This window comes from Monodelphis domestica, chromosome 3, assembly GCF_027887165.1.
Source record: "Monodelphis domestica isolate mMonDom1 chromosome 3, mMonDom1.pri, whole genome shotgun sequence".
Taxonomy (NCBI): domain Eukaryota; kingdom Metazoa; phylum Chordata; class Mammalia; order Didelphimorphia; family Didelphidae; genus Monodelphis; species Monodelphis domestica.
In genome coordinates this window covers 252,102,232-252,174,320 of record NC_077229.1, presented here as the reverse complement: position 1 = coordinate 252,174,320, position 72,089 = coordinate 252,102,232, and positions in this window count along the sequence as shown.

The following is a 72,089-nucleotide window of genomic DNA, read 5'->3' as shown; positions in this document are numbered from 1 at the left end:
AAACATTTATTTCTAAAATATTATTTTTTCTGCATAGGGCAAACTATGGTCAATTTCTTTTTTATCTTTTTTGAAGGTTGTATTAATTAAATGGGAGCTCTTATGGTCTTATGGCTTAATGGTCAACAGGGGGAGATGTGACTTCATTTCCATAATGTAATTTTTTTTTAAGTGTCATGGCTGGGTTCTTTCACCCTTAACTCCCCTGCCAATCCAAGAATGTGCTGAGAACTTGAATTTGGTAATAAACAAGGTTATACTTTGCAACTAAGCAGAGTGAAGAGGCTGTGTTAATGAGCGCCTTAAGTGTCCAAGGCAGAGATACAGGATACCCAGCCACATAAAATGTAATTGGTTGCCTTACAGGGAGAACTCACTTTATAAGAGGAATTGAAACCTGAAGCATAATTAAAGGAGCCATATGGGGGAATATTTTCCTTTTTTCCTCTAAAATTATTTCCCCATTGAATGAAATAATTTTTACTCTCTCCTCCCACTCTTTGGCATATTAACATTCTCTGTTTCCTCAAGATTATAAAAAAAAGATTATTGTTTGAATTAGCTGCTCTAGAATAAAAGTTTCATTAGTCTGTTTTTTAGTGAACACTTGCTAAGGAAATTATCATTTAGCATAATGGAATCTAGTTATCATTTTTGTATCTCTAGGGAATTTGAAAGAAGGATTTTGTACCTAGAAAAATGCAACAAAAAATGAGGGTCTAAATTTGTTAAACAAAGACACTTTCATCAAGAGATAGATGTTCATACAAAAATTCTATGAACAAGAATATTTTTTTTGCTACACGCAGATGTTTCTGTTAACTGATTCCAATAAAAAATGTTTTTATTTCTTAACATTTTTAGTCATCTCATTGCCTAGACTGCAGCAAAAGTATTTTCTGTTGCCTCAGCAGAAAGGAGATTTCACAGACTTTCTTTGAGAAGCCCACTGATATGCTGTTAGTATGGAGATGAGTATTTGTTGTCTACATATGTCATGGCAGCTGTATCTTCTCCCCAAAATAATGCTAATTGCTCTAAGGATATCTCTAAATTTTTTTCAAGCTACTGGCAAATAAAAACAACTTTTGACATTCCAATTGATTTGCCCAGAATCATGTGGCTAGAAGGGTTCAGATCAAGGACTTAAGTCAAGAATTTCTGATTTCATGTTTATCAGAATCATTACTAGGACCTGTGTGAGTATGAAGAGGTGGAGCAGAGAAAGCTAGAGCAAGTCCCATAAACATTGTCTTATGCAAATTTACTTATATTGAACATTCATAGAATGTATCTTAGTCTGAATATTTTCTGTATCCTTTACTTTATAAGAAGCAATATTTTAGAAGGAATGATGGACAAAACATTGGTACATCAGCATCTTACAATTTTATATCAGAAATGACAGCAAAACTTCTATTGGTTTGGGAAAAGTTATGGGAGGATATCACTGAACAGTTCTAACTGCCAGAAAATTAATGTACCTCTTTTCATTCTAGCTATTGTTGTTGATGGACACAAGAATGTGCCTGGTGGTCAGAAATGACACATGGTTTCGAGGCTATCACTCTTATTTCACTTACCCCAGTATGAAATGGTCTGCTTCTACACAGAATGAAGTCTACTCTACTGGATTTTTTTGCAGGAAGGGATGATCAAAAACTTCTCTGGAATACTAGTCAGGGGATCTGTATTCAGTTATGAATTGAACCAGATCTTTGAGATAACTTTCAACTCAGATTCTTTTTCATGAAGTGCCCAATTCAGTGTGATAGAATACATTCAATTTTAATGATTTAAAATTTTTTCTTTTTATGGATAGGTGTGGCATTCCCAGCAAATTTATACATCATCAATTATTGGTCAAGTATTATTATTATCATATTTATTATAGATCATTTTTTATAATAGTTACCAACAAATACAAAGAGAAAGCTGGACCAAGGTAACTTTTGTTCTTTCCATTCAATTCTAGAGTTCTTACTACATTTGCAAGTTGATCCTAAAAAGAATTCTGTCTCTTCTTTTCCAATAAGAACCATGATGTGCATAAAAACCTTCAGATTTAGACTACAGAAAAAGTGTAATTGAAATCTAGGGATCTGGAGAAACACTGGCAACCTTATATCTTATATTGAGAACTAGTTAAAATGAGAAATTTTGAAAGGAACATCGCTGACTGCTAATTCCTTTAGTGTCCTTGAGTCATCAACCAAAAATATCTCAGCCCATAAAACCCATGTTAGTATCACACACACTGGTGATTCATGACTATTAATCTAAATAAATTTAAATTTATTAATAATTCCAGGATAAATTTTGAGAATTTTCACTATTTACTGTGACTAGATAGCCTCAAGGAAAAAATGGGTATGTTCAAAAGGAGAAAAGGGAAGAATAGAGTGGATTTGTTGGCATAAAACAAGGTTAGCAAGGTTAAATTTTTCTATTCCACTATTTGATAGCCTTTTGGAATCACAAGATGAGTTGAGAATACATGTCTGTTGTGACATAATAAAGACATGAATTTGGAAGTTGAGAAGTATCGCAAATTTTTCATTCTTGTTGCATTCACATTGAAGGCATAAGCTGATCTAACCAAAAAACCACCCACCTGCTTGATGGATATGAAACATTATACCTAAAATGATGGAGAACTGTTAGGGCACTATCATAGCCAAGGGTTAAACTGAAGCCAACTTATTTTGTCAGCCCAGCACTTAGCATAGTGTTTGGCATAGTAGGTTTTTATTTTATGGTGTTAATTGAATGGTTCACTCAGAGGATACTTTTACATATCAGGGAAGCTAATGCTCAAAGAAATTTTGCTAAAATTGCCATTCATTGGCTCCATCTGGTTTTCAGGGAATGAATATTTGGCTACTGGATGCAAATATGGATATTTAAGTGATTTATATTGAAAATATTTTATTTTTGAAGTGGGGAAGTTGATAGAAGGCCTCCTCAAGAATATGGCTTCCCCCTCAAAACATCTGATCTCTTTATTGCTCATATCTCCTCCATCCTTTAAGACACGGGAACAATGATTATCTCCCTACTTTATTTAATCCTGTCATTCCCACATTCTGTTCACTTATATCTCTCCTTTTACTAAATAAATTGCCAGAAAAAAATTTTTTCCACTCATAGCCTTCTAGACTTTTTCTGCCAATTACTTCTTAACCTGTAAAATACAACTTCCAAATGCATCATTAAATAACATTTATTTGTTCAAGGTTACCAGTAATCTCTTAACTTCTAACCTCAGTGACCTTTATGCTTGAGTCTTTGTTCTTCTTGGCTCCTCTATACTCCATTTGGCTCCTTTATCCTTCTAGTCTCCTCACCCTCTGAATCCATTCATTTCCAGGGGTTTTTTCACTATGTACAACTCCACAGTTTCCCCCATTAGATTTTCATTGATATCATGCCTTTTATGTAGTATATACTAATACTACCAAGTTTTGTTTTTTTTCCTACTTGCTCTTTCTTTTTTCCCTGCTGTAAACTTTCTTTCTATTGTCATTAGCAACCTCAATTATAATCTTTATATTTATGAATATCAACTCATATGTCCAGTCCATATCTCTTCTCAGAACCCCATGCTTTATATCAACAAAGATCTAATAAGCATTAGATTCTTATCTTTGAGATGCATCTTGAACTCCAACACAGGACATGTGATCTTTACCCTCAACCCACCCCTATTCTGAACTTCTCTCTGTCTAGTGTACTCCTATTCTTTTAGTCACTATGAATCCCAACCACAAAATCATCTTTATTTACTCATGCCTTACTTTCTATGGTGAGATCTAAGTTGATAGTACTTAATATCTGAAGCTAGAAGCAACTTCAGAGGACACGTAGTTCAAATGTTTTTTATTCATGAGTACACTAAGACCCAGTGAGGTTTATATAACCTGCCTAAGATGAGCAAATATATTATCAATTTCACCTTGAACCTCTGACTTAAGACGTCGTTCAACTATACCAAAATGCCTCATTCCACCATGTCTCTTTCTTCTGTTAATCAAATTCTTCATAGTCATGAAAATTTATTGTTCCAAAGCACAAGTCTGGCAATGATCTTGCTCAAGAAGTTTTAGTTATTCTCTGTTGTAACACAAATCAATTTTAAATATGATTCATACCTATGTTTTTAAGCATGGAGACATAACTGGATTTTGTGCACTCTATGATCCAACCATCCTGGTTGTTATAATTCAGGAAAAAAAAAACAATCAAACAAATAAATTTTAAAAATCACCTTTTTTTGGTTCTTTATTTTTTTGCCAAGTTTTTTTGTCTAGTAAGATTTCAATTCCTAAGTTATATTTTCCCTCATAACTGGTATTTGATCCCTTCAAATATTCTCCCCCTTATTTGGAAATTTTTAAACTTGAAAAATTACTGGCTACAAACTTCTACTTTCATATTTGATTTTTCAGGGAGGTAAGAAACTAATAACAATTCCCTTTATTAGACCTCTTCCTTACCAGAAAATTCTATCAAAGATTGACCATGATAGCCATTATTATCTAAGAACTAACATGACCCCTAAAAATTGCCTGAGGTAACCTGAAGCATGGCCCAGAAATGTTAGACCATGATGTTCTGTAACTTCTTCCTATGGCCTAAAAATCTGAGGGTCTAAATGTACTTGACAAAATCTTGTCCTTACCCACTCTGTTTTACAGGTGTTCCTCCTGGTTCCAATCTCAAATGAGTTAGGTTGCTTACTCTACTTTGGAAGTTTCAATTTTAACTCCATTATGGGGGAATTAATGGAAGCCTCTGCTCTTTAAGCAGTAGTAGTAGTTGTAGTCTCTCAGTAACTGAGGATGACGATTGTCTTTGTGCATTTTCATTTATGATAGATGAGTATGCACAAAGACACTTGTGCGTGAAAGAGATTTAAGTGGAAAAGTAGATGCACAGAGACAGTCCCACTCTCTTGGCGTTGGAAGCCTGGGTCCAGTGGCATGAAAAGTCGTTACACCTGGAGACTTCCTCAGCTGCATTGGGTGGCCGTGTTGTCCTTTGTGCTCCAACATGCCCTGAGCACTCCACAGTGCTTTGCTGCATTGCCATCTCAGCTGTTGAATCTTCTTGTTGGTTTCTTCCACCTGTTCCGTTGAAACAGTCTTCACAGGCTGGGTGAGCAAAGCCCTGGTTCACCAGGGGTCTACGACCCGATGGCTACCCTCACAAGGTTTAGCGGGCCTGTCGAAGCCATTGCCCAGGGTGTGGCCGCTGACACATGCTAGCAGCTACTGGAGCTAGGAGCCACAAGTGAGAGTTGGGTGTCAGGTGAGGGTCAGAGACTGGAGAGCTGCCCTAGGAGACACGACAAGCTCTCCATACCAGAGATACTACAACTCCCTGAGCACCCCATACACCAACTTGGGAAGGTAGGGAGAGCAAATAGGTACAATTCCCTGGAATCAGAAAAAGAGATATCCCACTCCACCCTCATTTCTGTTAACAATCAAAGGAATAGAGAAGAAGCCATCTGATTGGCCAATATGGGGTCAACTTTCAGATAAGACATATGGGTTGCTTGACATGCGTAATTGTGAGAAAACCCCTTGCATCAATCTTTGGATCTCATTGGGTCAGCATAACCTTAGCATTATCCTTAAAAAGCACATCAAACCTTGATCTTATAATTTCATTTGGGTTTCTGTCCTTGGGCTTTCCCTAAGCAGTGAATTCTTCCTTTTTAGAGAATAAATAAATAAATTTACATATTAAAGGACTGATGACTATTAATAGAGATTAGTTTTTCAATTTTTCTCCCTGTAAAAGCAATTCTTCTTAGTTCAAGCCATAGTTTCTTGACTGGGCCACTTAACTGTTCAATACATGACCTTCCTTTCCCTGGTTTAGAGTCTTTGTATAGTCTTTTTCACATATTCCTGGAATGGTTTTCTACTTCTGAGAACTCTTAGCTCCCTTTTAGTATCAGTTTAAGTTTGATGAACCTAAAGAAGATCTTTTGATTCTCAACATTTCTGAGGATCCCATTATTTTATTCTTAAACTGTACATATTTTGCATCTAGCTATCTATCTATCCATCCATCCATCTATCTATCTATCTATCTATCTATCTATCTATCTATCTATCTATCTATCTATCTATCTATCTATCTATTTATGCATCTATCTATTTTGTTACCCCTCGGTAGAATGTAAGGTACTTAAAGGCAGGAGCTTTGATTTTGTGTTTCTATCATCAGCTCCACCACAGAATGTGGCACATTGGACAGCTAATAAAAGTATATTAAATTGAATTCTATTGAATTGCTTATAATATAGTTGAAAGCTAATGCCATTTATTGCTCTTTTTCAATTAACTTTTTCCAGATTTTTTTCAACTTCTCTTACCAAATGCTATCTTCTTTTTTTTTCCATTATAGCAAATTTGAGAATCAAGTACTATTTTCCTCATTCATTAGATAAGGAAACAAAGGCTGAGGAGGTTTAAAAGACTTGATCTGAAACCAACAATAAGAAAGTGTCTATGATTGGAGACACCTAGTCAGTGTCTATTTAATAGTCAGGCTATAATCAAACTGCATGCTATGAATTTCCTTAATTTCTTTGTATCCTTCCAGAATCTACTTCAAACTAGAATGGACTCAAATTTATCAAACATAACAATCTAAAAACTATGGGTTATGTTCTATCCTCTGACTTTTTCCTGTTCTACTGTTCTGATGGGAATTATTCCTGGAGTTCTGGTAAATTGTCAGAGTACAACACATTGCTTTTTTGTAATAAATTTGGTAGGTCAAGTGCTGCTAATATAATTCTTTTGGATAGGAAGTTACAATGGTATTCTATAGATATATATTAGAAATAACCATTATTGTAACTGGGTATTGAGTGTTTTTTGATCAATGATTTTGATGTTTGGAAGAAGCTTATGAAAGTTAAGTTTTGGATCCCTTTATATGATTGTATATTACTACCTTTTGTTGTTGTTTTGATTTACAATTCCATTTAGTCTCCCCTTTTTGTCTCACCTACAGGTTTGATTTTGAAAGATAAAGTTTATGTTCATAAAATATTATACTTTAATTTCTTTGTGAAGATGACCATAGAAAAATTCATTAGAATAATTCAAAATTCCATCTTATCTTTTGTGGCAAACATTTCATATTTGCTTCTATCCCCAATGACACTTTCCAAATTTAGTTTAACTAGTGACACCACAGTTTCAGTGAGGTAATAAGAGAGGTCATACTTCATTGCTTGACTGATTATAACAACTCTTCTATTTTTAAAACTAATGGATGAGTTAATATTTACATTGTTAATGGAACCGTTAATATAAAAAAGCTTGTCTCTCTTTTCAATTGAACATATGACAACTGAACAATCACCTGAAAAGATAACTTCCAGGTATCTCATCTAATTGACTTAATTGCTTCTTGATGGATTACACATAAAACATAATTATGTCCATCACACTTATATAAATAGACCTGTCTTACCCAGGTAATGTGGATTATGACTTAAATTAACACTTTACTGTTTATATCTCTCAATGGGGATACTACTTAATGATAGGTAATTAGTCTTTTACATGATTATTTAAATGTGCACTTTTTCTTTTATTACATCCCCTTGCAATGTAGGAATTTAAATGTATATACAAGAATGGAGAAAAAAGAATGGAGATATTTTACAATTATTTTTTGAAAAATTATCTATTTTTCATGAAGAGTCCCTCATTTTACTAACTATAAAATTTAAGACAGTAATGGACAGAGAGGGAGAGAAGAGGAAACAGAAGGAGAAGAGACAGAAAGAATAACATTCAGAGAAGAAACAGAAGTAGAACCAGAAGAACAATAACAAATGTATACCTTGAAAAGCTACTTTCAATGCCACATAAAAGGACAGTAAGAAGAACAAGCAAAACCATATTTTCTTCTTTTATAATCTTATTTTCCAGAAAGTGTATTTTCTAGTTTTGCATTTCCTGTTCCTTTAAAAACTATACAGCTATATATATAAAGGACCTGGGATCCTTTACTTCTTTGTGACTAAAATTAGAATTTTGATAGTTGCTGGTTCTAGCCTAGACAAAATATGAAGTAAGCAAAACATGAAATCTAAATTGCAAGGAATATACTCACTCATTTCTTAGATCATTATGAATATAATCTCAATGAGATTAAGTCATATGTTCTGTAAAAATAAACTTAAGAGTACTTAAACTATCTTTTTTTGAACCTTTACATTCTTCCTGGGAATCAATACTGAATATTGGTTCCAAGGCAGAAGAGTGGTAAGGGTTAGGCAATGAGTGTTAAGTCACTTGACCAGGGTCACACAGCTGGGATGTATCTGAGGCCACATTTGAACCTAGGACCTCCTGTTTCTAGGCCTGGCTCTAAATCCACTGAGCAACCCAGATGCCCTTTTAGAATATCTTTTTAATATGGATATAATGAGAGGACAGCACTTTTAAATTCCCCAATGTCCACATGAATAAGTATTTTTATCATAATAATTTTTATTAGGTTCCTGAATTGTTCTTTGAAGCACTTAGAGATAAGTGACTTGCTCAGTATCATATATCTAACATATTTCAGTGAGACATACACACCATTTTTCCTGAAGACTACCTTATTAGTATATTGGTTCTCTATCCCCCTACCTTCTTTTCTCTTTCTAGATAGTTAAATGATGGGTGGATGGATAAATATTCATATAATTTGAAAGTTGATGAGAGGATAGCAACATTCCCCCTCTGGAGGCTACAAGGAGATAGAGGAGATTGAATGCTGAGCTTGCAGAATATAAGGCCTCCTTTCAAATACTGACCAATCTGGGTGACTTTAGGCAAATCATTTAACTTGTCTCTTGTCTGAATTTCCACTTTTAAATTGGGGAGTTGGACTAAATTGACTTGGCTTCCTTTTCCTCTAAATCTATGATTTTACAATTACAACATATATCTTCTTCAAATGATAGCGTTTTTGTCATATTACTTTGGAAGTAGTTGTTTTCTCATTAAGATTTTCCTATATCAATGAAATAATAATAATTAAGATTATAGAGTGCCTACTATAGTTCAGGAACCATACTAAGCATTTTTTTACAAATAATATTTCATTCTCAGTGAAAAATCATTATAGAAAGAGAAGGTTAAACTTTACTCTGATCATAACTGGCTCAGAGAGGAAAAAAAAGGTATGCTTAGTGGGGTATAAAATTCTCTCTCACCCTACAGAGAAGCAGAAGGAGAAGAAGCAAGGGAGATAATTGAAAGGAGGGGAAGTGATGTCATGACAAAAAGCAAAAAAAAAATGGTGAGGAATCACAGAGTGAAAGTGAACAGAGCAAGATCTAAAGGGAATAATAAGATGGAGGGCAATACACAGTTAGTAATCATAAATGAGAATGTAAATTGGATGAACTCACATATAAAAGAGAAGAGTATAGCAGAGTTGATTAAAAACAGAATCCTACTATATTTTGTTTACAAGAAACATATTTGAGGCAGGGTGACACACACAGATTGCAAGTAAAAAGTGTAGCAGAATTTATTATGCATCATCTAAAGTTATAAAAAGCAAGAGTAGCAATTATGATACCAAAAAAAGCTAAAGTAAAATTTATCCGATTAAAAGAGCTAAGGAAGAAAATTACATTTTGCTGTAGTATACTATAAACAGTGCAGTAATATTATTAATAAACATTTATCTAACAAATTTTATAGCATCTAGATTTCTAAAGGAAAAACTAAAGGCTCAAGGGGGAAATATATAATAAATATAAAGTAAGTCCATACTAGTGGGGGAGATCAACTTTCCCCTTTCAGAACTAGATAAAATAAAAAAAAAACTAAATAAGAAAGAAGTAAGGGAAGTGAATGAAAAGCTAGAAAAATTTAAATTAATATATACCTGGAGAAAATTAAACAGGGATAAAACGGAATATAGAAAAGAAAAAGAAATTGAAGATATTAAAGAAGGCAATAAGGAAACTAAACTATCACTCTTTGCAGATAAAGAGTACACTTTTTATTTTTTTAAGTACACTTAAATAATCCAAGAAAATGAACTATAAGGCTAGTGGAAATAATTAAAATTTTAGCAAATTTTCAGAGTAAAAAATAAACCCACAAAGATCATCAGCATTTCTAAATATTTCCAAAAAAATTCAGCAGGAGGAGGTAGAAAGAGAAACTCAAATTAAAATAAATCAAGATAATATAAAATATTTAGAAATCTATCTGCCAATACAAACATAGGAATTATATGATCATAACTACAAAACACTTTTCACACAATTAAAATTGGATCTAAATAATTGGAAAAAATTAATTGCTCATGAGTAGGACAAGCTAATATAATAAAAATGACAACACTGCCAAATTAATCTACATATTCAGTGCCTTACCTATCAAAGTACCAAGACACTTTTTTCATAAAATTAGAAAAAAAGATATAATAAAGTTCATCTGGAAGAAGAAAGGATCAGGAATATAAAGCTAACTAATGAAAAAAAAGTAAAGGATGGGGGCCTAGCAGTACATGATATTTAACTGTACTATAAAGTAGTGATCATCAAAACAATATGGTACTAGCTATAGAGACAGAAGGGTCAATCAATGAAGTAGACTAGGGGTAAATGACCTCATCAAGCTAGTGTTCAATAAATTCAATGATCCTAACTTTTGGGACAAGAACTCACTATTTGACAAAACTGCTAGGAAAATTGGAAAACAGTAGGCAAAAAAATAGATTAAGATCAACATCTTACATCCTATACCAAGATAAATTCAAAATGGATAAATGACTTAAATATAAGGAGTGAAATCATAAATAAGTTAGGTGAACATAGAATAGTATGCCGGTCAGATCTGTGAGAAAGGAAGGGATTTAAGATCAAGAGAGAGAGAGAGAGAGACAGAGAGAGAGAGAGAGAGAGAGAAAGAGAGAGAGAGAGAGAAAGAGAACATTACAAATTATGAAATGAATGATTTTTATTATATAAAATGGAAAGGATTTTGTACAAACAAAACCAGTGCAACAAAAAGTAGAAGGAAAGCAATAAACTTGGAAGATATTTTTATAACAAAACTCTCTGACAGAGGTTTAATTTTCCAAATATTTAAGGAACTAAGTTAAATCTACAAAAAAAATCAGGCCATTCCCCAGTCGACAAATGGCCAAGGGACATGAATCGGCGGTTCTCAGATGAAGAAATCAAAACTATCAATAATCACATGAAAAAGTGTTCTAAATATCCCTGACTATACGAATGTGAATTGAAACAACACCAGCAGATTAGCCAATATGGCAGCAAAGGAAAGTGAGAGGATGTGGCAAAATTGTGACACTAATTCATTCCTGGTGGAGTTGTGAATTGGTCCAACTATTCTGGAGGGCAATTTGAAATTATTTGCAAGAGACATGAAAAGAATGCCTGTTCTTTGATCCAGTCATTACTGAGTTTGTACCCCAATGAGATAATATGGAAAAATACTTGTACCAAAATATTCATAGACTCAATCTTTGTGGTTGTAAAAAAATTGAAAAATGAAGCGATGCCCTTCAATTGGGGAATGACTGAACAAATCGTGGTATCTGTTGGTGATGGAATACTATTGACCTAAAAGGAATAATGAACTGGAGGAATTCCATGGGAACTGGAATGACCTCCAGGAATTTATGCCAAGCAAATGAAGCAGAATCAGGAGAACATTGTACACGGAGACTGATATGCTGTGGCACAATTGAATGTAATGGACTTCTCTACTAGCAGCAATTCAATGATCCATGACAATCCAGAGGAACTTATGAGAAAGAACACTATCCACATCCAGAAAAAGAATTATGGGAGTAGAAACACAGAAGAAAAACATATGATCCATCATATGGTTTGATGTGAGTATGATTGGGGTTTTGACATTAAAAGATCATTCTACTGCAAATATGAATAAGGTGGAAATAGGTTTTGAACAAAGATACATGTATAACCCACTGGAATTGCTTGTCATTTCTAGGAGGATGAGGGAAGTGAGGTAGAAAAAATCATGAATCATGTAACCATGGAAAATAGTCTAAATAAATAAAAAAGGAGAACAAAAAATGTTTCATTCAAACTTTACCATAATCCTTATAACATAGGTTATGTTATTATCCCCATTTTATAGTTAAGGAAATAGCCAAATAGAAGTTAAGCAATTTGAGAGTAATCACCTAGATATTAAATTTATGAAGCTGAATTTGAACTCAAGTCTTCTTGACTTCAGACCTGAGAGTTTTATCCAGTGTGTCACCTATCAAATCACAGGTGTAATTAAAATTTTATTTTTCATCATTATTACCATACAATGTACCTACCCTACAGAAGCCTTGAGTAATGACAAAGTCAATCATCACTGACAAAATGAGAGAACCTCCCATTTGACTAACATAGGAAATCCTTAGGCCAAAATTTTGGTCTTAGCTTCATGCTCATCCTTGGAAGTTATGTGTCTTAGTATTTACTTTTCAATGCAGTGAGGGAATCAAGAAGATTGTTGCCTGGCTTCTGAACATTTAAATAGTGATTGAGAAGGAGACTTCATTAGCACCACTGAGTAATGGCCCTTCAGGAAATGTTCATCTAGGTGTCCACTGGCATTTATACCTCTGGAAGCACCATGTTGTCAAGGGGGTATACATATAGCTACAATCCAGAACTCTTCAAAGTTTAGGGTAATTGGATCAACTTCAAACAAGCTGTGTCAAACTTCTGCAAATTAAACCAATTAAAAGTCTTTCCAGAACTTGTGCATAGTGGGAATCAAACCCTCTAAATGGAGTAAAGCTATATCTAATCCCCTTAATTCAAGCCATGTCTATGTGGAGTCTCTAACTTAATTGTGACTTAAAAGGTTACTCAACTGCTCAGCCTGGTTCAGACAGCTATGTCGATCCTCATTTTGGTTTTAAAATCTTGAAGTGATATGGCAAGGCACTCACTCCAAATTCACTGAGGTTTTATTTAGCAGAATCTACAAAGTGGTATTATGTCTATCTTCATTTCACACTATTTGCATTTGGATTATATAACATTTGGATAAAGCATTAAGTTCTGATTCATTACCATTTCCTGCAGGTGTTACACACCCCCACCATCCCCACATGCATTTTAATCTTTTGGTGCAGCACTTTTCAAAACCATCTTATTATTAGAAGGTAAATTATTCAGGGAAGAAATTTGAGGCTAGAGTCCTAACTCTGATGATTCTAAATGTACTAAGCATTACAAGCAATTAGAATTTTTCAATGCCAAACACTGGAAAAGAAGTAAAGGGAACTGGAATCTACTTCTATTCTATTTGTGTTGGCTAAATCCTTCATTCCTTTCATATTACCTCAATTTCTCTGATCAATAAAATGAAGCTAAATATTTCTGGACATTGCGATACCCAATAAAGAAGTAATTTTTTATTATGTATGCTAAGATAAATAATTATTACACACATTTTTTCAGTTAATGTATCTAAATGTCAGATTTATACAAAATATCTAGAATCATAATCATTGCTTCTCATTTCTTCTCTAGGTGCAAGTCAATATATACATAAACATTAAGTGATATGTATCTGTGCAAGAAATGTTGCCAGCATATAAGCATTTCAAGAAGACTGGAATAGGAAAAAATGCAGGTGAGTGAAAATGGCCTATTAACACTTCCTCTTTCTTTATATCATTAGCTATTTAAGAAATTCTGAAAGTAGATCCTGGTTATCTTCCATATGGGGAAAGTTCTTGGGAGGGAGCTAAGTGGGTTATTACTTGGAATGTCATTCTTGGAGTCAAGAAGACCTGTTGGACTCTTTCCTAAAGACTTTTACTTATGGTGTGACCCCGTAGTAGGAATCCTTGGGTTCCTCATTTTTAAAAATATTAATAGGAATAATAATAAAATATTATATGGGGCGATATTTGTAATTTTCTTTGCAAACCTTCAAGCACTATACATGTTTTAGTAACTTGGTCGAAGATCATTAGGGGCAGAGGTATAGGGAAAATAATCATTGAGAAGGGAGTGGAGAACCCTAAAACTTCTGACTAGTATCAGTAATCTTGATTAATCTGTGAATTCCTCAGAATATCCCTCAGAATAACCTCCAGAATTATTTATTTTATTTTTAACAACAAGAAGCTGACATTGATAGTATATCTTGATTTACTATAAAGATTTTGATTATGAGGGAACAATCCTAGATAAGCAGCCTTTCTATCTTATCACCAGAGCATTGGGATGACTGAATTTTTGGACTTTTAGCCTGCCTCATATATGAGAGTTAATATGATCAGTGAATGAGGATTGGATCATGCAAGCTGGGGAAGGTGCTTACATCTGTTCCAGTGGAGAGAGTTTGCTTTGATATGTTCTTATATTCAAAGTACTTATATTTTGCTCTCTGTCTACATACAAGCATACCTTTTTATTGACTGTGATAGAAACATAGGAATAATGAGACAGAGAAAGATAAGTAGAATTGAAACTAAAAACTATTGATCTTACTGATCAGTTGACATGAACCCTGAGATATTACCCAACAACACACCAAATCACGGACTTATTGTGACCATTTCTCTGAGAGACAGAGAATGGCATAAATTGCTCAGTGAGGCTGATTACAGGGTTAATGGCACATGCTTAGACATTGACAGTTGAAGACCCAACTGGCCATGGAACATACCTCAGTATCACAATTAGAATTTTCAAACTCTTACCAAATTATATATAGGGATATATGAGAATGTCTGCATTTTCTGAATGAACACTATGAGATAGCTATTAAAGAACTGTGCCTTTGTACATATAAAAAAATTAATGTGCAGTTAGAAAAATAAAGGGGCTATATCAAAACTTCCTATAGGCTTTTCTGGCGCTAATAACTTCTTTGTTCAAGTAATAAAGTATAAATCACACACAAATGGAGAGATTTCAGATTCAATACCACCTTCATCCTTCATTCCTTCCCTCCTTCTTTTCCTTCCTTCCTTCTTCCTTCCTGTCTACATTTTGTAATGGAGGAGATGAAAGAAGGAAGGAAAATGGGTGAGAAAGAGAGGGGAAAGGATTGTTTCTCTCCTCTGTTACTTATGGGGAGAGGTAAGCCAGGGGCTGTCTCTTTGGAGGGGATGTGGCTCCTGTGAGAGATTATCTTAAGAAATGGAGGGCAGGAGACTAGAGTGGGATTGCTTCAATGAGGTGGCAAGGTGACTCCCTCAGAGGAGCCCAGGGCTCCTGAGATCAAATCTGTCTCTGTGAGGCCAGATGATCCCTTGCAATTCTGCTTCCCATGGAACATTAACTGTCAGTCTTTTCAAGGGTTTAAAAATAATCAACTGTCAAGGAGGAGATGACAGTTTTCTTGGTCAGAAGGTATTGAGTCACTGGGGTCTGAAAATCAAATCCTATCTTGGTGAGAAGTGACAAACACAGATTTTTGAGAGGTCACAGAAGAGGACAGGATGTCAGTGTGAAATCCTGTATCAAGGATTTTAAATCCTAATCTCCTTTCTTATATTATCTAGAGACAGGCCCAAACCCAAAGTCCTAATTTTCAAATGATTTATTGAGATCAAAGTAGGAAAGGAAATGGCAGAGGTATGATGGAGAAAATGGGAAGTGTATAAAAGGAAGTTCTAAAGATTTTCCCCTCTTGCATATCAGCCTTTGAGGCCAAAGGCTTCTCAGCCCTGGCCTCTCCTTTTTCCAACTGCTTTCTTGCCCCTATTCTTAAACTAGCTAAACCTTAAAAGTATAACTTAAGGGACAAGAGAGAGAGAGAGAGAGAGAGAGAGAGAGAGAGAGAGAGAGAGAGAGAGAGAGAGAGAGAGAGAGAGAGAGAGAGAGAGAGAGAGAATGGTCCCAGAGAAGAATCTGGATGGCTCTGGTCAAAGTAGAAATCCAGAAAATCCACAATCCCTCTTGAGGATTTTTGATAGTTGTAGTTGAGATTCTTAGTGTAGATATTTCAGGGTCTCAGAAAGGAAAACAGGTCTCAAATGGATGAGTTTTAGCTCTGCTTTCAGGAGATCCACCTTTCCCTTCCACCTTCCATGGTGGAAAAACGCAGGTCCTGTCAGTTGGCTCCCATAGTTTTGATTCCTCCTCAGAACCTTCAGCTTTCTCCTCACCCCTCCTTTACTCTCTCTTCAGCTGATCTCTCTGATACTGGTTTCTCTTCTAAATGCAAGATCTCTCTTACCTTATTTTTCACATTCTTCCTTCCCTTCTTCCTTCCTCCTATGCAAAACTGAATCCATGGAAGCAATTTCACTAGAGTGTGATTACATATTCATCAATGTCATGGAGTTTGATTTCTTTGTGGAAAACTTCAAACTTTTGGAAAAATAAGATGGAAAATTACCATTTACTTGTTATGATTATAATAAGAATCCTTTATTTCCTGCCCAAATGTGACATAATATATTTTTTTGTTTTTTTTCAAAATTCAAATTTGTAATGTATACTATCTTAAAATTATGCCTATATTGACATGCTCATATAGACATGACAAACTATATGACCAAAAGTCCTAGAAAATATTCTTGTTTTAGTGACATGAATCTCATAAGATTAAGAAATATAAGGTGACATACTTTAAGTGTTAAATACTTAGTCTGAAGAACAAAAGGAGCAATTTTTATGAGAAAATGACTTCATGGGACTTTGGTAGAACTGGGTTCTAGTCATAGCATTGCTCTTTGGCAAAGTGTCACTGTCTAAAATTTAATACAAAGTTTCTGAAGTTTAGATTCTTCATTTTTAAAAATGGAGATGATGATGCTTGGACAATTTTCCTTAAAGAATTATTATTAGGATTGAGTGAAATAATCTATATAAAGTATTGAGAAAACTAATATTTTATATAAATTTAGTTACTCTTGTGTCTTTAGCTACTTTAGTATAGTTACCCTTGTGTTTTTCCCTAAGAGATGACTTTTTTAATTTTATTTAGTCAATTTAGAATGTATTTCCTTGGTTACAAGAATAATGTTCTTTTCCCTGTCCTTCTCCCAGCCCCTCCCATAGCTGATGCACAATTCCACTAGGTTTTACATGTGTATTTGATCAAAACCTATTTCCAAATTGTTATGTTTGCACTAGGGTGATCATTTAGAGTCTATATCTGTAATAAAATCCCATAAAACCATGTAACCAAGCACTTGTTTTCCTTCTGTGTTTCTGTTCCCATAGGTTTTCTTCTGAATGTGGATAGCATTCTTTCTCATAAGTCCTTCAGAATTTTTCTGGATCATTGCATTGCTACTGGTAGAGAAGTCCATTACATTCGATTGTACCACAGTGTATCAGTCTCTGTGGACAATGTTCTCCTGCTTCTGCTCTTTCACTCTGCCTCATTTCCTGTTCCAGTACACATGGAATTCCTCCAGTTCATTATCCCTTTGAGCACAATAATGTTCTATCACCAACACATACCAAAATTTGTTCAACCATTCCCCAATCAGAAGGCATCTGCTTGTTTTCCATTGTTTTACCACCACAAAGAGCCCAGCTATGAATATTCTTGTATAAGTCTTTTTCCTTACTATCTCTTTGGGGTACAAACCCAGCAGTGCTATGGCTGGATCAAAGGGCAGGCAGATTTTTAGCACCCTTTGGGCATAGTTCCAAATTGCCCTGCAGATGGCTGGATCAATTCATAACTCCACCAGCAATACATTAATGTCCAAATTTTGGCACATCCCTTCCAGCATTGATTAATGCTCTTTGCTGTCATGTTAGCCAATCTGCTGGGTGTGAGGTGGTACCTCAGAGTTGTTTTGATTTGCATTTTTCTAATTATAAGAGATTTAGAACACTTTTTCATGTCCTTATTAGTAGTTTTGATTTCTTTATCTGAAAATTGTCTATTCATTTCCCTTGCCCATTTATCAATTGGTGAATGGCTTGATTTTTTTGTACAATTGATTTAGCTCTATATAAATTTGAGTAATTAGATCTTTGACAGAGGTTTTTGTTATGAAAATTTTCTCCAAATTTGTTGCTTCCCTTCTAATTTTGGTTGCATTGGTTTTGTTTATACAAAAACCTTTGAATTGATTGTAACCAAATTATTTGTTTTGCATTTTGTAATTTTTTCTAACTCTTGCTTGTTCTTAAAATCTTTACTTTCCCAGAGATCTGATAAGTATACTATTGTTTATTCACCTAATTTGTTCATAATTTCCTTCTTTATGTTCAAGTCATTCACTCATTCTGAGTTTACCTTGGTGTAGGTTGTGAGATGTTGATCCAAACCCAATCTCTCCCAAATTGTCTTGCAATTTTACCAACAATTTTTGTCAAATAGTAGAATTTTGTCCCCAAACTTGGATCTTTGGGTATATTATAGACTGTCTTGCTGAGGTCACTTACCCCAAGTCTATTCCACCAATCCTTCATTCTGTCTCTTAGGCAGTACCATATTATTTTGATGACCACTGCTTTATAGTATAGGTTGAGATCTGCCACTTCCAGTCCCCCTTCCTTTGCATTTTTTTCACTATTTCCCTAGATATCCTTGATCTTTGGTTCATCCAAATGAACTTTATTATGTTTTATTCTAATTCAGTAAAAAAAGTTTTTTTGGTAGTTTGATGGGTATGGCACTAAATAAGTAAATTAGTTTGGGTAGGATTGACATTTTTACTATGCATTTACTATGTATGTATTTACTATGATTTGTTTTTTCCTGATTTTGGAGAATCATATTATTTAATTTCTAATTAATTTTTGATTTGCTCTCCATGTATCCATACAAATTATTAATTTTATTATGTTATGATCTGAAAAGGTCATATTTATTATTTCTGCTTTTCTGCACTTGTTTGCCATAGTGAATCTTTGTGAATATACCATGTGCTGAAGAAAAGATATGTTCCTTTTTGTCCCACTTTATTTTTCTCCATATATCTATTAACTCTAACTTTTCTAAGATTTAATTCACATATCTCACCCCTTATTTATTTTCTATTTGATTCATCTAGACTTGATAGTGGAAATTTCAGGTCTTCAACTAGTTTAGTTTCACTATCTATTTCCTCTTTAAACTCCACTAGTTTCTCATTTAGAAATTTGGATGCTATACCATTTGGTGCATACATATTGATTATTGATATCTCCTCATTGTCTTTACTTCCTTTCATCAGGATGCACTTACCTCCCCTATCTCTTTTAATCAGATCTACTTTTACTTTGGCTTTGTCAGATATCATGATTGCAACTTCTGCCTCCATTTTCTCAGTTGAGGCCCAATAGATTTTGTTCCAACCTTTAATTCTAATCCTGTGAATATCTACCTGCCTTATGTGTGTTTCTTATAGATAACATATGGTAGAACTTTTGTTTCTAATCTAGTCTGCTATTTGTTTTTGTTTTATGGGTGAGTTCTTCCAATTTATGTTCAAAGTTATGATTGCCACTTGTGTATTCCCCAACACTTTGATATCCTCTCCTAGTTCTGTTTTGGTTATATCCTTTTAAACCAGTGGTGTGTTTTTAATCAGTCCCCCTATACCCAACTCTTAATTTGCTTCCTTTTCTGCCGACTACCTGTTTGTTCCCTTATTATTTTTTTAGTGTCTGCTAAGTTCTGACACCCTCTCTTTCCCTCCATTTTTGTACTCCCCACCCTACTCCCCCCCTTAGTTTTCCCTTCTCACTTATACCTCTAGGGTAATATAGAATTTGATATCCCAATGGATATAGATGCTCTTCCCTCTCAGAATTTATTTCATTGAGAATAAGGTTTAAGTATTACCTATTGGTACTCTCTTCCTCTCCTTCTTATAATAATATTCTTCCCTCCCCTTTCCATGAGACTCTTTGTGTAATATAGATTATTCTATTTATGTTATTCCTTCAAATTTCTCTTGGTGTGTAATAGTCAAAAGAGTGGTTTAACTTAAACTGTGACCACAAAGATATGGAGATATTAAAGCTACCCAAGTCATCTGGGTTTTATAGAGATTTTAATTAATAAAAATTAAGGAATTAATGAAAGGGGGAGAGAGAGAAGAGGAAATAATGAGAAAAGAGCTAGGCCAGCCTAGGCTTAAGCCTTAAGAGAGAGAGAGATCAGTCAGTCTTTAATCCACTCACCACAAGATTTGTCCCAAGCAAGATTCTAGTGTTCAGAGAGACCCACCAGTTCAGCTCCTCAGTTCAACTCAGTTCAGCCACCAAGCCTTCCAATTCAGCTTTGGTAAGGTCACTCCCAGAGGCCTTTCTGACCTCCTTTTAAAGAGAATTTTCTCCTATGTCACCTCCCCTAAGTTTTCACATCTACCAATCACAAGAGACATTTTCCAAAGGACTGACCATTCTTAATTCACACATTCTTTAGTTCTCAACTTCTCTGGGTAGACTAAAACTTCTGAGTAAGTTCACAATTGAGTAGACTAAAACTTCACACCTCTTTTGTTAAGCTTGTCCTTTGCAAGTTTGCAAGTTGCCTGACATTCATAGGTACTTAGCAACTTTTGTATTAGATCTAAAAATAGACCCAGCTTAAGGTTTTTTAGCTTTACTTTAAGTATGGGTTAAGTACTTTTCATTGTTCAGTAAGGAGTTTACAACTTTATCTTCCCCTTAAGGTATGCCTAAGGATGAATGGAGTAGAGTTCTCACATTCCTGATCAAGTACCTTCATTGTTTAAAATGGGGAATGGTCTTAACCAAATCTTCTAAAGTAGGGTCTGAGAATTTTTAAGATTCACAGGTGCCATCTTCTATTTCCCCCCTTTTATTTTTGCATATCATCTTATACCACTTATTACTACAATCTCTTCCTGTGAATGACTTCTCTGATTACTATAATATTGAATATAATTTCTGAGAGTTAGAAAAAACAAACAATTTGAGTTTATTGAAGCCCTTAAAGAAGAAAGTTAAATAAAACAACTGTGTTTTAACTATTAGATATATTCTGTTAACTTTCCCTTATGAATACTGAACAAAATATTGTAAAATATTGTAAAAGCCCATAAATAGCCTTTTTTTTCATTTTGCATTTGTTAATTGTCACATAGATGATAGATGAACTCAAACAGTGGATTTAAATGATTCAGTGTAATAGAACAGTATCAAATACATTTAATACATGAACTTAAAACAACAAAATTAAATCTTAAAACAATCAGCAAAATACAATAAGATACAGAGACTTTTATTAAAAATATGAAGTCTGAAAAGGCTTAAAATTTCACCTCCAGATCCTTTAAAGTTCCTTTTTCTAAAATTCAGATCCCTATTGTCACCACCGTGGTATCTCCCATAGTGAGGGAGAACATGGGTTTTAGGAATCTCAAACTGGGCAGGCCTAAATGACAAAAGGTTGTAGAGGGATGAATTTCTCCCCTGAATCTCAGGCAAGGTAATTGAAAGCATCAGTGGTATGAAGAAAAAAAACACATCCTAAAGCTAGAAGCTGTTTGAAATAGGTAATGCAGTGCTCTTTCATAGAATATACCATGATTGTAATTAATTTCCTATTTGGAAGAGTCTTTTCATTCTTTCTGTCCCCCCAAGGTACAATTCTAGTTTCCCCAGAGGTAGTTAGGGGGCTAATCATTGCCTAAGGGGAAAAACACCTTTTTATTTTTATTTTATTTTTTTACTTTCTGCCCTGAGGAGTCACTCCAAGGACTCCTAGCTTCCTGGTGGCAGCAACCAGTCCATCAGAGGCAGCAACAGTGATCAGGGTCAGGGCAGAGGCTGATTTATGATCAGAGATGGAATTCAGGAGGAGGATTTCTGGAGCCTAAGGGCTGGGATTGGGTGAGTGATCTTGGTCCAGAAGATCAGGAGGAAGCACTATCAGTAACACCAGTCAACAGTAAGGAGGAACAAGGAATGAAGGACTCAAGATGTTGTTTAGTTCTTCTTCAAAAAGTCTCCCCCTTCACCCTCCTCTCCCTGCTAAAAATAGCCTAGCCAGTATAGAGAGCAAGCACCTGGGAAAAAAGTAATAAAAAAAATCAGCAACTTCAAAGAGAGTTTGAGTTTGAGAGCATGGGTGGGATGGCAAAAAGCCTTGGCAAGAGAAATGTGGCTTAAAAATTATCTAAGCTATCTTAAAAATTTGAGAGGTTCTTCTCCAACAAGTGGTTGCCATCAATGTAAAAGTTAAAATTAAATCTCAATAATTATATTATATTTTAAGAGATTTTTAATGATCATTAGAAATCTAGGAATAAAGAAGATACAAAACAGAGTTCATGTGTCCATGGCTGGCTAGCCATTTTTTAGTCAACCCCACCCAGCACCATCAATGCTGATTCTACATCAGAAAGTGGGAGGCTCCAAAGCCCATGCCTGTCATCCTCTATGTACAGGAAGTACATAATGTCAGGAAGTCAGTAGGCTCTTGGGACATGTTCTTTTTTATGGTAACAGATTTTCAATCATACAAATCCTGAGTAAATTTAAAATGGATACTTAATTTATAAATAAATGAAGGATGATACCATAAACAAATTAGAGGAGCACAAAATAGTTCACACACACACACACACACACACACACACACACACACACACAGACTTTTTGACCAAAGAAGATATAAAGAATAAGTATGAGATTGAAAATAGGTAACGTTGACCACATTAAAATAAAAAGTTTTAAACAAGCAAAACAAATTCAACTAAAATACAACAAAATGGCAGAAAAATTGTAGTAAGTGTCTCCGATAAAGACCTCTCAAATATATAGAGAACTTAAAATTATAAGACTACAAAGCATTTCTCACTTAACAAATGGTCAAAAGTTATTGAACAGGCAATTATCAGATGAAGAAATTAAATTTGTCTTTAGTCATAGACAAATGTTCCAAATCACTATAAACTAGAGAAACACAAATTAAAACAACTCTGAGGTACCACTTCACACCTATCAGAAAGGCTAACATGACAACAAAAGAAAAATGATTCATGTTGCAAAGGATGTGAGAAAATTTGGACATTAATATGCTTTTGGTGGAGCTGGGAACTGGTAAAAACACTCTGGAGAACAATTTACAATCATGTCCAAACAACCATAAAATTGTAAATACTCTTTGAAAAAATTTATAAAAAATGACTATTAGGTGTTTTGACAAAAATAATTCAAAGACAAAGAAAAAGGCCTATTTGCACAAAAAATATTTCCAACAGATCTTTTGGTAGCAGGAAAGGATTGAAAACTGAAGGGATGCTACCAATTCAGGTATGACTGAACAAGTTATGGTATATTATTATAAGAGTACTGTGCAAAAAGAACTGACAAACAGGATGATTAAAAAAAAAACAACCTGGAAAAATTCATATGAAGTGATGACTAGTGAAGTGAGCAGAACCGTGAGAATATTGTACACAATAACAGCAATAATGCATGATGATCAACTGTGAATGACTTATTATCAACAATGAAAAAATCCAAGATAACTCCAAAGGACTCATACCAAAGAGGTGTCTTTCCTCCACAGAAACGTCACTTATCTTCAAAGGTGGTGGCGGCATGGTTAATGTGGGTTCGCCAGCTGCTTCTGTCAGAGGCAGCAAGTTCTAGTTGCTTTGATGTAATGCCAGTCCACTTCAAGTTTGACTTTAGCTGATCTTTGAAACTTTTCTTTGGTCGACCTTGTTTCCTGAGTCCAGCTGACAGTTCACCATAGAATACCTGTCTTGGTATTCTCTGTGGGTCCATGAGGATGATGTGTCCAGACCATCATAGCTGGGTTTTGAGGACCATTACTTCTATGCTGGTGGAGTTGGCTCAGTTGAGGATTTCCTGATTGGTGATTCAGTCCTGCCATTGGATTCTCATGATTGACTGGAGGGAGCATTGGTGGAATTGCTCCAACTGCTTCATGTGCTTTCAGTACAGTGTCCATGTCTCTCAACCATACAGGAGCGAGCTGAGGACCACTGCATTATACACTTTGAGCTTCGTCGCAGTGCTTACACCTCTGTGTTGGAGGATTTTGGAGCCCAGCCGCCCAAGTGCCTAGCTGGCCTTTTGGATCCTGGCATTGATCTCATGGTCTAGGGACCCATCGTTTGCGATGGTGCTGCCCAGGTACTTGAAAGTGTTGACATTAGACAGCTGCGTGCCATTGATAGTTATGCATGGCTGGTTAGTTGGCCTCCCTGGTGCAGGTTGGAACAGCACCTCTGTTTTGCTGAGGCTGATAGTCAGGCCAAACAAATTTTTTACAAACAATTTTTCAGTGCCCTCAAGACTGTCTATGGGCCATTAAAACCCACCTCCACTCCCTTGCTATCCTCTGACGGTGACACTCTCATAAAAGATAAAAAAGATATCAGTAACAGATGGAAAGAACACTTCAGTCAGCTTCTCAACCGACCCTCTTCAGTCGACCAAAGAGCCCTTGGTCAGATCCCCCAAAACCACACCATTGAACAACTTGACGTCCCTACTTCAATAGAGGAAGTCCAAAAAGCCATTAAACAAATGAGTTCAGGCAAGGCACCCAGTAAAGACGGGATCCCAACTGAGGTGTACAAGGCCTTAAATGGAAAGGTGCTCCAGGCATTCCCCATAGTGCTGACCAGCATATGGGAAGAGGAAGACATGCCCCCAGAACTCAGAGATGCCTCCATTGCAGCCCTATACAAGAACAAAGGCTCACAAGCAGCCTGTAACAACTACAGAGGCATCTCACTACACTCCACTGCTGGAAAGATCCTCGCCTGTGTTATATTCAACAGACTCCTGTCATCTGTTTCAGAGCAGAACCTGCCTGAATCACAATGTGGCTTCCGACCAGATCGCAGCACCATCAACATGGTCTTCATGGTGAGGCAAATGCAGGAAAAATGCCTTGAGCAGAACCTGAGTCTCTACATTGTCTTCATAGACCTGACAAAGGCGTTTGACACAGTGAATAGGGACGCATTGTGGGTGATCCTCAGCAAGCTCGGTTGCCAAGCAAAATTCATCAAACTGATCCAGCTTTTTCATGTCGACATGACAGGGGAAGTCCTATCTGGTGGAGATACTTCTGATCACTTCAACATCTCCAATGGCATGAAACAGGGCTGTGTCCTTGCTCCGGTACTATTCAACCTATTTTTCACCCAGGTATTACGACATGCTGTGATGGATCTAGACCTGGGCGTCTACATCAAATGCTGACTGGATGGCTCACTATTCGACCTTCGCCGCCTGACTGCAAAAACAAAGACAACAGAGAGACTCATCCTGGAAGCTCTCTTCGCAGATGACTGTGCTCTCATGGCCCAACAAGAAAACCATCTTCAAATCATTGTGGACGGGTTCTCTACTTCAGGAAGTAGCATTAAACATTAAAAAATAACATTAAAATATTAATCAGCAACCACAATATTTCTTTAGAACTTCCATATTAAAACCTAAATTATATATTCTTACATATGATAACAAACATATACAGCCACTATCACAATACTTGCCTTTGTGGGGAGAAGGGAAGTTGGAAGGGTATGAGAGAAAATAGATTGCAAAATGTTCAAACATGATTATTAAAATTGTATTAAAATAAAATATGGAAAAATATAATTTTTTAAAATTCACAATCATTCAAAACCCTCCCCCATTTAATGAAACTATTAATATTTAAGGAAAAGATTGACTTTGACTCTGTCTTAATTACTCCTCGGGTTATTTATAATAGAGACAAAGTTCAGGTTATTGAAAATATTTGGGTAAATTCTGATCAAATTATATTAGTGACTATATAGGAGAAGCTTAAGAAGGAGAAGCTTAAGAAAAAAAAATATCATTTCTTGAAAACTCTCTCAGTCCTTGAAGATGTGAGTAAAATAAGAGCATTAGGCCCTAGTGTTCTTCTCTATATGTCTATATGACCAATGGCCCTCCTTGATTCATCTGTTTTCTCTGGCATAGCTAAGTCCTACTTTCCTCCTCTTTCCTATTGTTCCTATACCTTTGATTTTTTCTGCAATAGATGATTAGGTCCCTAGTTGGTTTAAGTTTTTATTACTGCTCATCAATTGATATCTCCACAATTTACCCCTTAAGCCCAGACTGATGGGTATCTTTAGAACTCCAGTACATGACTAAAATCTCCCATGAAGTTCAAACACTATAATAGTTTCAAATTGCTTATCATGATTGACGTAAGGATTTGTGTGTCTATTAATTACATATTCAAAGATTCCAATCATTTCCCCAAATTATTTATATTAGTTCAGTGGGACTAGGACACAAGTTAAAAAGTATAGGGACTAATTAGATTTTTGTTGTTATTTTTTCCAAATTTTGCTGATATTCCAGTCACTTTGTCATATAGCAGTTTTGCAACTGGCTCATGTGTACCAAATACCAAATATTACAATTAGCAGGCACATCTTTCCAGGTTTCCACCTCTTCCATTAGTGTATACTCTTATGCTCTCTCTAGAATCAGGGCAAGATATTTTTGCATCATAGTCAAAGGTTCCAAGTTCTCTGCCCATGAGTTTCAACTTATAGCATCATATTTTCTGTATGTTTTGATTCATAATAGACTTTGAAGTTTTAACCTTAGTGTAGTAATTGTGTATAAGTTTTACTTAAGTTACTGTAGAAACTTGAGAAAGTTGTTTAAAATGGAATTTGTGATACCCTACTTCTCTTCCAAGTCTACATCAGATTTAATAAATAAGGAACCCCAGAGATATAGAGAAAAAGGCTGGATCCATGCTTATCATACATGTTTTGTATATGTGATTTGACTTAGTAAGTAAATATCTCTATGTATCGGGAAGATAATTCATGACATTGAAATATATTTGTTTAAAATTAGTTAGAAACTGTTTTTTTCTATTTATCTCTCTCCCACATAGCATCACTTTTTGTTCTTTTGTTGATTGAATAGCATACCACTACTCATTCCAAGATTTTGTTCCCCTCTTCTTGAATAACATGGGTTTTTTAGCCAGTTAAAAAGCCTAATTGTTCATATAAATCATTTGTGCAATTTTAATTTGGGTGCAAAATTATCTTAAAAACATGATTGTACAACTAATTTTAAAATTTCATATAATTTTTGCCCATATATGTACATACTTTATAAGACTATTTTGTATCATAAAGCATCTAGAACAGCCCCATATATATAAAGCCACTTAATATAAATTATTACATTTTAACTTTTAGAAAAAATACTAGGAATGCTATTCAGAAAAAAAAAATTAGAATGGCTCTATTTCTATTTTATGTCTTTTATCGAGAAGAATTATTCTCCAACTGAATTGGGTAAATGAAATTAAAAGATATAATAGGTGAAAAGCTAGGGGCAAGTAATGCAGCACAGTAGATAAAGAACAAGGATGGAAGTCAAAAGATCTAAGTCTAATTTTGGCTTTTTCACTAATTAGTCATGAAATTCTGGACATATCTCTGGTGTTTAGTTTTCTCATCTTAAAATGAATACATTTGATCAAATGACCTGTTACATCCCTTGAAGGTCAAAAATTTTATAATTCCCTCATAGTTAGAGGGAAAAACTCTCTATGCCAAAAACCTCTCACATCTTTAGATTTAGAGAAATTCTAACCTAAAACTGACCCTCTGAAGGAGGTCTTCCCAGTTTTTGTACCCCAGCTGCTCTTAAAGGGCAGGATCTTTTTATCTACCTTTAAAAATCATTCTTTGTATCCACTGTACTTGGCTGAGTATTGGCAAGTTGCAAGTGCTTAATACATTGTATTTTGTTTTTTAAACTATTAATAATAACAGAAATCATAGCAAAATGATTAATGGTTATATACAAGAATAAAGAATGACAGACAAACCCAGTTAGCACTATTAAAATATGAATGTAAACAGTCATGTTAGTTATATCTTCAGAAAGATTTATGGCACATAGCATATACTTAATAAATGTTTATTGCCTCACTGTTAGTTAACTTCAGACAATAATTACATAGAATAAAAAGCCACACATGACGGGATTGACCTAGCACAATGAGTACTCATAAAGCTAATTTTTTTGTACATACTTCAAGGCCAAACATAGTCCAGAAAGAAGGTACCTCTGGATAATGAGTAGTGGTATTTGTGACACTTTTGAATGGGGAACTGAAGCAGTTGTTTCTTTACTAAATAATCTTAAAGAACTCTGATCTCTTCTTAGAATATATATCTCCCATTAGAACTCACTATTTGACAAAAACTGCAGGAAAAACTGGAAAGCCATATGGGAAAAATTAGGTTGAGGTCAACATCTTACACCCTATACCAAGATAAATTCAAAATGGGTAAATGACAAATATAAAGAGTGAAATCATAATCAAAATTAGGTGAACATAAAGAGTATAACTGTCAGATGTGTGGGAAAGGAAAGAATTTAAGACCAAGAAAGCAAAATGTAAAATTAATCACTTTGATTATATCAAATTAAGAATGTTTTGTGCAAACAAAATGAATGCAACCAAAATTAGAAGAAAGGCAACAAACTGGGAAAAAATTTATAGCAAAACTCTCTGACAAAGGTTTGATTTCCCAAATACATAAGGAACAAAATTAAATTTATAAAAAATCAAATCATTCACCAATCAACAAATGATTGAGGGACATGGAAAAGCAGTTTTCTCACCAAGAAATCAAAACTATCAATAACATCATGAAAAAGTGTTCTAAATTCTTCCTGAGTAGAGATATGCAAATTAAAGTAATGCTGAGATACAATTTCACATCTAGCAGATGGGCCTATATGGAAGCAAAGGACAGTTATAAATTTTGGAGGGGATGTGGCAAATTTGAGACACTGCTGGAGTTGTGAATTGGTCCAACCATTCTGGAGAGCGATTTGGTATGATGTTCAAAGGGCTTTAAAAGAATGCCTTCCCTTTGATCCAGCTACATCACTGCTGGTTTTGTATCCCAAAGAGATAATAAGGAAAAAGACTTGTACAAAAATATTCATAGCTGTGCTCTTTGTAGTGGCAAAAGAATTGGAAAATGAGGGGATGACCTTCAATTTGAGAATGGCTGAACAAATTGTGAGATATTTTGGTGATGGAATACTATTGTGCTCAAAGGAATAATAGAGTGTAGGAATTCCATGGGGACTGGAGCAAACTCCAGGAATTGATGCAGAGTGAGAGGAGCAGAACTAGGAAAACATTGTACACAGAGACTGATATACTGTGGTACAATTGAATATAATGGACTTCTCCATTAGTGGCAATGAAATGATCCAGGGAAAAGAAAGAAAGAATTCTATCCACATCCACAAAATGAACTGTGGGAACAGAAGTATAGAAGAAAAACATATGATTGATCATATGGCTTGATGTGGATATGATTAGGGTTTTGGTAATAAAATACCACTCTTTGCAAATGTGAATAATATGGAAATAGGTTTTGAACAATGATACATGTATAACCCAGTGGAATTGCTTGACAGCTCTGGCAAGGGGAAGGGAAGAGAGTTGAGGAAAAATTGTGAATCATGCAACTATGGAAAAACATTCTAAATAAATAAATATTTTAAATGAATATCTATCTCCCTTAGTGAATATTCTATTCATTACCAAAACTGATAGTCAAAACATCAACCAAAATGATATTTTCAGCAGTAATCTAAAAATAATTTATAAGAATTACCAAATGTTCAACAGTAAACTGAATAATATAAAAACACAAATTATCACATTCTGTGTTTCAGGAGGGGGTAGGATCTATTTCCTGCCCAAGTTAGTTGTGTAACCTATTGTCTTCAATATTCTATTTTTTGAATTTAATTCAACTACATGATTTGAGATGTTACTAGTATGAGCCTCTTGGGTGATACATACTGGTAATATCACTGTTTCTATGGTATTTGTCACCCAACTCCACCTCTTCTCCCCCCACCCAAAAAAAAACCCAAAAAGCCTTCAACTATAACCTCTTTACCACGAGGTTCTTGAAGTGGAGTTTTGGTGGACAGGGATCTATTGCTTTCTTTGGAGGCATGGTTTTAACTCTCAGGGGAAACATAACACAATGTGCAAGAGGATGTTTATTACATTTTTTCCAATCATTTCCCTTAAGAAAGTCTAGGATCAATATGCCCATTACTCAAAGAGCAACTTATCAATGTCTCTCCTAATAAGAAGTTGTATGCCCAAGTACTGACTCACCCCTACTCAATTGAGAAGACCAGCCCAGATTAGGAAATTGAAATTCAAGCACAGGACTTAAAAAAAAAACCATAAAAAAGTAAATATGAGTGAGAAATCAGAAAAGACTAAACAATATTAAACAGCTTCTATTCCATTATGAGAAAAATGATACATGTAACCTCTTGGAACTTTATTAGCACAAGGACTGTGAAAGAATGTCTCCTTAGAAGCATTGAGTATGGTTCAATTATAGTGAGATGATTTCAAAAGAATGGAATAGTGAGAAAGAGGGAAATTCTGGGAGAGGAGACAAAGAATGGAGAAATGAACTCATATAAATAGGACACGCATGAAAGAATTTATACAATTGTGAGGAGAATGAGAATGTAGCAGGGAGGAATCCTTGCACTTAACCCTTGTCTGAATTGGTTCAAAGAAGAAAGAAGACACACAAAGAAATACACAAATGTGCTCACAAGATACATGCACAACTGAGTACAGAAATGCCTTTTACACAACAGGGAAGTAGTAGGAAAAGTGGATGAGAGATAAGAGGCATGGCAAAATAAGGGAAGCATTGGTCAGAAGTGAAACAAGTTCTTCTGGAGGAATTAAATGTGAACTGGAATAACCTCCAGAAACTGATGCAGTGAGGGGAGCAGAACCAGAAGAACATTATACACAGAGACTGATACACTGTGGTACAATCAAATGTAATGAATCTCTCCATTAGCGGCAATGTAGTGATCCAGAATAACTCAGAGGGATTTACATTCAGAAGAAAAACTGTGGGAGCAGAAGTGAAATAAGTTCTCGAAGAAGGGAAATGATTAAAAAGAGAAGGGTAAGTATAATATGAAAGAATTAAGGGAAATGCAACATCAGCAAACAAAAATATGAATGTAAATGGAAAGACCTCACACATAAAATGGAGGCAGTTTGAAGAGTAGATTATAAATCAGAACATATAAATAATGCAAAATGCTAATAACAAGAAACATACTTGAAACTGAAAGATGTATAGGTAAAATTAAAGGATATATTGGTATCTATTAGTAGGAGAAAAATGGAGGATGAATAATCTTATATAAAATTGAAAAAAAAATGATTTACCAAAAAAGATAAGTGAAATTAAATTTTGCTAAAGCTACTCTAAGCAATGAATTCATATGAATACTGAAATATATATATGGAATATATATGTGTATATATATATATATATATATATATATATATATAAACCCAAAGACATAACACCACTTTCTTTTTCTATTTTCTCAAACATTTACCTTCTGTTTTAGAATCAATATTAAGTATTGCTTCAAAGGAAGAAGAATGTTAAGAGCTAGACAACTGTGGTCAAGTGACTTGCTCAGGGTCATACAGAAAGGAAGTGCTTATGGTCAGATTAGAACTGAGGACCTCCTGCCTCTAGAACTGACTTATTCATTGAGCTACTGAAATGTCCAAGCACCTACTTTCTTTTTTTTTAACATTATTTTATTTGGTCATTTCCAAACATAATTCACTGGAAACAAAGATCAGTTTCTTTCTTCCCTCCTCCCACCACCTTTCCCTCTCTCATAGCTGACTCAGGATTCCACTGGTTATCACATGTGTTCTTGACTCAAACCCATTTCCCTGTTGTTGGTATTTGCATTAGAATGTTCATTTAGAGTCTCTCCTCAGTCATATCCCCTCAACCCCTGTAGTCAAGCAGTTGCTTTTCATTGGTGTTTTTACTCCCACAGTTTATCCTCTGCTTGTGGATAGTATTTTTAGATCCCTGCAGATTGTTCAGGGACATTGCATTGCCATTAATGGAGAAGTCCATCACCTTCGATTGTACCACAATGTATCAGTCTCTGTGTACAATGTTTTCCTGGTTCTGCTCCTTTCGCTCTGCATCACTTCCTGGAGGTTGTTCCAGTCTCCATGGAATTCCTGTACTTTATTATTCCTTTTAGCACAATAGTATTCCATCACCAACATATACCACAGTTTGTTCAGCCATTCCCCAACTGATAAGCATCCCCTCGTTTTCCAATTTTTGGCCACCACAAAGAGTGCAGCTATGAATATTCTTGTACAAGTCTTTTTTCCTTAATATCTCTTTGGGGTGCAAACCCAGTAGTGCTATGGCTGGATCAAAGGGCAAACAGTCTTTTATCACCCTTTGGTCATAGTTCCAAATTGCCCTCCAGAATGGCTGAATCAATTCACAACTCCACCAGCAATGAATTAGTGTCCCCACTTCGCAACATCCCCTCCAGCATTCATTACTTTCCATAGCTGTCATGTTAGCCAATCTGCTAGGTGTGAGGTGATACCTCAGAGTTGTTTTGATTTGCATCTCTCTGATTATAAGAGAGGTAGAGCACTTTTTCCTGTGCTTATTAATAGTTTTGATTTCTTTGGCTGAGAACTGCCTATTCATGTCCCTTGCCCATTTGTCAATTGGAGAATGGCTTGATTTTTTGTACAATTGATTTAGCTCTTTGTAAATTTGAGTAATTAAACCTTTGTCAGAGGTTTTTATGAAGATTGTTTCCCAATTTGTTGCTACCCTTCTGATTTGGTTACATTGGTTTTGTTTGTACAAAAACTTTTTAATTTGATGCATTCCAGATTATTTATTTTGCATTTTGTAACTCTTTCTAATTCTTGCTTGGTTTTGAACTCTTTCCCTTCCCAAAGGTCTGACATGTATACTATTCTGTGTTCGCCTAATTTTCTTATAGTTTCCTTCTTTATGTTCAAGTCATTCACCCATTTTGAATTTATCTTGGTGTAGGGTGTGAGGTGTTGATCTAAACCTAATCTTTCCCACATTGTCCTCCAATTTTCCCAACAGTTTTTATGAAATAGTGGATTTTTGTCCCCAAAACTGGGATCTTTGGGTTTGTCATTTACTGTCTTGCTGAGGTTGCTTTCCCCCAATCTATTCCACTGATCCTCCTTTCTGTCTCTTAGCCAGTACCAAATTGTTTTGATGACCGCTGCTTTATAATATAATCTGAGATCTGGGTCTGCAAGGCCCCCTTCCTTTGTATTTTTTTTTCATGATTTCCCTGGTTATCCTTGATCTTTTGTTCTTCCAAATGAACTTTGTTATGGTTTTTTTCTAAATCAGTAAAAAAAAAAATTGGAAGTTCCATGAGTATGGCACTAAATAGATAGATGACTTTGGGTAGGATGGTCATTTTTATTATATTGGCTTGTCCTACCCATGAGGAGTTAATGTTCTTCCAATTGTTCAAGTCTAGTTTTAGTTGTGTTGAAAGTGTTTTGTAGTTGTGTTCATATAGATCCTGTGTTTGTCTCTGCAGATAGATTCCTAAGTATTTTATTTTGTCTAAGGTAATTTTGAATGGGATTTCTCTTTCTAGTTCTTGCTGCTGAGCTGTGTTGGAATTATATAGAAATGCTGGTGACTTATGTGGGTTTATTTTGTATCCTGCAACTTTGCTAAAGTTGTTGATTATATCGATTAGCTTTTTGGTTGAATCTCTAGGATTCTTTAAGTAGACCATCATGTCATCTGCAAAGAGCGATAATTTGTTGTCCTCCTTGCCTATTTTAATGCCTTCAATTTCTTTTTCTTCTCTAATTGCTACTACTAGTGTTTCTAGTACAATGTCAAATAATAGAGGTGATAATGGGCATCCTTGTTTCACTCCTGACCTTCATGGGAATGGATTTAGTTTATCCCCATTGCAGATGATATTAGTTTATGGTTTTAGATATATACTGTTTATTATTTTTAGGAATGACCATTCGCTTCCTATGCTTTCTAGTGCTTTTAGTAGGAATGGGTGTTGTATTTTATCAAAGGCTTTTTCTGCATCTATTGAGATAATCATGTGGTTCTTGTTGGTTTGCTTGTTGATGTGGTCAATTATGTGGATAGTTTTCTGAATATTAAACAAGCCCTGCATCTCTGGTATAATTCCTACTTCATCATGGTGGATGACCCTTCTGATCATAAGCTGGAGTCTTTTGGCTAGTATATTATTAAGATTTTTGCATCTATATTCATTAGGGAGATTGGTCTATAATTTTCTTTCTCTGTTTTTGTCCTGCCTGGCTTTGGAATTAGTAACATGTTTGTGTCATGAAAGGAGTTTGGTAGAACTCCCTCTTTGCTTATTATGTCAAATAGTTTGTACAGTATTGGAGTTAGCTGTTCTTTGAATGTTTGATAGAATTCACTGGTGAATCCTTCATGCCCTGGGGATTTTTTCTTAGGAAGTTCTTTGATGGCCTGTTGGATTTCTTTTTCTGATATGGGATTATTTTAGAAATCTATTTCTTCTTCTGTTAGTCTAGGCAATTTATAGTTTTGTAAATATTCATCCATATCACCTAGGTTGGTATATTTATTGCCATATAGTTGGGCAAAGTAGTTTTTAATGATTGCCTTAATTTCCTCTTCATTGGAGGTGAGATCCCCCTTTTCATCCTTGATGCTGTTAATTTGCCTTTCTTCTTTCCTTTTTTAAATTAGATTAACTAGTACTTTGTCTATTTTGTCTGTTTTATCAAAGTACCAGCTTCTAGTCTTGTTTATTAGCTCAATAGTTCTGTCACTGAGACGTTTTTTCCTGGCAGTCCCCAGATACCAAGGACCCGGGAGTCCCCCCCCCAGACAAAGACATTCCCCACTCACCTGCTGTCCCAGTGACCCCTCAGGTAGCTCACTCTGGTTTGGTGGGGGAGGTTGGGGGGGGGAGGGTGGCTCAGTTCACGTTTCCATGCAAGCTTTCCCTCCTTCTTATTATAGTGTGGAAATGTTCAAACCCCAAGTACCTTTGCCTCTGTGGAGTACTGGGGAGTCCTTTTCCACCAAAGGTAATTTTTATGCTCCTTTGATGTAGTCTATTTCATTCAGTGCCGGGGAGAGGAGGAGTGTGGCATCTAGATTGCAGCCGTGATTACCCAGAAGTCTAGCACCTACTTTCTTGAAGGAAAAATTAAATGAGTTATAGGAGGAAAAAAATAATGTTAAAAGTATAATACTGTGGAATGTCAATTTATCACTCAAATTTAGATCAATGAAACCGTAATATTTTTGAAAAAGTAAGTTAAGTGAAAGAATTAAATTTTAGAAAAAAATAAATGATAGACTTCTAGAAAGTATTGAACTGGAATAGAAAGAACCATTCCTATTTCTCAACTGGGTTTGATAATCTAAGAAAAATTAATAATATATTAGTAAATAAAATCATTACAAACAACTGCAGAATAATCAAAATATTAAATGTAGCTTTTTCTGACAATAAAGAAATAAAAATTCCATCCAATAAAACATATTTAATCTGAAGATTAATTGGAACATAAATAATGTAAACATAAAGAATGAGTGGGTAAGAGAATAACTGATCAAAATAATAAATAATTAAATTAAATAATAGTAAAAAATTTTAAAAATTATGAGATTCAAAGTAATACCTTGTGTCAAAATATCTCTAAACACATCAATAAAACAGAGAAATAGAAAATTAAAGAACTGAATATGCAATTAAAAAGCATTAGGAAAGCATCAAATTGAAACTTTCCCAGTAAAACATTAAAAGTGAAATAAAAAATCAAAGAATATATGAACAAAATTGTAAGATTACAAATAATGCAATTCTCATTTTGATTCTGATTCTTACCTGTAATAAAAAAGTGTCTATTGTAGTCAAAATGACAAAATTTTGGAGGTATTTGACTTCCTATGCTTACAATTTATAATAATATAGATAAAGCCCAGATATAATATAATATAAATTCCAAATTTGGAAAGTATAGACTTTAAATAGTTCAAGAAATGGTTAATAAAGAAAGAATTTCATGCTTTCTAAATGAAAAATGAATGGGAAAGAATGCAACACTCTCAAAAAGGAAGTCCTTGAAAAAAAAAGAAAAATCATTCCAATGAAAAGTAAAGAATAGTAAGCAAAATATATTAATTAATTTTGACTTCATGTTCAGTATTAAACTAAACACTGTGGGAAAGTAAAGGCAAAAATATGAATTTTGTTTTCCAAAAATCTATGTACTGATTGGTTTGTTTGAATGATGGGAGGAGAGGGGAGTTGCCATGCAAACAACTATTTACATATAACATGCTAGTTGCATAAACCTGGACAAATGACTTAACCTTGTTTTCCTTAATTTCTGTTTTTTAATTTTTTTAATATATTTTATTTGATCATTTCCAAGAATTATTCGTTAAAGACATAGATCATTTTCTTTTCCTCCCCCCCACCCCCCATAGCCGAAGCGTAAGTCCACTGGGCATTAGATGTTTTCTTGATTTGAACCCATTGCTTTGTTGATAGTATTTGCATTAGAGTGTTCATTTAGAGTCTCTCCTCTGTCATGTCCCCTCATCCTCTGTATTCAGGCAGTTGCTTTTCCTCCGTGTTTCCACTCCCATAGTTTATCCTGTGCTTATGAATGGTGATTTTTCTCCTGGATCCCTGCAAGTTGTTCAGGGACATTACACCGCCACTAATGGAGAAGTCCATTACGTTCGATTATACCACAGTGTATTAGTCTCTGTGTACAATGTTCTCCTGGTTCTGCTCCTCTCGCTCTGCATCACTTCCTGGAGGTTGTTCCAGTCTCCATGGAACTCCTCCACTTTGTTATTCCTTTTAGCACAATAGTATTCCATCACCAACATATACCACAGTTTCTTCAGCCATTCCCCAATTGATGGGCATCCCCTCATTTTCCAGTTTTTGGCCACCACAAAGAGCGCAGCTATGAATATTTTTGTACAAGTCTTTTTGTCCATTATCTCTTTGGGGTACAGACCCAGCAGTGCTATGGCTGGGTCAAAGGGTAGATATTCTTTTGTTGCCCTTTGGGCATAGTTCCAAATTGCCCTCCAGAATGGTTGGATCAGTTCACAGCTCCACCAGCAATGAATTAATGTCCCTACTTTGCCACATCCCCTCCAGCATTCATTACTTTCCTTTGCTGTTATGTTAGCCAATCTGCTAGGTGTGAGGTGATACCTCAGAGTTGTTTTAATTTGCATCTCTCTGATTATAAGAGATGTAGAGCACTTCTTCATGTGCTTGTTAATAGTTTTGATTTCTTTATCTGAGAACTGCCTATCCATTTCCCTTGCCCATTTATCAATTGGAGAATGGCTTGATTTTTTGTACAATTGATTTAGCTCATTATAACTATGAGTAATTAAACCTTTGTCAGAGGTTTCAATGAAGATTTTTTCCCAATTTGTTGTTTCCCTTCTGATTTTAGTTATATTGGTTTTGTTTGTACAAAAGCTTATTAGTTTGATGTAGTCAAAATTATTTATTTTACATTTTGTGATTCTTTCTATATCTTGCTTGGTTTTAAAGCCTTTCACCTCCCAAAGGTCTGACATGTATGCTATTCTGTGTTTACCCAATTTACTTATGGTTTCCTTCTTTATGTTTAAGTCACTCACCATTTTGAATTTATCTTGGTGTAGGGTGTGAGGTGTTGATCTATTCCTAGTCTCTCCCACACTGTCTTCCAATTTTCCCAGCAGTTTTTATCGAATATTGGATTTTTGTCCCAAAAGCTGGGATCTTTGGGTTTATCGTATACTGTCTTGGTGAGGTCGCTTTCCCCCAGTCTATTCCACTGATCTTCCTTTCTGTTTCTTAGCCAGTACCAAATTGTTTTGATGACTGCTGCTTTGTAATATAGTTTTAGGTCAGGGACTGCAAGGCCCCCATCATATGTGTTTTTTTTTTCATTATTTCCCTGGATATCCTTGATCTTTTGTTCTTCCAAATGAACTTTGTTATAGTTTTTTCTAAATCAGTGAAGAAGTATTTTGGTAGTTCAGTGGGTATGGCACTAAATAGATAAATAAGTTTGGGTAGAATGGTCATTTTTATTATATTGGCTCTTCCTATCCATGAGCAGTTAATGTTTTTCCATTTGTTCAAGTCTAGTTTTAGTTGTGTGGCAAGTGTTTTGTAGTTGTGTACATATAGTTCCTGTGTTTGTCTTGGGAGGTAGATTCCTAGGTATTTTATTTTGTCTAAGGTGATTTTGAATGGGATTTCTCTTTCTACTTCTTGCTGCTGAGCTGTGTTGGAGATATATGGAAAAGCTGATGATTTATGTGGGTTTATTTTGTATCCTGCAACTTTGCTAAAGTTGTTGATTATTTCAATTAGCTTTTTGGTTGAATCTCTAGGATTCTTTAAGTAGATCATCATGTCATCCGCAAAGAGTGATAACTTGGTCTCCTCCTTGCCTATTTTGATGCCTTCAATTCCCTTTATCTTCTCTAATTGCTACTGCTAGTGTTTCTAGTACAATGTCAAATAGTAGAGGTGATAATGGGCATCCTTGTTTCACTCCTGATCTTATTGGGAATGCATCTAGTTTATCCCCATTGCAGATGATATTAGCTGTTGGTTTTAGATATATACTGTTTATTATTTTTAGGAATGACCCTTCTATTCCTATGCTTTCTAGTGTTTTTAATAGGAATGGGTGTTGTATTTTATCAAAGGCTTTTTCTGCATCTATTGAGATAATCATGTGGTTCTTGCTAGTTTGCTTGTTGATGTGGTCAATTATGTGGATGGTTTTCCTAATGTTGAATCAGCCCTGCATCCCTGGTATGAATCCTACTTGATCATGGTGAATGATCCTTCTGATCACTTGCTGGAGTCTTTTTGCTTGTATCCTATTTAAGATTTTTGCATCTATATTCCTTAGGGAGATTGGCCTATAGTTTTCTTTCTCTGTTTTTGACCTGCCTGGTTTTGGAATCAGTACCATGTTTGTGTCGTAAAAGGAGTTTGGTAGAACTCCCTCTTTGCTTATTATGTCAAATAGTTTGTATAGTATTGGGATTAACTGTTCTCTGAATGTTTGATAGAATTCACTGGTGAATCCATCAGGCTCTAGGGATTTTTTCTTAGGAAGTTCTTTGATGGCTTGTTGGACTTCATTTTCTGATATGGGATTATTTAAGAATTCTATTTCCTCTTCTGTTAGTCTAGTCAGTTTGTATTTTTGTATATATTCATCCATTTTTCCTAAATTGGTGTATTTATTGCCATATAATTGGGCAAAGTAATTTCTAATGATTGCCTTAATTTCCTCTTCATAGGAGGTGCTGTCCCCCTTTTCATCTTTAATGCTGTTAATTTGCTTTTCTTCCTTCCTTTTTTTAATTAGATTGACCAGTACTTTGTCTATTTTGTTTGTTTTTTCAAAGTTCCAGCTTCTTGTCTTATTTATTAAATCAATAGTTCTATCACTTTCGATTTTATTAATTTCTCCCTTAATTTTTAGGATTTCTAATTTGGTTTTCTGCTGGGGGGTTTTAATTTGATCCCTTTCGAGTTTTTTCATTTGCATTTCCAATTGATTGATCTCTGCTCTCCCTTGTTTGTTAATATAAGCATTCAGGGATATGAATTTACCTCTGATTACTGCTTTGGCTGCATCCCAAAAGGTTTGAAAGGATGTTTCGCCATTGTCATTTTCCTTGATGAAATTATTAATTGTTTCTATGATTTCTTCTTTAACTAAACGGTTTTGGAGTATCATATTGTTTAATTTCCAATTGGTTTTAGATTTGGTTTTCCATGTACCATTACTAATCATTATTTTTATTGCCTTGTGATCTGAGAGGGCTGCATTCATTATTTCTGCTTTTTTGCAGTTGTGTGCTATGTTTCCATGACGTAATGTATGGTCAATTTTTGTGAATGTGCCATGTGGTGCTGAGAAGAAGGTGTATTCCTTTTTATCCCTATTTATTCTTCTCCATATGTCTATTAATTCTAATTTTTCTAAGATTTCATTCACTTCTTTTACCTCTATCTTATTTATTTTTTGATTTGATTTATCTAAATTTGATAATGGTTGGTTTAAGTCTCCCACTAGTATGGTTTTATTGTGTATTTCTTCCTTCAATTCTCCTAGTTTCTCCATTAGAAATTTGGGTGCTATATTATTTGGTGCATACATGTTGATTAATGATATTTCCTCATTGTCTAGAGTCCCTTTTAACAAAATATAATTACCTTCCCTATCCCTTTTCATCAGGTCTCTTTTTGCATTGGCTTTATCAGATATCATGATTACCACTCCTGCCTTCTTTCTATCAGTTGAGGCCCAGAAGGTCTTACTCCATCCTTTAATTCTGACCTTGTGGGTGTCAACCCGCCTCATGTGTGTTTCTTGAAGACAACATATGGTAGGGTTTTGGATTCTAATCCATTCTGTTATTCGTCTACGTTTTATGGGTGAGTTCATCCCATTCACATTCAAAGTTATGATTGTCATTTGTGGACTCCCTGGCATTTTGATAACCTTCCCTAATTCTAACATTTTCTTCTTCGGCTCTACCTTTTAGTCCAGTGATTTACTTTGAATCAGTCCCCCTTGTCCCCTCCCTTGATGTTTCCCTTTTTAGTCCCTCCCTTTTTGTTCCCTTCCCCTCCCCCTCTCTTTCCCTCCCTTTTTGTTCTCCCTCTCCTTCTCCCCCCCTTGGTTTTCCCTTCTCCCTACCCTTGTTGGGTAAGATAGAATTCAAGATCCCAATGGATCTGGATGTTTTTCCCTCACAGAGTTGATTTCCCTGAGATTGAGGTTTAAGTAAAAAAAAAAAAAAACCTCTCTTCCTCTCCTGCTTATAGGAGTTTTCTTCCCCTCCCCTTCCCATGTGAATCTTTGTGTGAGAACGATTATTCTATTTGGTCTTTCTTTACCCCCTATTTATACATTACATTTTCCCCACATATTAGTATACATAGATTGATGTAAATGTAGTCCTTATAGAAGAGAGTGTGAGTAAAAGAAGAAGATAACATTTTTCCCCTTTCCTTAATATTTACCTTTTCAGGTATTCCTTGCTCTTTGATTTTCGGTATCAACCTTTCCACAGAGCTCTGGTCTTTTCTTTGCAAAAAGTTGGAAGTCTTCTATTTTGTTGAATGCCCATACTTTCCCTTGGAAGTATATAGTCAGTTTTGCTGGGTAGCTGATTCTTGGTTGAAGTCCCAGCTCTCTTGCCTTTCTGAAGATCATGTTCCATGCCTTACGATCATTCAGAGTAGAACTTGCAAGGTCTTTTGTGACCCTGATTGGCATTCCTTTATATCTAAATTGTCTTTTTCTGGTTTCCTGTAGGATTTGTTCTTTTGTTTGAGAGCTTTGGAATTTGGCAATTACATTCCTGGGAATTGTCTTTTGGGGGTTTAGTGTAGAAGGTGTTCTGTGAGCTCTGTCAGTGACTGTATTGCCCCCTTGTTCTAGAATCTCTGGGCAATTTTCTTTGATTATATCTTGTATCACCATGTCGAGTTTGGTGTTTATTTCTGGCTTTTCTGGAAGTCCAATTATTCTTAAATTATCTCTTCTCCCCCTATTTTCCAGATCTATCACCTTGTCGGTGAGATATTTTATGTTCTCTTCTAATTTCTTGGTGTTTTGGCTTTGCTTTATTAGTTCTTGCTTTAAAGCCTGGTTTTCTTTTACAGTTTGGTCAAACTGGTTTTGTAGATGCATGAATTTCTTTTGCATTATTTCCCACTTTTCCTCCCAGAAGGCTTCCATCTTTTTGGTCATTTCTGATTCAAATTTTTCATGGGTTTGTGGAGAGTTTCCATTTCCTTTGGAAGATTTTGGAGCATTTTCTTGTATATCTTCTTCTATCTGCTCTGTATTTTGTATTTTGGCTCCATAGAATGTGTCCAAAGTCGCCCCTTTCTTCTTATTTTTCTTGGTATTTTGGGGCTTCTGTGCTTCTGTGGAGTTTGCCATCTCTGAATGGGGAGGATTAGCTTTTCTTATCTCTGTCTGGTGTTCAGAGGCTTTAGTCCTGGGCAGATTGTCGGTTCTATGAGCTTTCCCTGGGTTAAACTGAATATGCCTCTCTGGAACTGGAATGGAATGGTCGGACCACGAGGCCACACTCTCCCCCCGGCTCTCTGGGTCGGGTTGCTTTCTGGAAGTTGCCTTCAGAATAGCTGGCCGTGAGGCTGTTTCGTTGGCCTGCGGGGGGATGGGCTGCAGCTTCCCCAAGCTCTGAGGGTAGGGACTTTCACTGAGACTTGGATAGCAGTATCCAGCCCGTGAGGCTATCTTGCCCGCCCTGAGGGTTGCTGTTGTTTCGACCCTGCTCTCTGCGGGGGGAGCAATGACTTTCACTGGGACTCGGATAGAAGGCCCTGAGGGTTGCTGTTGTTTCGACCCTGCTCTCTGCCGGGGGAGCTCCGAGGGCAATGACTTTCACTGGGACTCGGATAGAAGGCCCAGAGGGTTGTTGTTCCGAGGACCCTGCTCTCTGAGCCGTGCCGGGCTGTGGCTTCCCGGAGCCTTGGACTCTGTGCTACTACCCCTTAGGTCTGAGTGATCTCGGGTTCTGGCTTTTGAGTGGGGCCGTACCTTTTGATCCGGGTCCAGGTCCAGGAGGAGGGTTCCCAGGGTCTGTGCTGTTGATCGTTTTGAATTTCGGCGCCTTAGGAGCTTATAGTTTGAGATCGGTCGGGAAGGGTTTTCCGGAGATCTGAACTTTAGCTTTCTCTAAGCCGCCATCTTAACCGGAAGTGTTCCTTAATTTTTTTATAGAATGAGATTGAGAAAAATCTGGAAAATAATTTCAGTATCTTTGCCAAGATGTAGACAAATGTAACTGATTAGTCAGACATAACTTAAAAACAATTGAACTTTACATGTTATTCCATGGAGTTAAATCCAGCGAGAACAGCTAATGCAAAATGGAGTAGATACTTGAAATAAGGAGGCATATTAGAAGGCAATTTATTATTTTTTTCTTATTTTCTCCAGACAATTTTAATAGAATTTATAATATTAATTTTATCACCTTTTGTAATCCCTCCATTCTGTATCCCCAAGAAGTCATGGAATATAATTTAGATTGTACATGGTGTTATCATACAATACATATTTCCATGTTCATCATGTGAAACAAACCAAATATTGTTACAGAAGAAAAAACAGAATTCCTAGGGGAAAGGAAATAAAGAATCATGTGCTTCAATTTTCATTCATACTCTTAGCAGTTTCTTCCATGGTGGTGAATAGCCTTTTTCACATGGATCCCTTGGAGTTGTCCTGTATCTTTGGCTTGTTGATAATAGTTGTCATTCACATTGTTACTGTAAACAACATTCTTATGGTTCTGTTGATTATACTTTTGAGCAGTTCATATAAGCCTTTACAGGTTTCTTTGTGGTTATCTTGTTTGCCATTGATTTTTTTTAATTTCTGTTTTTATTTATTTAGTCAATTCAGAACATTATTCCTTGATTACAAGAATCATATTCTTTCCCTTCCTTCCCTCCCCCACCCTTCCCATAGCTTATGTTCAAATCCACTGGGTATTACATGTGTCCTTGATCAAAACCTATTTCCATGTTGTTGATGTTTGCACTAGGATGTTCATTTCGAATCTATATCCCCAATCACATCCCCTCGACCCATGTAATCAAGCAGTTGTTTTTCTTCTGTGTTTCTACTCCCACAGATTTTCCTCTGAATGTGGATAGTGTTCTTTCTCATAGATCCCTCCAAGTTGTTCAGGATCATCGTATTGGCAGTAATGGAGAAGTTCATTACATTCAATTGTACCACAGTGTATGGGTCTCTGTGCACAATATTCTCCAGGTTATGCTTCTTTTGCTCTGTATGAATTCCTGGAGGTCATTCCAGGTCCAATGGAATTCCTCCAGTTTATTATTCCTTTGAGCACAATAGTATATTGTGCTCCAACATATACCACATTTTGTTCAGCTGTTCCCCAATTGAAGGGCATCCCCTCATTTTCCAATTTTTGCCACCACAAAGAGCCCAGCTATGAATATATATATATATAGTGAAGATGGAAAATTTGCAACACCAGAGCTATATTCCCAGTATCCTTTTAAGTTAGGTCCTCATTTTACATAAGGATGCTTAGGAGATACATTTGACTGAGAGCCATGCTGTAGGGCTCTTTTTCATAGGTTGTGCTTTTGGTAAAGTGCTGCAGTGTGTCTCTGTCTCTGTCTCTGTTTCTCTTTACTCTACTCAATTGACTGAAAGAATCTTTTTTCTTTCCCCTCTCTTTTGATTATTATTAAAAATCCTAATATATATATCTATATATATTTATATATATATATATGATGTGGTGAAAATAAAAATGACAAGATTTAACAATATGATTAATATTTAGATTGTCGATGTGCGAGAATTCAAGTATTATACCAAGATTAGGAACTTGTGTGACTAAGAAGATGATGACATTGTCAACAATCTGATAGAGATGACTTTTGCCTTACAAAGTCAGAGCATTAGAGGCCTATTAAATATTTAAATAATTTTCTCCAAAAGGTACCTGAGGTGGAACTGGACCTTAGAAGAGAAAAGAAAACTAGAAGGTATATCAAGGAATTTTGTGCTTTCGGATTATTGAATATAATGAATATATAAATTGAATATATAAAATATATAAAAATATATAGAATGTATAAAATCATATTTCATTTTATTTCCTTCATGGTACTTTTTCTTGAATAAATGATCTATATTTTCTTTTATGATATAATGGACATGGAATATATATTGCATAATAGTAACTATAACATATCACCAGCCATCTCAGACAGATAGAAAAGGAGAGAATATGCAGAGCATAATGTCAGAAAATGACTATTTGAAATTTTATGTACATATGTTATGGGAAAGAAAATTATATTAATTTTAATAATGTAAAGGAACTGATGAAATAGTTAAGAAATGAAATCCTATAGAGGGAAAAGAAAAGAAAGAGAATGACAGATCTTTGGGGGAAATCCACAATCAGTGTGTATGACTTTCATGAAGAATCAATAAAGGAACCTAAGAAGAAGCAGTAGTCAGATTAGGAGGAGAATGACTACATGAAAACTCTGATCAAAACTTAATAAAGGAAAGACTGTCTAGAACAAGAGCATGTTCAATAATGTCAAAGTTTATAAATCACTCATGAAGAATGAGAATGTAGAAAAAGTCACTAATTTTAACAACTAAAAGAGAAGAGGGATTTTTCTAAAGAAACAAATTTATATGCATGAAATCATTAACCAAGTAAGATATTTAAACCATATGGATAGAAGGTGAGTATGAACAGGGAACATAGGACCAATAGAAGGAGATGTCATGTTCATATTAAAATCTCTCAAAAACAGAATTATTTGAGAGCTATAATGAATATTAAAGAGATTAAATAAAAAAGATTAGTGGAGTTTATACATGTAATTTTATAGGTGGGTCATCTTTTGGGTCTGCCTGTATTATACACATATGTATATGTATTTATATATAGATGTATACATACATATGTGCTTATTCATGCATATAAACATTATAAATATATATTTATATCTATCTCTGTGTGTTTGGACAAAAAAACACACACACACAAACCAGATTATGTTAAAATATATTTGCAGAATTTATTCCAGAGCCAATAAATAATTGAAAAATATAATTTTGCCTTGAAAAAATGCTGTGATCAAGAGTTAAAAATTCAATAAATTCTCACTGATTGTTGTAACAGTGTATTGAATTTTTAAAATTCTTGTAATAAAAAATATATTATTTTTAATCATCTTATTTAATGTGCTATTTAGGAATTTAAGCATATGCATGTGATATTTAATTGACTTTGAAATTGTATGGCAAGAATTCTTAAATCACTATTTGTTGATACTTGAAGAAGTGCAATTCACCAACTCCCATATGGTCTATTCAATTTACAAATGAACTACTTACTGCAAATATGACTCAATGTATAATGTAAAAATGACCAGGCTTCCCACAGAGGAAATATTTTGGCTGACTAGTTCTTTGCTGGCTTTGTACATATTCTTTCCTTGGACTATATGATGGCAATGTAGTCATCGTTTTCACCTCCTCTATCTCTTTTTCTCTTAGCTTTTTGTAGCCCTCTTTTAACTGTGACCTCAATTCCTGTACAAGTTCACCTCTTTCCTCATTTGTAAGTTCTTTCTCTCCAAAACAAGCAAACAAACAAACAAAAAAAAATTATATAGCAGTTTTTCTTAAGTCTTATAGACCAAGAGACTCCCAGCCTGGATACTGAAGTCTGAAATAAGTCCACACTGGTAAACAACTTCCCTTGACAAATTGTCTTCTTTTGTGTTTTCAGAAAGATCTGTACCCCCCCCCATTCTGCCATCTCAATAACCCTACATAAAAATGTAGAAGGATGTTCTCTGTGTTCTTGTTTCTGTTTCTCTAATTTACCCCTTGTGTCACATCTTATTCCAAAGTTTCACATTGCTTCTAAGGAAGCTTGCCTAGCTTGATCTAGGAAATGTAAGTTTTGTGCATTGGATAATTATAAATTCTGTCCATCTGTAGGCCAAGAAATTAAATTTGGATTTTCCCTCGTTTCCCTTATGAATCATTCTTTTTCTATTTTGGAAAATAGTTCAGATAATATAAGTTCAGTATCTTCAAAGGAATGATAGTATAATCTAATTGCACTTTTAAATTCCTTAATGGATTTCATAGGCTCTTTGAAAATTTTGGTAATTCTTTTATGTAGGTATTCCAAATCTACAGTAATAAATTGTGTGTTTTAATAGGCACAATCCTTGTGTCTGCCTGAAGACTAGTCATATCATGTAGTGGAAGCACTGACACTCCACCATTGCTTTATTCCTGATCCCCTTTATTGTCATTTTCCTTCACTAGTGTCTCTTGTTGTTTTGTCTTGTTATTTTTGATTTCTTGTAATTCCACATTCATTTTCTCTAGTTTGGTCTCCATGTTTGCTATTCCTTCTTTTAGAGCTAACATTAACTGTAATTCGGTCTCATCCTTATCTGTACTTTTTTCCCTCACATAGCTTGCCCATAACTTTTCCCCCAGTACAATAAATGTTTTTCAATATATACAGCAACACTGAAATCACAGGTATGTGTGATAGAGTTTTGTCTGTTTCCATCTTCAGTCATTTCACTGTCTAATACAAATTCATCATGATATATATGAAATAAAGAATCACCACAAAAAGCACATGATAACCAATAAGTATGGCTTGGTATAATCCAGCTGTAATTCCCATTATGACAACAACTTTGTGCACCTTTATATTATCTCAAGCCTCGAAACAGGAAAAATGTCATTTAGTACTGGCCCTTTAAGAATTCTGACCCTCAGAAATGATGATGTCTTCTGATAGGGTAGCCCAGTTGCAGGGTAGAATGACAACTAGAGCTCAAAAATGTCCAATATGGCCATTCTACTATTATACCGGCTTGACCAGGCTCAAATCTCTCTGTGACCAAGAATCAATTTTTCTGTCTTCAAATTTGTTCAGCATGAGCAGATCCAAATCCTAGTTTTGCTCACCAACTGTAAAAGGTGATTTAGATGCATGACTGGGATTTTACTTGACAGAATCTGAAGAGATGGTCTACTCATGATCAGAGAGGTAAATGGCTTCTCTTTGTCCAAGGCTGGTATGTAACTCAGTGTGACTTCAGTTATTTAACATTTACAGATTTATTAAGAAGGATAAAGTGGGGGAGGAGTCAAGATGGCAGCTTAGCAAGCAGCAAAAGTTCAGACCTCATGGAAGACCCTTCCTTACCTATACAGACTGAATGCTCCTAGGGCACAGAAATTCAATCTGAATAACAGGACAGAAGCGGGGAACCCTCCTTCTGGACTCAAATCAAAAGGTACCCCTCCCCAAAAGCCAGAATCCAAGAATACTCAGAGCTAAGGGGAAGCCAGAGCGAAGGTTCCAGGACCCCTCCCCCACAACCCAGAGGGCTGAGCCCCCAGCAGCAGCGGGAACCTCTGAGCAGGCAAAGGTGCTGGTTTGCAGTGTCTACCTTGTGAGCAGTGGGGTGCCGGGCTTGGAGCATCCAGCTTGGACAGCGGGGAGGGAGCCAGGGAGAAAAGGGCTGTGCCTGGGTCCCTCCATCAGGCTCCAGTCTCACCCTTGCCTCGGGCACATCCACACCAATCCAGTTGAACTAATCCCATCAGAACTCCTCAGAATTTAGGGAGGCGGGCAAAGGCACTTGCAGACAGCAGAGAAGCAGCTGGAGAGAACTGGAGAGAGCCTGGGCAGCCCAGCCTTCCATGAGTCTTCAGAGCCTCAGTGCTTCATACCACATACAGCCCAACCCAATTGAACTCAATCCAATCAAAAGCCTCCAGAGGACAGGGAAGCTAACATTCCTCCCCTAGAGACTGTACCAAGAGATCTGACAAAGCTCCAAGAGGGGAGACTGACAGCCCCAAAACCAAAACAAAATGAGAGAAGCAAGAGCACAACCAAATCTGGGGAGCAAAGAAGGGATAAACTCAAGCAAACAACAGAAAAAGAAGAAAGAAATTACAATAAACAGCTTCTGCACAGGTAATGAGCAAAGAGCAAATGACACAGAGGGGGAAGACCCAGCAAAGGAAAAATCAGAAATCCCAGTGAATTGGATACAGGCTTTGGAAGAACTCAAAATGCAATACAAAACACAATTAAGAGAGGCTGAAGACAATTGGGAAAAGAACTTAAAAACTAAGATAAGTCATCTGGAAACAGAAAATAGTATCTTGAAAGCCAAAATGAACCAGCTGGAAAATGAGGCAAAGGAGATGAAAGATGAGGCAAAGATGAGGCAAAGATGAAAAATGAGGTGAAGAAGATGAAAGATGAACTCCAAAGAAAATCCAACCAAAAGGAAAAGGACGACCAAAAAACTAAGGATGAAATCCAGTCTTTAAGAACCAGAATACAACAACCTGAATTAAGTGACCTCACAAGGCAGCAAGACACTATAAAACAAAACCAAACGAATGAAAAAATTGAGGAAAATATGAAGCATCTTATTCACAAAACAGAGGATTTAGAAAATCGTTGAAGGAGAGACAATTTAAGAATTATTGGCCTACCAGAAGACCACGACAAAAGAAAAAGCCTGGACATTATATTGCAGGAAATTATTAAAGAAAACTGCCCCGAAATCCTTGAACAAGAGGGAAAAGTGGAGATTGAGAGAATCCACAGATCACCTCCTGTACTTAATCCCCAATTGACAACACCCAGGAATGTTATAGCCAAATTCAAGAACTATAAGACCAAAGAAAAGATATTACAAGCTGCCAAGAAGAAGTCATTCAGATACCAAGGAACTACAGTGAGGATAACTAAGGATCTGGCTGCATCCACACTGAAAAAAAAAAAGGCATGGAATACGATATTCCGGAAATGAAGGGAACTAGGTCTACAACCAAGAATCAACTACCCAGCAAAACTGACTATATTCTTATAGGGGAAAGTATGTTCATTTAACAAAATAGAAGAATTTCAAGAATTCGTAAAGAAAATACCAGACCTGAACAGAAAATTTGATGTACAAGAACAGAACTCAAGAGAATCATCAAAAGGTAATTAAAAAAGAGGGGAAAAAAGAAAAACAAAAAAAAATTAAGGGACTCAATAAGTTAAAATGATATGGATCCCTATAAGAAAAGAGGTCATTGGTAACTCTTAAAAACTGTTGTTATTAGCTGGGAAGCAAAAAGAAGTATACTTAGAGGGAACAGCAACAAACTGTATAGGATGAAAGGACAAGACATAAATAGGTATATAGATATATGAATACAAAAATGCATACACATGAGTATGCATACATATATATATATATATAACTAGAGCTTAAATATAGGTTAATATTAAAAGAAATGGGGGTAAATTTATATGTCATAAAGAAGCTCATGGTGGGGGGGGGAGAACATCAATACACTGGAAGTGTAAAGAGGTCAGAGACAGTAAATACTCAACTTTTATGTGCTTTGAAAGTGACTCAAACCGGGAAAAATAATCCAATCCATTGGGGGCAGAGAATAGATTTGCACCCTATAGGGGAGTAGAAGGGTAACAAAAGGTCTGGTGGGGAGGGAAGCAGTACAAGAGAGGGAGGGAGTGGGGGATTAATTTTAGAAAGACTACAGGGAAAATAAGGGGGGGATAAATAGGAAGGGGGGTAGAAAGGGAAGTAAAATAAGGGTGGGAACAAGGGGGACTGTTCTAAAGCAAACATTGGTGTAGAAGGAAATAGTGAAAGAAGAAAAGGCAGGAAAAGGAGCAGAAATCAAAATGCTGGGAAATACACAGCTAGTAATCATAACTCTGAATGTGAATGGAATGAACTCACCCATAAAATGCAAGTGAATAGCAGAGTGGATTAGAGTCCAAAACCCTACCATATGCTGTCTACAAGAAACACACATGGGAAAGGTAGATACACATAGTGTGAAAGTAAGAGGGTAGAGCCAAATCTATTGGGCATCAACTGACAAAAAGAAGGCAGCAGTCGCAATCATGATATCTGACAAAGCCAAAGTAAAAATAAATCTAGTTAAAAGAGATAGGGAAGGTAATTACATCCTGATAAAAGGCAGTATAGAGAGTGAGGAAATATCTGTACTCAACATGTATGCACCAAATGGCATAGCATCCAAATTTCTAAAGGAGAAACTAGAGGAACTCAAGGATTAAATAGATAGAAAAACTATACTAGTGGGAGATCTGAACCTTCCTCTATCTGAACTGGATAAATCAAACCAAAAAATAAATAAGAAAGAGGTAAGAGAAGTGAATGAAATCTTAGAAAAATTAGAATTAGTAGACATGTGGAGAAAAATAAATAGGGACAAAAAGGAATATACCTTCTTTTCTGCAGCACATGGTACATTTACAAAAATTGACCATGTATTAGGGCATAAAAACATTGTAAACAAGTACAAAAGAGCAGAAATAATAAATGCAACTTTCTCAGATCACAATGCAATGAAAATAATAATCAGTAAGGGAACATGGAGAGGTAAATTGAAAATTAATTGGATATTAAACAATACAATTCTCCAAAACCAGTTAGTCAAAGAACAAATCATAGAAACAATTAATAACTTCATTGAAGAAAATGACAATGATGAGACATCCTTTCAAAGCCTATGGGATGCAGCCAAAGCAGTACTCAGGGGGAAATTTATATCCTTGAGTTCATATATTAACAAATTAAGAAGGGCAGAGGTCAATGAATTGGGCATGCAAATAAAAAAAAAATTAGAAAGTGAACAAATTAAAATTCCTCAGATGAAGACTAAATTAGAGATCCTAAAACTCAAAGGAGAAATTAATAAAATTGAAAGTCAAAGAACTATTGATTTAATGAATAAGATTAGAACCTGGTACTTTGAAAAAACAAATAAAATAGACAAAGTACTGGTCAGCCTAGTTAATAAAGGAGAGAAATAAACCAAATTGACAGTATCCAAGATGAAAAAGGAGACGTCACCTCTAATGAAGTTGAAATTAAGGCAATCTTAAAAACTACTATGCCCAATTATATGGCAACAAATATAGCAATCTAGGTGATATGGATGAATACTTCAAAAATATAAATGGCCTAGACTAAAAGAGGAAGAAATAAATTACCTTAACAACTCCATTTCAGAAAAAAAAAATTGAACAAGCCATCAAAGAACTCCCTAAGAAAAAATTCCCAGGTCCAGATGGATTCACAAATGAATTCTATCAAACATTCAAAGAACAACTAATCTCAATATTAAACAAACTATTTGACAGAATAGGCCAAGAAGGAGTTCTACCAAATTCATTCTATGACACAAGCATGGTACTGATCCCAAAGCCAGGCAGGTCAAAAACAGTGAAAGAATACGACCAATCTTCCTAATAAATATAGATGCAAAAATTCTAAATAGGATACTAGCAAAAAGACTCCAGAAAGTCATCACAAGGGCCATCCACTATGACCAGGCAGGATTCATACCAGGAATGCAAGAATGGTTCAATATTAGGAAAACCATCTACATAATTGACCATATTAACAAGCAAACTGACAAAAATCATGTGAATATCTCAATAGATGAAGAAAAAGCCTTTGGTTAAATACAACACCCATTCCTATTGAAAACACTAGAAAGTATAGGAATAGAAGGGCCTTTCCTAAAAATAATAAACAGTATATATCTAAAACTATCAGCAAACATCATCTGCAATGGGGATAAACTAGAAGCCTTTCCAATAAGATCAGGAGTAAAACATAGATGCTCATTATCACCTCTATTATTTAACATTCTACTAGAAACACTAGCAGTAGCAATTAGAGAAGAAAAAGAAATTGAAGGTATTAAAATTGGCAATGAGGAGACCAAGCTATCACTCTTTGCAGATGATATGATGGTTTACTTAAGGAATCCTAGAGAATCAACCAAAAAGTTACTCAAAATAATCAACAACTTTAAGTTGCGGGATACAAAATAAAATCGCATAAGTCATCAGCATTTTTATATATCTCTAACCCATTTTAGCAGCAAGAATTAAAAAGCGAAATACCATTTAAAATCACCCTAGACAATATAAAATACTTAGGAATCTATCTGCAGAGAGAAACACAGGAACTATATGAACACAACTACAAAACACTTTCCACATAGCTAAAACTAGATCTAAGCAATTGGAAAAACATTGATTGCTCATGGGTGGGATGAGTTAATATAATAAAAATGACAATCCTACCCAAATTAATTTACTTATTTAGTACCATACCCATTGAACTACCAAAAAACTTCTTTACTGAATTAGAAAAAACCATAACTAAGTTCATTTGGAATAACAAAAGATCAAGGCTATCCAGGGAAATCATGGAAAAAAATACAAAGGAAGGAGGAATTGCAGTCCCAGATCTCAAACTCTACTATAAAGAAGTGGTTATCAAAACAATTTGGTACTGGCTAAGAGACAGAAAAGAGGATCTGTGGAATAGACTTGGGGTAAATGATCTCAGCAAAACAGTTTATGACAAACCTAAAGAAAATCCATTATTTGATAGAAACTGCTGGGAAAATTGGAAGACAATGTGGGAGAGATTAGGTTTGGATCAATACCTCACACCCTATACCAAGATAAATTCAGAATTGGTGAATGACTTGAACATAAAGAAGGAAACTATAAGTAAATTAGGTGAACACAGAATAGTATACCTGTTAGACCTTTGGGAAGGGAAAGATTTTAAAACCAAGCAAGACTTAGAAAGAGTCACAAAATATAAAATAAATAATTTTGACTACATCAAATTAAAAAGTTTTTGTAAAAAAAAAAAACCAATGTAACTAAAATCAGAAGGGTAGCAACAAATTGGGGAACAATCTTCATAAAAACCTCTGACAAAGGTTTAATTACTCAAATTTACAAAGAGCTAAATCAACTGTACAAAAAATCAAGCCATTCTCCATTTGATAAATGGGCAAGGGACATGAACAGGCAATTCTCCGCCAAAGAAATCAAAACTATTAATAAGCACATGAAAAAGTGCTCTACATCTCTTATAATCAGAGAGATGCAAATCAAAAAAAAAACTCTGAGGTATTACCTCACACCTAGCATATTGGCTAACATAACAGCAAAGGAAAGTAATGAATGCTGGAGGAGATGCGGCAAAGTAGGGACACTAATTCATTGCTGGTGGAGTGGTGAATTAATCCTTGAGGACAATTTGGAACTATGACCAAAGGGCAATAAAAGACTGTCTGCCCTTTGATCCAGCCATAGCACTACTGGGCTTGTACCCCAAAGAGATATTAAGGAAAAAGACTTGTACAAGAATATTCATAGCTGCACTCTTTGTGGTGGCCAAAAATTGGAAAACGAGGGGATGCCCATCAGTTGGGGAATGGCTGAACAAATTGTAGTATATGTTGGTGATGGAATACTATTGTGCTAAAAGGAATAATAAAGTGGAGGAATTCCATGGAGACTGGAACAACCTCCAAGAAGTTATGCAGAGCGAAAGTAGCAGAACCAGGAAAACATTGTACACAGGGACTGATACATTGTGGTACAATCGAAGGTAATGGACTTCTCCATTAGTGGCAATGCAATGTCCCTGAACAATCTGCAGGGATCTAAAAAACACTATCCACAAGCAGAAGATAAATTGTGGGAGTAAAAGGGGTGGAGGGGATATGACTAAGGAGAGACTCTAAATGAACACTATATACCAACAACATGGAAATGGGTTTGAATCAAGAACACATGTGATACCCAGTGGAATTGCGCGTCAGTTGTGGGAGAGGTTGTGGTAGGCTGGGGAGGGAAGAAAAGAAAATGATCTTTGTTTCCAATGAATAATGTTTGGAAACGACCAAACTAAAATTAAAAAAAAAAGAAGGATAAAGTGGATTGGTATTGGGTTGAGGGCTTTGAGATTAGCTATTACTAACAAATCTACCTTTTCCCAGACCACTGACCTTGCAAAAGGACTCTTTGACCCTCAAGAAATGTTAAGGCTACACTCACTCCCTCAATATCCAGATTTCCTCTGTTTCCTATTTTACTACCTTGGCTAAACCTAAGCAAAACAGAGTCTTTGATGAGAAGTTAGGAATAGCAGATGAGTCAGAAGATAGTGTCTGTAGCATACTAGTCACCCTGGCTTTGACAAAGCCCACCAAGGCAACTCTTCAGTTCAGATCACTACCAAAGCTAGGTTTCCTTGAGAGTTCTTGATATGTTATTTTAATGTCTGGGAGCACAGAGAAATAACAGGAATCACAACAGGTGGTTAGATGGGTTTTGGTTAGATGGGTTTTCCACAGGATCAGGAGAGAGATTAGCTCCAGAGCCGTTCGTTGCTTGCTATCCTTGTCTCTCCCTCCTCCAGGGCTGTTAACTCTGAATCTTTCCACAGGATTCTAAAATCTAACCCTGTGCTTCCTGGTTTGTTGTATTTAATCCAATTTCTGTTTCCACTCTGGCCCATTACTTCTTTACAAAATTCCCTTTAAATATATATATATATATATATATATATATATATATATATATATATATATATATAAGAAATTGCAGAAAGATTCTCATCATTTTTCCTATTCTTAAAACAAGTAAAACTCTTGCCAATCTTTTAGAAAGTAAGGTATTCATCTAGTATTGAAAGTATTTTTGTTCTATGGCTTGGTAAACTAAATGGAAATCTAGCCATGTCTTATAGGTTCACTGGATCAAAAAAAGAATACTGTTTTGACTTCTTCATCTGTGTTTTAATGAAAACATAATCCAAACCTAATCCCCATAATTATTTCACTATAATTTCTAAATAAAGAAGTTAAGTGCCTAAATGTGTATTGTTTTATTTGAAATGATAAAATGGGATTTGGGATTATAATATTCTACATTTGCAAATATTTTCTTTTATAAAAATGTCCATGTAATTTATGTAGAACTAGTTAATTTTTTGTTAGTGTTAACCTTACTGGATTTGTGGGCAAAGGGAAGAAATATTTTTTTTGGTAACAAAAATGAGTCTAATAGTATCTTCCAGTTTAAATGGGAGCCTGGAAAATGGAATATGCTCTTCCTGATTAGGAGAGCCTCAGAAGACTGCTTCCAAAAAAGCATGATGATATGTAAGGGAAGAATACTGCTTCTTTACTTATGATGACTTGCTCTTTCTTCAAAACTCATGATATCATAGCTATTGAAAATTTTCTTTAATAACAGAATAGGAAGGAATAAATACATCAGAGACCAAACCAATATTAAGGTTTCATGCTCTGGGACCTATGGAGAAGTGTAGGAAGAAGATACAAATCAGATGAATCCTTGTTCTTCTCTCTTCCCATTAGAGACTTACAAAATTTCTCATCTGTAAACTTCAATACAGCTAGGTCAGAAAGAGGTCAAGGCATTCACTTTAGCCAGTTAGTGACTGTTGAATGTACATCAGCTTTTGCTCAAAAGTCAATCAATACAACAGTTTGTTTTTTGCACTATATGATTACCAGGCAGGAAATAGTAACAGAATGTGTGTACATGCTCCAAATCAGGGATCAGACCACCCCTATTAAATATATTCATGCCTTTCTGGAAACAAACTTTCCTTCCTTTTTCACAAGCACTGGTAGCAGGCAGAATACATTGACCATGCTCTTAATCTAGCGCTTCATTGGCTACCCCCGGTATACATCTATAAGAGCATTTTTCCTTAACGTAGAGCGTCAAATGTTCTGTATAATGAATATGAAAATTCCTTCTGTGCATTGTCATGATAGAAAAAAAAATAACAAAAGAACTTCCTGCCATTTTGACCTTGATTTTCATCCCAAATTCAACAACTACTATTTTGTAATTAGGAATAACTTGATGAAAGCAAATAAGTAAAACATAATATGAAATATACTCAAGAAAGTTATTTAGTTGAAAACAAATAATTACTATGTTAGCCTGTGTGGTAAAAGTAACAAGAGACACCTGAGACTGATAGAGTAATAAAGTCATTGTGTAAATATTGTTAGTTCACATTTACTTTTTAAAAGTTTGTCAAGACATTTATCTTTCTATTTAAATTACATATTAATATATTATTTTATATAGTATTATTCTTACTTTTTTCTTTTTTGAATATGCATTTATATGTATGTGTATAAGTATTTATGCATTTATATCCATGTGTGTTTGGAGGAGATCTCAAGTAAGAATTGTTATCTTCAGGTTTGAGGGTAACATATTGTGTTCTCCCCAAACCTTCATTTTATGCTTTCATATAATATTGTCTTTAAAAATTGTTTGCATTAGGGTATAAGAATAATATTTCCCAGATTTCCAAATAACTGTATTTCAACATAATATTTGCTTTTTAGTTTTATGTGTGGAAATTTGTATTGTATTCATAAGATGGATCAAGGGATCAAACTTTTAAAACTGGAAAACATCTTTGAGATCATGAAATCCAATCTTCTTATTTTAGAAATTAGGATAATTAGGCTGGAGAAGGTTAAACAACTTACTTCCCCAGGGTTGTCAGCTAGTGTTTGAGGCAGTATTTAATTCTAGGTCTTATTGGTTGTATTTTTAGCACTCCACACACTAAAATATGTTGCCAGCTCAAACATCATACAGTAGAGGTCAAGAGACATTGTAAGTTTGGTATCTGAGGACCAACCTAGCCAAATCATACTGCTCTATCATAAAAATGTCAAGCAACAGGTAATTAATTGTTCTAGCCTCAGAAACTAAAGAAAAGTTTTTTGAATTCTTCATGGAAAAAAACCTATAATGATGAAATCACATGTTTTATATAGTACATAATGAAATAAATACTTTATTTGGAGATTCACCAGCAACTGGAATTTAGAAATGGAAGACTCTGAGGAAGTTAAGGATTTTTTAGTAGATGAAGCATTTTGTCAAGGATAAGTAACTAGCAGGAACCCAAGTTGAGATTTGAACCATTGTCATCTGTCTAAAAGTAAAATAATCCTTGTCTTTCATTTTATATATTTCATGTAAAATAATATTGTCATTCATATGAGACATAACAAATTAAATTAAAAACAGGCACACAATGTAAGGTTTTTGAAATACTTTCCTCACAACTCTCTATCACAGAGATAGGAACATAGATTTAGAGCTGGTCAGGACCTTAGATGGTATATGTTATACCTCTTACATTTTAAAGATGAAGAAATCAAACATCAGAGAAGTTTAGTGGCTCTTATAAGTTTATATGGGAAATAAGTGAAATAATTGGATTCATATTCATGTTTTTAATGTAAACTGAGTTCCCTTTTTATCACAAATTATCATTCCCATGTATGATTTTAACATATCTAGATGACTCTATGACATAATTCAGAAATATTAGCAGGTGCTCTGCTGTCTAAGGTTTATACAACTTTCAAAAGACTTATCAACAAACTCCTGACTGACAGACCATGGAATAGGAAAATGATTAGCTTATACATATATCTACCATAATATTTAAAAATAAAAATAAAATTATAGTTAAATAATGAAATATATTTCCAGTACCAGAGATCTACAAAGGAGTCAAATCTTTAGCTCTTTTAATATTTACCTGACATCAGATTCTATTTTAGAATAGTCCATTGTAAAGCTTTACTATGCCAGTGGCTGGACATTTCTATAGAACTGAAGGATAAAGGCACTTTTATAAAATTTGTCACTGGGCCCCATTGTTCCTACTTCAACAATATATCTTAGATTTATTATTTCTTCTTCATTTTTACTGCTACCACTTCCATCAAGGCTCTCATCATACCACTCCTAAATTACTATAGCAACTCCATAACTGGACTCACTGGCTCCAGGCTCTCTACCACTCAATCTTTCCTGCATGGGGCTGCCAGATGAATGTTCCTAGAATACCACTTTAATAAAGTCCCTCCTTTCATCATGATATTCCATTATCTACTACCTGTCCAACTTTATTTCCCACTAGGGATCTCTACTCCAATCTGATCAGTCTTCACACTAGTTCTTGTGCACAACATACTCGCTCACATTTAAGTTATTTGTTGAACACAGCTGCCAAATGCTATCTATGAGCTACCTTCTTTGCCCTGTCCACTGATCTGTTCCATCTCCTTCCTCATTATCTCCTTTTGTTTTCGGTGTATACTTTGTATCTCCTAATAGAATATAAATGTCCTAGAGGGCAAAAACAGCTTTCATTTTGTTTATGTATTCTCTACACATGTATATTGTGCGCAATGTAGAGTGGACACTGATAAAATTGAAATTAAATCAAATGCATGTCATTTTCTCTACCTCAGATACTCTATCCCCTTTTCTCCACTAACCCAAATCTAACCTGTCTTTCCAGAATAATTGAAGTGTTTTTTCTCTCACAAAATTTCCTAAATGATCCTATATTGCATTTCTCGCTCTTCCTGATATCTGCTGGCATTAACAAGTATCATTATAGATAATATTGATTTTACTTGATGTATAATATTATATTTGTATTATTCTCTATTTATAGAAACTATGACTACCACTACTTTTATTCACCAGTATATTGTAATGCAATTACATTACTGGTAATCAGTATGGACTAAATTGAACATAATTGAACTGATAGTCTATAGAGGGATTTGTAGTTTTTACTTAATATTAAAAAATAATGCTAAATAGCTAGTAACTAAAAAGTAAGTAGTTTAATATAACTTAACATAAATATGAACTGAACTTTATTATAAAACCTATAAAATAAAAATAGGTTAAATTATTTATATGTTTAAGAAGATAAAAATAAATATAAATTTAAAAGCTAGATGAAAGTTTGAAAAGTTTAGCCTTTTTAACTGTCAAAGTTGGTAATTATACAGCTATTTCATGATTTCAGGGTTTCAAGAGTCACAGGTCACAATTGCCATATGAAATCATTTTTATGTGTTACAAGGATAGAAATAATTATTGCATTGAACACTTATATTCAACAGAGCATTATCAATGTGCTCATTTTAACATGGACATAGATAAAGGAAATATTGATTTCTAAAAGTCACCCTAGGCACTGATAGGTCCAAAAATTGATGTAGTATTAATTAAAACATTTTTAGATCTAATTTTTGGGTATGGAAAAACAAAAATTTTTTAGTTGAAGCAGAGATGAGTTGATAATTATTGAAATGATGATGATATAAAACCATTTATATAATACCTTCTATGTTCCATAAACCATGATAAGTACTTTAAAAATATCATATTTCATCCTCCTGACAACCCTAAAGGACAAGTGTTAACATTATCCATGTTTTATAATGAGGAAACTGAGATGAAGTTAAGTGATTTGACCAAGATTACCCAGTATCTGAAGCTACATTTGAACTCAGGTCTTCCTAACTCTAGGTTCAGTGATCTATCCACTATACTGCTTCATTAATAAACATTTATTAAGAACCTACTATGTAACAGCCATTATGTTAAGTTTGGATTACATAAAGAAATAAAAGACTGGTTCTGCCCTTAAGTAGCTTACAATCTAATGCACCATCTAGGTGTCTTAACATTAAACTTGGAAATGTTAGTTTCCATAATGGATAAGCTAAGAATTCTGAATAAAGTGGTTTTCCCCTTTGAAAACATAAAATGCTTAGTGATCGTTGATGGGGATGAACAATCTAAATATAAAGCTAAAAATTCCCATCTTTAAATATAAAGCAAAATACTTCCCATAAAAATATCTCCTTATGGTGTGCCCTTATTAATTCTTTGCTATTCCTATGAGTGGGATTCATAAACTCTGTTTTGATTCTATTTAACTATAACCTGCTTTTTTTAATAAGTATCCCTCTCTAACCCATAAAATAGAGAAGAGAGAAAAAGATACAAAGAGAGAGAAGCAGAAAGAAACAGAGACAGAAAAACAAAGGGAGAAACAGAGACAGAGAAGTAGAGACAGACAGAATGGGACCAAGAGCAATAGTCAGACAGGCAATACCTATTTGTTAAGTTCCTATTGTATGCCAGGCTATGTTCTGGGGAAACTAAAAGAGGGAAATACAGTGCCTATCTCAAGAAGCTTATAGTCTAATGTGGAAAAAGCAAGCAAACAAAATAGGTGCATCTAAGCTCTCTATTGGAAAAATAAGAAATAGTCAGAAGTTAAAAGAGGAAAAATTGCTATAAATCAGGGAATTTAGGAAAAATGTTTCCTGTAGAAGAAGAGATTTAATATGAGACTTGAAGGAAGCCAGAGAAGATATTAGATTGAATTGAAGAGGCAGGCATGGAGAATAGAAAGAGACAATGCCCAGAGACAAGAAGAGGAGGAACATCAATAAGGCTAACATAATTGAATTGAATGGTAAGTAAATGGCATGAATTTAAGTGTAAGAATGTTGGAAATGTAGAGAAGGACAAATAGAAGAAATCATATTTGATTCTTGAGGTACTAGGGAGTCACTGGAGTTTATTAAGAAGAGGTTGAAATGTTTCAAGCTGCATTTTAGGGAAATCATTTAGTGACTGAATGGAGGATAAATTGGCGAAAGGAGTGACTTGAGGCAGGCAGAGCCAGGGATGAGATGATGAAGACCTGAATCAGAATTATGGAAGTGTCAGAGACAAACCAGGAATATTCCAGAGATGTTGAAGAGGTCAAGTCAACAGTCTTTGGCAAGGACAAAGACAAAAAGCCAGGAACAGAGAGAAATAACTGGTAATATGTTAGACTAGATCATCTACATTTTGTGATATCTTATTTAAACATGCTTATTAATTCATCTATATTAAGTAGAAAACAATAAAATAAGAGAGACTCACTTGCTCTCAACTGTAAATAAAACTGGAATTTTCTTCAAATAATATCTTCCATATGAAAATCATGGTCAAACTGGCTTATGTGAATATAAATGGTTCTTCTGACTGTGTGGGCATAGCCTATGTATGAGTGGATATAGTCATGTTTATATTTCTTCCTTACCACCTAGAACACCACAGGGAATAGCTACTAAAATAATCAGAATTTACAAGTAAATGATTGTGGAGGTAAAAGTAAAAATACATCTGAAATCGTAGAAGGATATTCCTCCTCTTGGAAGACTGCCCTGGAAAATCTGAAAATGTTAAGATAACAACTAAGAAAATACAAATGTAGGCAATTATATGATTTTCTCTTGTTTTGTCTGAGAGCCGATATTATGAATGGATTTTGCTTTTTGTTACTTGGAACTATGTGAACGAAAGCAATTGTAGTTTTGATTCTAGAAATGGATCTGGGAAATAGAATCAATGAATGCACTTAGAAGTTTGCATTTAGATAAATACTGATGCATTCGAGAAATAAAAGTGTTTATTTTTTGGTAGTTGTTGATAAATCATTTATTCAGAAAATAAGGATTATTAAAAAACTCCAAGTAAGCTAGCTCAGTTTTGCAGAAGGTGGACAAAATTTATTTGACAATGTATGTACAAATGTTCTTTGTCTCTATAATATATGAAATAATTTATGATAATGCCTATGCCATTAGGGGTCTGTTAATAGTTGATTACAGGAATCAGAACATATCCCTTGCTTATTCAAGGCATACTAATACATCCAGGACTGAGCTCATTTTCAACCAATTGCCTTCTTCTCAATGTTTAATTTACGAAGATGTCACTGGGCATTACAATGGTATCCTAACTTTATGAAAAAGATAGGTTTTCATTCATTCTTATGTAAGGCAAGATTATGAATGAGGAAAATGAAGTAGAGTTTCTAATGCCCATTTGGCAGCCCAGAAGCAACAGGCTTCATTTATAGATAATGAGTGAGTAGATGTAAAACCAAGCAAAGCACAGGATGCAAGCAACAGCTACAGAAACAGCACAGATGGATTAAACAGGTGGTGTGGGCACAGCAGGAGCAGATGATGGATGGAATACTGAAAGTGGGAAAATATGACCAGATTCAATAAAAGTCAGATGAATTTCAGCTCTGGCTACTAAATTTTGGAGAGTAGTATTACAATCCCATCTGGGGCACTTATGGTTGATAAAGGAGAGTTGCCAACATCTTAAACCAATACAACATACACATTTGATGAAACAAGTGTGTTGGTATCAGCTAGCTGAATATTGATAAGGGATCATTGGATTTTACCTCTGGAAATGGAAAGTTGGTTCATTGGGTGAGGGTTAAACTATATTGGGATCAAATAATGTACTATAAAAAAGTCCTCAGAGCAAAAAAAAGTCATTTTCTCAGATTAAATTGGCAGTGATGATCAACATATCATTTTGGTTCTTGACTACTTCATTTAGAAAATATAAAATATTAATATTAGAAATGTTTCAATGTAAGTACAATCAAAACATGGAGAGTACTAATATCTTGCTGTATATCCATTATTATGAAGCACTATAGGTTTGACCTAAAAATATGAATTGAGTTACATTTAAGGTGTGGAAACATAAAAATGGATAATTTGAATAGGAAAGACTACTTTGGTTCAAGATGACATACTTGGATGATTTTCTACTTATTAAGATACCAGCAAAATCAAAAGAAGAAAGTAACTAACTGATGTAAACAGGCATTTATTAAGTGTATTTTGTATACTAGGCACTGTGTTAAACACTGAGGATTAAAAAATAAAACAAACAACAAATCATAGCAAACATAGCTGGACTCCATGACTTGCAAAATCTGCTGGATGATGAATGTCATTTATTACTCTTTACTCAGAATACCATTAAAGTAATATTCATTTTGTTTTAAAAAAGGAAAAAAAAAGTCCAGTACTCAAATTTCATCAAGGATAACAACTCCTTTTTTTGATTATCTATTTATAACTCCTTTCCTTACTCATCCTTCCAAATAAAACTTTGAAATAGCTTTGTTAATTTGAAGTAACAAATTGCTTTCTATATTATATTAAGTTATATTATGTTATGTTATGTTATATTATATTATATTCTGTTATGTTATGTTTTGTTATGTTATATTATGTTATATTATATTGTATTACATTATATCATGTCATATCATATTATGTTGTTATGTTATGTTATCTTATTCTTTTTATTCCATTTGAATAAGTTTATTTAGTCAATTTAGAACATTATTCCTTGGTCACAATAATCACATTATTTCCCTCCCGTCCACCCACTCTTCCCCCGCAGCCAATGTGCAATTTCATTTTATTCATTTTATTACCTGTGTCCTTGATCAGAACCTATTTCCATGTTGTTGTTTGCATTAGGATATTCATTTAGAGTCTACATCCCCAACCATATCCCTTTGACCCATGTATTCAAGCAGTTGTTATTCTTTGGCATTTTTAATCCTACAGTATTTCCTCTGGATGTGGATAGTGGTTTTTCTCATAGGTTCCTACAAGTTGTTCAGGGTCATTGCATTGCCACTAATGGAGAAGTCTATTATATTCAATTGTATCACAGTGTATCAGTCTCTATGTACAATGTTTTCCTGGTTCTGCTCCTCTCACTCTGCATCAATTCCTGGAGTTTGTTCCAGTCCCCATTGAATTCCTCCACTTTATTATTCCTTGAGTACAATAGTATTACATCCCCAACATATACCACAATTTGTTCAGGCATTCCCCAAGTGAAGTGCATCCCCTCATTGTCCAATTTTTGCCACCACAAAGAGCACAGCTATGAATATTTGATTACATCACTTTTTTCTCATTTACTCTTTGGGGTACAAACCCACCAGTGTTATGGCTGGATCAAAGGGCAGACAATGTTTTAGCACCCTTTGGGCATAGTTCCAAATTGCACTCCAGAATAGTTGGATCAATTCAAAATTCCACCAGCAATGAATTAATGTCCCAACTTTGCCATATCCCCTCCAACATTCAATACTTTCCTTTGCTGTCATGTAAGCCAATCTGTTAGATGTGAGGTGATACCTCTGAGTTGTTTTGATTTACATTTCTCTGATTATCAGAGAATAACTTTGTCATGTGCTTATTAATAGTTTGATTTATTTAAATTAAAATTGCCTATTCATGTCCTTTGCCCATTTTTCAATTGGAGAATGGCTTGATTTTTTGTACAACTGATTTAGCTCTTTATAAAATTGAGTAATTAGACCTTTGTCAGAGGTTTTTGTAATGAAGATTGTTTCCCAATTTGTTCTTCCCTTCTAATTTTGGATACATTAGTTTTGTTTGTACAAAAACTTTTTTAATTTGATGTAATGAAAATTATTGATTTTATATTTTGTGGGTTTTTTTCTAGCTCTTGCTTGGTTTTAAAGTCTTTCCTTTCCCAAAGATCTGACAAGTATACTATTCTGTGTTCACCTAATTTGATTATAGTTTCCTTCTTTATATTCAGGGCATTCACCCATTCTGAGTTTATCTTGGTGTAGGGTATGAGATGTTGATCCAAAACTAATCTCTCCCATACTGTCTTCTAATTTTCCCAGCAGTTTTTATCAAAAAGTGGATTTTGGTCCCTAAAACTGGGATCTTTGGGTTTATCATAGACTGTCCTATTTCATCCTGGAGCTCCTCTAGTTTCTCCTTTAGAAATTTGGATGCTAAGCCATTTGGTGCATACATGTTGAGTACAGATATTTCCTCAATGTCTATACTGCCTTTTATCAGGATGTTATTACCTCCCCTATCTTTTTTAACTAGATTAATTTTACTTTGGCTTTGTCAGATATCATGATTGAGACTCCGGCCTTCTTTTTATCAGTCGATGCTTAATAGATTTAGCTCTATCCTCTTACTTTCACCCTATGCGTTATCTACCTTCCACATGTGTTTTTCTTGTAGGCAGCCTATGGTAGGATTTTGGATTCTAGTCCACTCTGCAATTCACTTGCATTTTATGGGTGAGTTCATTCCATTCACATTCAGAGTTATGATTACTAGCTGGGTATTACCCAGTATTTTGATTTCTACTCCTGATCCTGACTTTTCTTCTTTCACTATTTCCTTCTTTACCAATATTTGTCCTTAATCAGTCCCCCTAGTTCCCACCATTACCTTACTTCCCTTTCTACCACTCTCCCTTCTTATCCCCCCCTTATTTTTCCTGTAGTCTTCATGAAATTACCCCCACCCAATCCCTCCCTTTTACTGCTTCCCTCCCTACCAGTCCACTTGTTACCCTTCTACTCCCCTATAGGGCACAAATCTATTCTCTGTCCCAATGGATTGGATTATGCTTCCCTCTTTGGGTCAATTTCAAAGCACGTAAGAGTTGAGTATTTCCTATCTCCAACCTCATTACCCTTCCAGTGTATTGATGTTCTCATGTCTACCACCATGAGCTTTTTTGTGACATATGAATTTACCCCCATTTTTTTCTTTTCCCATTTCTTTTAATATTAACCTCTCCTTTTTAGTTGTAGTTGTATATAAATATATGTGTGTGTGTATATACATATATATTTATTATATACACATATATATGTATTTATGCATGCATATATCTATATATCTATTTATGTCTTGTCCTTTCATCCTATATAGTTTGTCACTGTTCCCTCTAAGTTTGATTCTTCTAGCTGCCCAGGTGATAAGAACAGTTTTTAAGAGTTATCAATGACCTCTTTTCTTATAGGGATACATATCATTTTAACTTATTTAGTCTCTTAAATTTTTTCCTTTTGTTTTGTTTTTCTTTTTTTCCCTCTATTTTAATTACCTTTTGATGGATCTCTTGAGTTCTGTGCTTGGAAATCAAATTTTCTGTTCAGGTCTAGTCTTTTCTTTGCAAATTCTTGGAATTCTTCTATTTTCTTGAATGACCATACTTTCCCCTGTCTGATTCTTGGTTGTAGACCTAGTTCCCTTGCTTTCCAGAATATCATATTCCATGCCTTTTGGTCCTTCAGTGTAGATGCAGCCAGATCCTGAGTTATCCTCACTGTGGTTCCATGGTATCTGAATGACTTCTTCTTGGCAGCTTGTAATATCTTTTCTTTGGCCTGATAGTTCTTGAATTTGGCTATAACATTCCTGGGCGCTGTCAGTTGGGGATTAAAAACAGATGGTGATCTGTGGATTCTTTCAATCTCCACTTTTCCCTCTTGTTCTATGTTTTCCTGTATAATTTCTTCTGAATAATTTCCTATAGTATTATGTCCAGGCTTTTTCTTTTGTCATGGCCTTCTGGTAGACCAATGATTCTTAAATTGTCTCTTCTTGAACGATTTTCTAAATCTTCTGTTTTGTGAATGGGATGCTTCATATTTTCTCAATATTTTCATTCTTTTAGTTTTGTTTTATACTGTCCTGCTGCCTTGTGAGGTCACTTAATTCTAGTTGTTGTATTCTGGTTGGGTTCTTAAAAACTGGATTTCATCCCTGGCTTTTTGGTCATCATTCTCTTTCTGGTCTGATTTTATATGGAGGTCATCTTTCATCCTCTTTACTTTATCTTTCATCTCCTTTGCCTCATTTTCCAGCAGATTAATTTTGGCTTTTAAGGCACTGTTTTCTTTTTCCAGATGACATATCTGGCTGTTAAAGTTGTCTTCAGCCTCTCTTACTTGTGTTCTGAATTGCCTTTTGAGTTCTTCCAAAGCCTGTATCCAATTCACTGTGCTTTCTGATTTATCATTTGCTGATAACTCCCTCTCTGTTCCATTCGCTGTATAGAAGCTATTGTAATTTCTTTCTTCTTTTTCTGTTGTTTGCTCATATTCACCCCTTGTTTGCTCCCCGTATTTGCCTGTGCTCTTGCTGCTCTCATTTTTTGGTTTTGGGGGCATCTGTCAGTCTTCCATCTTGGAGCTTTGACAGAAGATCTCTCGGTGCATTCTCTGGGGGAGAGTTGTTGGGGGTTTGAGCTTTCATGTCCTCTGGAGGCTTTTGATGTTATTAAAGTCCAATAGTCAATGAGGGAGGGGTGTGGAGCCTGGACTACCCTGAGTTCTGAAGACTTTTGATGGGATTAATTAAGTTCAGCTTCCTTGGGAGGGTTGTGCTGAGGCCAACATCTCCTAGAAGGCTGGAGCAAATATGGAGGATCTCCACAGCTCTGGCCAGGCTGCCAGCTCTATGCTACCTCTATAGCTCCTTCCCTGCCATTTGTGTTCAATGCTCTTAACTTGGCACAGCCCTGCCCACAAGGGATACCCTCCAGACCAGCACCTTTGACCTCCCTGAAATTACCTCTGCTGCTGGAGTCTCAGTGCTCTAGTTGGGCAGTGGGAGGGATCCTTAGACCTTCCTTCTGCCTTCCCCTTAAACCTGAGTGTTCTCAGATTCTGCCTTTTGGGGGGTGTACCTTTTAAATTTAGCCCAACAGGAGGGTTCCTTGGCTCTGTCTTGTTAGGTTTGATTTTCAGTCCCCTAGGAGCATTCAGTTTGTGATCAGTAAGGAAGGGTATTCAGAGGTCTGAACTTCTGCTCCTTCTAGGCCACCATTTTGACTCTTCTATTCTGTTCTGTTCTGTTCTATTCTATTCTATTCTATTATGTGGACTTTCAAAATAATACTAAGGGGCTGGGGGTAGAAAACAGTACAACTAAATTTCATTCTTGAAGTTAAATTCAAAATTTCAATTCTATGTATTTCCCTGGTAATAAACACTACCAACTTTATAGTGCAAAATTTTGAAATTATATTTAGAGCTAGAACATTTATTCAAGCCATTCTTTCTTACTCAACATACATGTGCATTCAGATTTTCAGCTGCTCGCTCTTTTCTGGAACAAGTTTGAACTTTTGCAGTTGGTTAGATTTGCATCCAATTCATAACAAATTCCCCTACAACTACATCAAATATGAATCTGGGTAACCATTAGTCTTGTAGGGCCAATGAATCTTCACATGTTTTCTATTACCCTTCAAGCTATATTAATAAAGTGCCAGACAAAAAATGATGCATTGCCCTGATGTGAAAAGGTACAAAACTTAGATTGATTTCCATATCCCATGTTGATTTTCTATTTCAATAGTCAGAAAAATATGAGTTTTACTTGCAAATATAGTAAAGCAAACTTATTTGGTAATATTGTGACAAAATATTGGAATTTTAAGAAACAAAAACTTATTCAAAGAGTTCTAGTCCCCAAATTTTGGCCTTTCATAATTTATATAGACTGTTAGAATTCTAGATTCTCTGTCTTCAAAAACAATATGGTCATCTCAATACCTGTGGCACATGTAGTAGACAAAGCATTTATTCTATGAAATCATGAAGAAACATCAAGAATATTCCACAAAGAAAACACATTCTCAAACATTGATTAAATATTTTTCTCTTGAAACTTTTTAGATTCCTTCTCCATTAGCCAAATGAGACAATAACTAAAAATGCACAAAAATGCATATGTATGTTCATATGTTTACCTACAGGATATAGAGAGCAGAATGTTATAACACAGTTGATGACTGGTGCCTAACCCTATTATCTAAACATTTACCCTAAGATGCAACCATTTAATTCCTAATTTAATGCTTATGTCAGACTAATTGTCCTAGTGTGGTTCATTGATAGGAGAGATAAGTGAACCCAAAGATATCTAACTTTGATGGCTTAATATTAAATATTCCACTTTTTAAATTTATTTATTTATTTATTTTTTACCTTTAAGTTCCATGATGTGTGCAAACATATTTTCCATTGCTATATGAAATGTTCTTTTGGTCTTCATAATTTCATACAAGGCTTTCTGTGTTTTTTAACCTATCATTTCTTATTATGCAATAGTATTCCATCACAATAATATACTATAACTTGTTAATTCACTTCAATTGATGACCATTCCCTCAAATTTCTAGTTCTTTGACATCACAAAGATAGCTGCTATAACTATCAGAAGAGATAGGTTATTTCCATTTTTCTGTGATTATCTTGGGAAATGGACCTAACATTGATACTGCTGGGAGAAATGGCATACACAATTTTATAATTCTTTGGGCATAATTTCAGATTCATCTCAAGAATGGTTGAATCAGTTCACAGTTCCCCAAAGTATTAGTGTCACCATTTTCCCACATTTGCTTCAACTTTGTCATTTTCTCCAATTTTATCTAAACACTTTTCTAATTATATAATTTTAGCCAATCTGATAAGTGTAAGATAACTGAGTTGTTTTAATTTACATTTCTTTAACAGATAATTATTTAGACCATTTATATGACTATATTTAGCTTTGATTCCTTCATCCAGGAACTGCCTGTTCATATCATTTGACTCAGATTAAATTGATGGTGATGGATTAGATAGCATTTTGGTTCTTGACTACGACATTTAGAAAATATAAAATATTAATAGTAGAAATGTTTCTTTTATTTATTTATTTTTCTATTTAAAAACAACAATTCTCTATTTGATTTTTCTTAATAAAAATCAAACTCTGGTACTGAATAAAACATTTATTGTTTTATAGGAAAATGTAATAATAAAATGCTTCCAAATTAATGGAAAGAGATCTCTTCTAATTGGGATAGATGGTGAGAAAATATTTCTGTTACAACCAATGGCACTTGAACCCTAAATAACAAAGAAAACATGTTCAACATATAAAGGTTATCAAATGATTTTATTTATTAGAACCCTGACCTAGAAGTTTTGAAAAGATTTTGGAATGAAAAAAAAAAAGCTTTCCTGGAAGAGGGAATTCATGAACTGTTATTTAGTGATAGGAAGTGGTAAAACATATAATAATAGGCAGTTGCATGGTTCAGCTAGAATGAAAGTTGTAAGTAAGAATGTAAGGCATACTAGGGAATTAGAGATATAATATGAGGACAAATATTATGCATTTTTGGTTTGGAAATGAAATGATCAGAATAATTCATTTGTAAACCAAGTTTATTAACAGTTTTCATGGTGAATTTGAAGACATATTTTAGAGTTCAGGGAAAATGCTACATAATTCAGGTGAGAGGCAACAAGAATCAAGCACTGACCTCTCTTGACATCCAGGTTTACATCTACAACTACCCAATAGATATTTTCAACTGGATTTCCCATAGAGTAACTCAACCTTTGGAGAACTCAATCTAGTATCTCTACATCAAAACACACTCCTTTAACTAATTTCCCTATTACTTTCAAAGGTATCACTATCTTAAAGATTTTCTTTCATCTCCCTTATCAGTATCTTAGTTGATGATCATTTACTAAATACCCAATATGTCAGTCACTGTTAATCACCAGGGACAAAAAGATTTTGCACATCAATAGCTTATATTATAATGGAGCAGACAACATGGAAACAACTATTTATGAACATATATACATATAGATCATAGGAATTAATTTTTAAAATAAAACTTGTAAAAGTAAGAGGAATTATAAAAAGTTTCCTGAAGTAGCTGAAATCTTACTGGCTTAATAAGTAGTAGCTCAACAAGAATTTTACTAGGCAGTATTATATAAAGTGATAGATAAAGTGAGTTGATGACATTTATATGTTAATAATTTTGCTTTGTTACATTGGGCTCAGATGCCACTGGTTGTAATAGAACTGTTCACTCATCATCCCACTTTGAAGTGATCACTCTCCTTGACTCTAATTTACAAAGACTATAATTACCTTTTAAGTAATTTAATAAATTATTGATCTTTGAAAACTTCCAGCAAAACCAGGAGGTACAGATGAGGAAAGAGAGTATTTCAGGCACAATGGAAACAATGAAAAAGTACAGAGTTGGAATATTAAAATGGTGAAAGTTAATGAAGGGCTTTCAATGTGAAACAGAAGATTTATATTTATTCTGGTTGTGACAGAGAGGGACAGTAACTTATTGAGTAGGAAGACATAACTTCTGGGACCTGCAGTTTAAGAAAATGACTAAGAGGCTGAATGAAGGATGCACCTTAGTGGGGAGAGAATTGGAACAGTTAGACCATTCACAAGCTGTTGTAAAATAGTTTTGAAAATGGAAATAAAGTTTCACCCCAATTTATTTTAGTATAAAATGAAAGAAGGGGGTATATTTGAAAGATCCTGCAAAGGCAAAAATTACTGATTTTGCCAATAGATTGACAATTGGGGTGAAAAACCAGAAATTAAAACTAGATTATATTCCTGGAGCACATAGAGAATGGCAATACTCTTGAACATAACAGAGAAGTTTGAAAGAGTTTTTAGAAAATTTTTTTTAGAAAAAAATATAATGTTTGGGAACTGTTGAATTTAACATATATGCAGCATATCTAGTTTGTAGTGGACGAAGACAAAACAATTTTGTTATTTTCTCTAACTTCTTTCAGGAGCAAGTGTGTAGGAATCAAGTCAGAGGATGTGAAAGTGAACAGTAATATAATAAGTGGACAAAGGGATTCAAGAGGACAGTACAGGTTTCAACTGGTTCACTAAGAAATGAAGATGGGGAAAGAAAGAAGAGTATAGCTAACACATTGGTGATAGACTAGAAATAAACTGATGGGTGAAGGGATTGAGGATTTTCAGGTCCTGTTGATTCTGTCTTCATAATATCTCATATATACCCCTTTATATTCTCTGATATTGCCATTGGTTTATTACAAATCTTCATCATCTTACATCCAGGCTATTGAAATTGACAGTCATTTAGACTTTTATTTCAAGTTCTTACCCTTTCCAGTTCATTCTCCACTCAGTTATTAAAATGTTCCCTCTTAGTCAGTGATCTGACCAAGACAATTTCAATATTCTGCAAATTCCAGT